The sequence below is a fragment of the Triticum urartu genome, chromosome 2A, assembly GCF_056163025.1.
Source record: "Triticum urartu cultivar PI428250 chromosome 2A, HENAU_Tu73, whole genome shotgun sequence".
In the NCBI taxonomy this organism is placed as follows: Eukaryota; Viridiplantae; Streptophyta; class Magnoliopsida; order Poales; family Poaceae; genus Triticum; species Triticum urartu.
The window spans coordinates 533,724,754-533,796,842 of record NC_141874.1 but is presented as its reverse complement, the minus strand read 5'-3'; the positions used below and the strand labels follow the sequence as shown (position 1 = coordinate 533,796,842).

Sequence of the window (72,089 nt, the reverse complement as noted above, 5' to 3'; positions counted from 1 at the left end):
TTGCGACCAGAACAGCTTGTCCACTTCACGATCTGTTTGATCTCGGAAGTATTTGGCCGCATCGACAACGCTCGCCGCCAAGTCCATATATGCATCTGCTGAACTCCATAGCCGATCCAGAGAGGCATACCGTGGATCTCCGAACTTCCTCCGCAGCATGAAGGGCTTCCCAGACGCAATATCCCCGGCTTCACGCAGCTCCTCCTTCTTCGCTCTCATAGCAGAGCGAGTGTCTTTGGTCATCGTTGTGGCCTTCTCAAGGTCCGTCGCCTTCACTCGGTTTTCTTCTTCAAGGAACTGGCAACGGTCGGCAGTGTCTTTTAACTTTACAGCCATCTCGGACATTTTCTCTTTGCTCTCACAATGCGCGGCCTTCTCGGCCCTCAACTCTTCAGCCGCCTTCAAAGCAGCCGCATTACTCCTCCTTGCTTGTTCTTTGGCTCAGGCAAGTTCCGCCCGAAGGGTCTCCACGGTGGCAGCTCCATCTGCAGTCACAACATATTAAAGATACTGGCATCATGCTGCTCTTACTATGTGACATTCACCAGACAACATTACTTACCCTGTGCCTCGTCAAGCCGCTTGTTAACAAGCTCGATGTCGACCTCTACCGCATCCAGTTGCCACTTTAGTTCAGCAAATTCATTAGTCCGGCCAGCCACCAGAGCTTCCATCACATGCACATAAAGCGATATGGTTATCAACTGGGACTACGATCCTCTATTTGCCACCATTATCGGCGACAACCAGAGTCTCAGGGGCTACTATCTACACAGGGCACACCTAAAAATGTGCGGTACCATCACAAATGTACATCATTTTACGTACCTCAAAGCCCGTCAGTAGACTCATAAAGGCATCATGCAACCCACTTTCGGCGGATGAAATCATTTCCATCACCGTACCCATCAATGTATGGTGTTCTTCTGAGATGGCCGCTCGCTCCAACAGCTCCCTCAGTATGTCCGGCCGCATACCAGACGGTGCCGGACTCTTCTGTTTGCTCTCTTTGAGAGCCGGACGCTGGGGACTTTGGGTGACTATAGGATTATCTTCTGGCCTCACCGGATCCGGAGAGGCCCTTCGTGACGACACTTCAAGGTCGCCCGCTTCTTGAGCGGAGGAGTCCAGGGGAGGCGTTTCGCTCTCCATCATCTCCGGAAGAAGATCCCCCGAAGACAAGCTCTGCTGAGAAGGGCTAAGATCCGAACTGCAAGATAAATACTTAGGTTATTTTCCTCAGAGGTAAGGTAATATATCTTCACTATTAAAGTACTTTTTAATTACTTACAGCTCGTTAGAGGGCTGATCCCCGCACAGACTTTGTGCGGCAAGAGCACCCTCCAAGGCAGGACCCTCTGGTGGAGATTTCTTCTCCTGCTTGGAAACCTTGGTTTCCGGATCTTCAGAGGTAGTCCTCTTCCTTCCCCGGGGTGAGAGAATGTCAGATTCCTCCCCTTGGTTATCCTCCCTCACGGAGGCGCTCGTTCCCTCGGTCGGAATAGGTAGCGGTGGAGGCCCGCTTTCGCCCTCATTATTCCCCCCTTTGTCTTCCTTTGAGTGCTCCGGGCAAAGTGCTAGCTCAAGCATCTTTTCCAGTACCGGATTTTCCAAACCCTCAGGAAGGGGGGCCGAACACGGAATCATCTTCGCCTTTGTTATCCAGTCCTGGTCAAAGAGCGATTTCTCAGAATAATGTCATGATAAATGAAAGACGGTGTGTTCGGCTAGAGGATAACTTACTTGGTCGGCGGTGCAGTTGCTGCTCAGGCCCACGTCCTCGGTAGTATCCGGACACTCTATCTGGGGTCCGAAGAATGATCTATACATCTCCTCGTGCATCAGGCCGAGGAAATTCTGAATAGCACGCGGTCCTTCTGGGTTGAACTCCCACATGCGAAGGGGCCGGTGTTTGCATGGCTGGATTCGTCGAACCAGCATGACTTGCATCACCATAATCAAACTAAAATCTCCTTCGAAGAGATCTTGAATGCGGCTCTACAGTACAGGCACATCCTTGACTGGACCCCAGCATAGCCCTCTGCTAATCCATGACATCAGTTGTGGTGGAGGGCCTAAGCGGAAAGCAGGGGCAGCCGCCCACTTGGCACTTCTGGGAGTTGTGATGTAAAACCACTCCCGTTGCCATAATCCGGACACCTCGGGAATAGAACCCTTTGGCCATGGAGCTCCAGCGATCTTGCTTATTACTGCGCCTCCGCACGCTACATGCTGCCCCTCGACCATCTTCGGCTTCATGTCAAAGGTCTTGAGCCACAGGCCGAAGTGAGGGTAATGCGGAGGAAAGCCTCACATACAACGATAAATGCTGAGATGTGGAGAAAGGAGTCTGGGGCTAGATCGTGGAAATCTAGCCCATAATAAAACATCAGCCCCCTAACGAAGGGATCCAGAGTGAGGCCTAGACCTCGGAGGAAGTGGGAGATGAACACGACGTCTTGGTTGGGTTCAGGAGTAGGGACGACCTGCCCTTGGGCGGGCAGCCGATGTGAAACCTCGGCGGTCAGGTATCTGGCCTCCCTCAACTTCTTAGTATCTTCTTCTGTAACGGAGGAGGGCATCCACCGTCCTTTAAGGCTAGATCCGGACATGATTGAAGGTCCGGGGCACCTGACCTGGGCTTCGGGTATTAGAACTCGAGGCGGGGGAAGGATTCGATTGAGCACGGGAGGGAAAAAGTAAAAGCCATGTCCCTTTATAAAGAGGGTGTATATCAAGCGTCCTCTCCGTAGCCGTTTGGGACTTGCCTATAATCTAGGAGTCCTAGATACAGTTGGGTTACCCACGACCGTATTGATGAGAATCCCGTAATTAGGGGAACACGATCTCTGCTTTGACAAGACGTGTCAAGAAACCGCCTCGCGTTATGTGTCAAGCTAGTTAAAGGAAACGGTTCGAATAATTACCGGGCCATGGCATAATGTCGTGTTGCCAAAACATGTCAGCAGATTAGATTTGTGGAAATATTATTCTCTCTACGGTGGTATGTGGAAACTTATTTTGCAGGGTCGGACACTATCCTTGTATTCAAATTCTTCCGTGATGTATTTGGAGGAGGAACCCGCCTTGCAATGCCGAAGACAATACTGCGCGCCGGACTCATCGTCATTGAAGCCTAGTTCAAGGGCTACTGAGGGAGTCCTGGATTAGGGGGTCTCTGGACAGCCGGACTATATTCTTTGGCCGGACTGTTGGACTATGAAGATACAAGATTGAAGACTTCGTCTCATGTTCGGACGGGACTCTACTTGGCATGGAAGGCAAGCTAGGCAATACGGATATGTATATCTCCTCCTTTGTAACCGACCTTGTGTAACCCTAGCCCTCTCTGGTGTCTATATAAACCGGAGGGTTTTAGTCCGTAGGACAACATACAATCATACCATAGGCTAGCTTCTAGGGTTTAGCCTCTCTGATCTCGTGGTAGATCCACTCTTATACTACCCATATCATCAATATTAATCAAGCATGACGTAGGGTTTTACCTCCATGAAGAGGGCCCGAACCTGGGTAAAACTTCGTGTCCCCTGCCTCCTGTTACCATCCGCCTAGACGCACAGTTCGGGACCCCCTACCCGAGATCCGCCGGTTTATGATATGTGTTTTGCTTGGAGCATCAATTTATTTTGTTAAGATTTGCTTGCTGTTATTTAGAACAATTTTTTGCATTTTTTATTCCAATAAAAGTGGCATTGATAGTCTTTACTATGCCTATGTTACAAGTCTTCATGTTGCTGTTTGAAAATAGAAAGTTTACCGCTGTTGCAATAATTCCCTAGAAAATTCAGAATGTGATAAAATGTTTAAACCTTTTGCGTATTAAGCTCTAATAAATTTACTACAGTGGGAATTTTATTTCATAATTTATGGAGCTAGGGAAGTATGGATCTTGCTGCACTCTTTACAGACTGTCCTATTTAGGCAGATTGCTGTTATGTTTGCATTGTTTGCAAATGTTTGCTTCTTTAATGATTCTATTTGAGGATAAGACTATTAATATGCAGAGGCATTTAGTATGCAATTTTGAATAATAATTTTAGTGATTTTCTACAGTAGAGTATGATAAGGTTTTTGCAATGGTTTATACTAACTTATCTCACGAGTCCTTGTTGAGTATTGTGTGGATGAAGCTTTTGAGATTTAGGGAGACTGTGATATGAGAGGAATTAAGGAGACACAAAAGATCAAGCTCAGGGATGCCCAAGGCACCCCAAGATAATATTTCAAGAAGTCTCAAGCGTCTAAGCTTGGGGATGCCCCGGTTGGCATCCCACCTTTCTTCTTCAACAACTATCGGTTAGTATCGGTTGATCCTAAGTTTTTGCTTCTTCACATGATGTTTGCTATTCTTAGATGTCATTTTATTTAGTTTTTCTTGCTGTTTGAATAAAATACCAAGATCTGAAATTATTAAATGTTAGAGAGTCTTCACATAGTTGCATAATTATTCGACTACTCATTGATCTTCACTTATATCTTTTGGAGTAGTTTGTCGTTTTCTCTAGTGCTTCACTTATATCTTTTTAGAGCATGGTGGTGGTTTTATTTTGAAGAAATAGATGAACTCTCATTCTTCACTTATATTATTTTGAGAGTCCTTAGAACATCATGGTAGTTTGCTTTGGGTATGAAACTAGTCCTAATATGATGGGCATCCAAGAGGGATATAATAAAAACATTCATATAAAGTGCATTGAATACTATGAGAAGTTTGATACTTGATGATTGTTTTGAGATATGAGAATGGTAATATTAGAGTCATGCTAGTGAGTAGTTGTGAATTTGAGAAATACTAGTGTTGAAGTTTGTGATTCCCGTAGCATGCACGTATGGTGAACAGTTGTGTGATGAAGTCGGAGCATGATTTATTTATTGATTGTCTTCCTTATGAGTGGCGGTCGGGGATGAGCGATGGTCTTTTCCTACCAATCTATCCCCCTAGGAGCATGCTCGTAGTACTTCATTTTTTTAACTAATAGATTTTTGCAATAAGTATGTGAGTTCTTTATGACTAATGTTGATTCCATGGATTATACGCACTCTCACCCTTCCACCATTGCTAGCCTCTCTAATACCGCGCACCTTTCGCCGGTATCATACACCCACCATATACCTTCCTCAAAACAGCCACCATACCTACCTATTATGGAATTTCCATAGCCATTCCGAGATATATTGCCATGCAACTCTCCACCATTCCGTTTATTATGACACGCTCCATCATTGTCATAGTGCTTTGCATGATCATGTAGTTGACATCGTATTTGTGGCAAAGCCACCGTTCATAATTCTTTCATACATGTCACTCATGAGTCATTGCACATCCCGGTACACCGCCGGAGGCATTCATATAGAGTCATATCTTGTTCTATGTATCGAGTTGTAATTCTTGAGTTGTAAAAAAATAAAAGTGTGATGATCATCATTATTAGAGCATTGTCCCAGTGAGGAAAGGATGATGGAGAATATGATTCCCCCACAAGTCGGGATGAGACTCCAGACAAAAATAAATAAATAAAAGAGGCCAAAGAAGCCTAAATAAAAAAAGGAGAGAGAAAAGAGGCCATAAAAAAGATAAAGTACAAATAAAATAAATAAAATAAATAAATAAATAATAAAAAATGAGAGAAAAAAGAGAGAAGGGACAATGCTACTATCCTTTTACCACACTTGTGCTTCAAAGTAGCACCATGACACTACTAGGAAAATGGCTATAGATAGGATTGATACTAATGGCGCACCAGGGAAGTAGTGCGCCACTACTATATACTAATGGCGCACCTGTTGGTGATACGCCATTAGTGTGGAAGACACTAATGGCGCACCAGAAACAGGGTGCGCCACTAGTATTAATTTTTTTTCCATTTTTCCATACATACTAATGGCGCATCTGGTAGACAATGCGCCATTACTAGTTCTAACTAGTAATGGCGCACCTGGCAGAGAGTGCGCCATTACTGTAATTTTTTTCTTATTCTTTTTTTTTGCAAAACTACTAATGGCGCACCGTTTCACAGTGCGCCATTACTAGTTTAAACTAGTAATGGCGCACTATTAGACGGTGCGCCATTAGTATATATATTTATATTTTTTACTTTTTTGCAAAACAGTAATATTTTTTGAACTCATGCATGAATATTTTTAAATTTCATGGGCACGTTTTGAATTCATGAATATTTTTTAAAATTTGATGATATTTTTTCATATTCATAAATGTTTTACCAATTCATAAATGAATGCAACTAAAAATCCAAAAAAAACAAATTTGATGATATTTTCAAATAACAAATTTGATGATATTTTTTCATATTCATAAATATTTTCAAATAACAAATTTGATGATATTTTTAAAAAAAAATATTACTATTTTTATAAAAAAATATATTACTGTTTCATATTCATATTCATTTTCTAAAAACTTATTCGATGCAAATAATAATAATAATAATAATAATAATAATAATATTTACTAATGGCGCACCGCTGGGTGGTGCGCCATTGATATACAAAAAAAATAGTTACTTATGGCGCACCCCTGGATGGTGCGCCATTGCTAAGCCTCCCCCACACTAAAATCCCCAATCTCCATTTCTCTCTAATCCCTCCCCTGCCTCATCTCACCCGCGCCTGACCACCACCGCCCACCACTTCCCCCGTGCTCGCCGTCCCCGGCCGTGCTCGCTTCCCCCGCCGCACCCGACCACCTCCCTCACCGTCCCCCCTCCGCCCGCACCCGCGCCCTCGCCGTCCCCCTCCCCCCGCGGCCCCGCCTGCGTCAACCTCCCTCCCGAGCGCGACAGCTAGGTTTCCTAGCCGCCGCCACCGCTGCTGGCCCCGGCCCACTCCAACGACCCCCGCGCCCACTCCACACCCGCTTCGGCTCCCCCGCGCCCGCTCCGACGACCCCGCGCCCGCTCCACACCCACTCTGGCTCCCCTCGCAGCCATCCCCAAGGTGAGCTATCTGGGGTAGCTAGGGTTCACCTCAAGCAAAGAAAGAGAGGAAGAAATCCCCCCGTCCCCCCGCCCCTTTGCTGAATGTCGATGGAATCAAATTTGCTGCCCCGCAGGTGAAGGAGGACGGTGCTTTCCTGCCGTGGCTGCGGAGCAAGGCCGGGTCCGCCATCTCGTCGGCGCTGTGCATCGGGACCTCGCCGCTGGGAAGGTCTATTCTTGGCTACTGTCGATTTGCTACATAGAGCAGAGCAGAGCAGTAATAGTGTCCTTGTTCGCGTCGCAGCCGATCCAAGAGGGGGACTGCACCAGATCCGCCATCGCCGAGGAGCCGCACAACACCGGATCCACCTTGTCCTCTTCGTTGGGTCGCCGTCGTCTTCCTCAACTCCGGCCACCTCAACTCCGGTCACCGCTCCACCTCTGCTCCGTGGTTCAGTACACTAATCCTATTGTCTTTGACTACTTGATTTAACTTGCTGTACTTCCCACTACAAGTTGATTTACTGAATATGCTACTCTAGTTCCCGGAGCTGGGTTTCTATTTGTGTGTTTGGTATACATTTTCTAGTTTGTGCATCACTATAACAGGAGTGCATTTTTCTAGGTTCTCTCACAATCTCCATATGTTAGTTTGTTATCTTTTATACTTACAGTACAACAGGTTAACAGTTTGAAAGCCATACAGTGAGGCTTTCTAGTGTATGGTCCTAACACACAACAATTTTATTAGTTGAGGTTCACACTAGACAAACTTGTGCCAGCTAAGAAAAAAATAGAGTTCTACATTAACTTGTCTGCCAGCTGGAGCAAGAAGCCTAAACTAGTTTTCCTTAGCTATCGCCTCATTTAGAAAATATTGGACAAGATCCCAAGAGACTTGGAGATATGTACAAGATCAGTAAGATAATAGCTTGCTGTTTAAGCATCGTTGCAGTCAAACTCTGGAATATTTACAACGAAAATGACCAAAGGTATGGCCAGTGCCATCAGGAAATCACAGGTGAACCAATGCATCATAGTGGAACACTAAACTGACAATTCCATCATATGTATCACCAATCTTCTTGATTAGTGATTACCTGAATTAGTTTGTAAACTGTAGAGGTGGTTAGGCTCTGGTTAAGAATAAAAACAATAATAGAAGTTTTGTATTTTGTAAGTAAAAAACCCCACATATGCACCAGAGTAGACCTATGCATCAGAACCAAAGTAGACCTAGCTCTGCATTAGTTGTTTGTGCTTCAAGTGTCCCAGTCAAGGACAAACTGAGTGGTTGCAAAATAATATTATGTGGTCAATGTGCATTAGTTCTGAACTGGTCAACCATGAATTGGGATGATAATGTTATTTTTCCTTCTTAACAGAATGGTGTCATAATCAGAACAAAGCTGCTGCAAATGCATACTTTTTTTTACAAGTGCATCTGCACCTTCTGATCCATTTAGAGTTATCATAAATATATTTCCAAGGTTTTTTTCATTTCACTGTAGAGTCTTTGCTTCTGGACTCAATGCACATTCATCAGTCATAAGAGATAAATACTAGTAAGTCAAGGGCACCAGAATTTGATCATGCCTCTTTTGAGATGTATGTCTATTGATTCAAAATTGCCATGGCAAAAATATGTTTCAGAAAATGACATAGACTATAATTTCCTGGCATGATCCATAGAATAAAAATGTAGAATAAAAAATGCCATGATCCATACACTATAATTTTTTGTTGGGTGACATATTATATCTGGAATGGAAGCTCACATAAGTTGAGCTGATTTTTGTCCATATGAAAGCAGAGGACCATATGGTCTGTGGATGGGTTTTGTCTCCGACCATTGTGCCGTGATGATTTTGCAGGTACCCCGAGAGGCCCTTGAGTTTGCCGGAATGTCGATTAACTTCCGTTCCGGCAAATTCGGGTACTCCATATGTCCTATTTTCAGCAAAGGTCATGCTGAAATTTTCCGTGAATTTTAGCATGACTTTGCTAAAAATCGGACATATGAGGTACTTGCTACTAATGCATGGGCCGGGGTATCTTAGTACTTAGTTAAGTAGGATCAACTGCCCTTTATTCTTGCTGCATTAAACCAGAGGTGACAATAGAGCCAAGTGATTAGTGCCAAGTGATTAGGCCCAACCTAGGGTGCCTCGGCATCGATAAACCCTAAATGATGAAAACTTAACTTGGCTGCCCCGGATGCCTCGGTGTCGATGAGAACCTAAATGATGTACGCTTAGGCTTTTAGGGTGCCTCGGCGTCGACAAACCCTAAATGATGAAAGCTTAGGCTTTTAGGGTGCCTCTGTGTCGACAAACCCTAAATGATGAGACCATGATCTTGTTCCTTGACAATAACCAACTTTTTGACCAAATTTTTTTCCTATTTAGAGCGAAACATGGCCCACAACGATGAGGCCGGTGGTTCGGGCGGCAAGAAATTCTAGGAGCTGTCCCAGGAGATGGAGGAACAACCCCACCGCTATGAGGACGCCGCGGAAGGCACCGATCCTCCACTGATGGTGCCGCCGAGGATGCCACCACTGATGATGGCGGCGCACACACAGATGGCAGCCAACCGAAGAAGCAAAGGAAGGACCGGCGCCCGAATGCGCTCTGCACCCTCAAGGAGGAATTCACTCAAGTGGACTCCGACGGGAATCCAACGGAGCCCAAACATATAGTCAAGGGGTACTCGCTTCAGCTTGGGTGCATTCTTCGGAGCACCGCCTCGATCAACACCGAGAACCTTAGGCATAAGGACCAAGGGAATTTGCGCAACCTCCTCTTCACGAAGCTGCACGAACGATACAAGTCCCCCCCCCAAATTTGAAAACACACGCCTCTCAAGGAATAAAGTGAACAGTGCCGCCCTCACGAAGATGAGCACGGCCCTGTCTACTTGGAAAAGCGCAGTGAAGAGAATGATTGATAAAGGTGATAGTTATGAGAAGATCAAGGCGAAATATCCTTTGATGAGCGAAGATGAGTACAAGGAGTTCAAGATCAAGTGCGAGAGCAGGGCAACCTCCGCATCAAGTCAGTGGGGGAAAGAAATGCGGGAGTTGAACTTAGGGGAACACAAACTCGGTCCCGGCGGTTACAGAGTGGCGGAGCCTATATGGGACAAGGAGGACGCGGAGCGTGCCGAGCAAGGCCTACCGCCCCGCTTCGAGAAATACAGCGTGACAAGCAGACCAGGAACTATGTCAGGGCCCGGTACAAGGAGGACCCGATAACAAAGGAGCTTACCACGGATCCGAAGACCAGGGCGCTTGAGCTTCTTCTGGTAAGGAATACACCCTCGCCTAATTAGCTCCATATGGTTGCACTCTAATTAATCCCCAATATTTCTAAATGGTTCACGTTCCTTACGTAGGAAACTGAAAGCAGTAGCGCGGGGTCATCTAAGAGCTCCCCTTTCGACACCCCTTTAAATAGGGCGTTGAACGTAATGAAAAACAAGGATAAGCTCACTAAGCCGACATCAGCTGGTCATGTGGCCGGCAAAGGCTTGTCCACAAAATGGGGGTCATACTATACCGCTGGTGTGCGGAAGGAGAAAAAGACCAGCTCGGAAAGCCAGACGCGCGAGGTTGAAGAACTCAAGGCACAAGTGGCGCGGATTCCAGAGCTTGTCCAAGAGCAAGTGCAACAAGAACTTGGAACGACGATCAACGCCATGGTGCCTACGTTGATTCATGGGCTGACGACGTGGATTGCGGGCGGCCAACAGGGGCCTCCCCCGATTCCCAGCTTCACGGCCAGCAACTCGCACAGCGCACATGCGGCGCCATTTGTGTCTCCGGCGGCGGCGCCATTGGTGTCTCCGGCGGAGGCGGTATTCGTGTCTCCGGCGCCGGCACGGGCATTGAAGCTTAATGCACCCGGGTGTACGTCGGCCGGCACCTCGCCAGCAAGCGCCCCCTCCGTCAGTTGCATGCCCGCCGTTGGCAGTGCCTCGACATTAGCCGAGCTTGATGGCATCACGGTAACCAAGCCTCTCGGCCGATGACTTCATCTCCTTACCTTTGACTGGGCATCCTGACGCCCTGTACATGTTTTCGCAGGGCACCGCCGACGTTCCTTGCACTCTTCTGCATTTCGTGGGCGTCGAGTTGGTCGATGTCGCCAAGGGCAGAATCGTTCAACCGGGCAACCCCATGTTCCACGGTAATCCAATGCCACCCACAATGTATAGGGTTGAAGTGGTTCGGGTGCTGCCAGGCTGCGACGAGCTGTTACCTCCGATTCGACCCGCTGGGGCCGACGAAGAAGATCAGATAACCCTCAGCACCTGCGTAAACTGGCCCCTGCTTTGGCCAAAGAGCCAGATTTGTTTGGGGGCGGGCGACACCACCCCACAGACAAGACCGCTAGTCGTGCCGGCGCCAAGCCATGGCAAGAACGCCGCAACGCTACCGGACCTGCCGGACATCCCTATGGCACAGGATCCGGACGGCGACGACAACGACGACGGTACATTTACCAAAGTTGATAAGTACTTTGCCGAACATGGGTACGCTGACGAGTTCTGCGGGCCTCTTTCTCAAGAACCCAACCAAGACGACCGCAATCTAGCTGGTACGGCAGAGAAATCCAATTGCAACAGGCATTGTCTGGCGTTTAGTTCTCAGGACACGCCTCCAGCTCCCGCCTTCACCAAGCCTCAGATAGCTAAGGTGCAAAATATTATCAGCCCCAACATGCTCAAGAAGGCGGTCTGTGAGCAGAACTCGATCCCATTACAGGAGATCAAGAAGAAGGGACGGAAACGAAAGACTAAGAAGGGCGCCGGTGCAAGCCAGCCGGCACCGAGTTCGATCCGTGCTCAGGACGGGCCACCTTCACCTAAGGATATCTCGAGGAGGGTGCATGTGGCGGGTAGGGCGATGCTACCGTGAAATATGCTGAATGCTGCAACCGGTGCTATGTGGAGTCTGCACGACTGTGTTCTTTCTATGGAGAAGCGGCGTCTCGGAGAGAAGGATGTGGCATACCCGGTTTTCGTGGCCAAGGTGCCAGAGGGCTAGGGCTTTGTGGATGGCGACATCAGGGGTACGATCGTCCTGTGGTTTGATGACATCTTTGCTATGTTTAACCTTCATCCGCTGCATTACACCTTCGTTCGGCTATTTTCGCTGAGTATGGAGATGCGGATCATCAGAGACAAGACCCCGGACATCATGATAGTCGACCCCTTCTACATGCGTGCCATGCACTTGAGCAGCGCTGGGGACCACCAAGTTGCGAGTTCACACCTCGAAGGCGTCATTCTGGTAAACCCAGATAAGGATAACTTCCTTGTGCCTTACTTTCCCGAGTAAGTCATCCCTTAACCACCCCGTAACATATGATTTCTTAGATTTCGATCGTTTTTTTTCTAACATTCCGTGTTCTGTGCAGTGACACACATTGCACACTCATCCTCTTAAGCCCGAAATATTCCATGGCCATGTATTTAGACCCAAATCGTAACTCCAAGATAGACTACACAAATGTCAAGCAAGTTCTTGATGATGTTCTCCCCGCCTACGCCAAATCTGGAGGCACCTTCACCAAGGCAATTCGTAAGTACGGCAAGCACATGTTCTCACACAATACGAAGTTCTGCTGCGTCAAGCAGCCGCCTGGCGGTCAGAAGGATGCCTACTACACCCTCCATCACATGCGGGCGATCATAAGGGACCATCATCAACTTCTGCTACCATATAATCTCAAAGATTGGGCCACGAGCTTGTCGGCAGTCCAGGACGCGGACCTTAGACAAGAATTCTTTCGCATCCAGTCAGAGTTTGCGGACATCATCCATCAAGATGTCCTTCATACCTCGGGGCAGTTCTTCCTCAGATATCAACCGTCCAACAGTGAGATAGATGAAATGCTACAAATACAGGGTGACAACGACCGCGATTTCATGACCATCACGACAGACGGCGGCTTCATCCACGTTCCTGTCCGATGAGTCGAGTCGAAAGTAGTGATGTGTAGTTCTGAAACATTGATTGGCTCATGTTGTAATTATACTTTAATGAATTCGTATGTCTCTTTGGTTTGGACAGTCATTCAACTTAGATGTAATTGATGCTATTTATTAGTAGGACCATGAATCGTGCTATTAATGTCTTGCTTTTCTCTTCCGATCCTTTTGTTGCATACTTACATAATGCTTATGTATTGTCTGTTATTTGGCTTGTGCATAGAGATGCCGTCGTATGTCGTGTACAAAGGTAAGGTTCCAGGAGTCTACGACAACTGGGAGGAGTGTCGGAGACAGGTTCACCGTTTCAGCGGTAATAGTTACAAAGGGTACACCACTAGGGCGGAGGCCGAATCTAGATACGCCTGCTATCTAGCGGGAGAGAGGAGGGAGCGTTGGAGGAACCGGATGAAGACCAGTTTGATCGCGATGATGCTCATCGTGATGACCACAGCTCTCTTCTATGTGATGGTAAGTTTAGATGATCGATATCGACTTGTAATGTGAACACAAACTCGATACTCGCGGTCTTGAGACTTGTAATGTTTTATCTTTGTTCGGTCTTTTGAATTCGGAGACTAATATGATGAATTGTATTCGGAGACTAATCTTCTATTGTATTCGATGAATCTGATGTTGCTGTCTATATTCTGTCTAATAATATATTTTATATTCTGTCTAATAATATATTTTATAACCTGCGCAAAAATCAGAAAAGGAAAAAAAAACCAAATATTCATACTAATGGCGCATCAACACCAGGTGCGCCATTAGTATGCCAAAGGATACTAATGGCGCATCAACAGAGAATGCGCCATTAGTATGACAAAGCCATGCTTACATATGGCCCCCCGGGAGGCACTCTAATGGCGCATGCTGTTACATACTAATGGCGCACTAGTTGGTGCGCCATTAGTAAAAATTACTAGTGGCGTGCTACTAATGGCGCACCGGTGATGCGCCATTAGTAGGCAAAACTGGTGCGCCATTAGTAGGCCTTTTCCTAGTAGTGTGATCTTCATGATAGAGAGTCTCCTATGTTGTCACTTTCATATACTAGTGGGAATCTTTCATTATAGAACTTGGCTTGTATATTCCAATGATGGGCTTCCTCAAAATGCCCTAGGTCTTCGTGAGCAAGAAAGTTGAATGCACACCCACTTAGTTTCTTTTTGAGCTTTCATACACTTCTAGTTCTAGTGCATCTGTTGCATGGCAATCCCTACTCACTCACACTGATATCTACTGATGGGCATCTCCATAGCCCATTGATACACCTAGTTGATGTGAGACTATCTTCTCCTTTTTGTCTTCTCCACACTCACCATTCTATTCCACCAATAGTGCTATGTCTATGGTTCACACTCATGTATTGCGTGAAGATTGAAAAAGTTTGAGAACATCAAAAGTATGAAACAATTGCATGGCTTGTGATCGGGTTTGTGCATGATCTAAATATTTTGTGTGGTGAAGAGCATAGCCAGACTATATGATTTTGTAGGGATAGCTTTCTTTGGCCATGTTATTTTGAGAAGACATGATTGCTTAGTTAGTATGCTTGAAGTATTATTATTTTTATGTCGATATGAACTTTTATCTTGAATCTTTCGGATCTGAATATTCATGCCACAATTAAGAGGAATTACAAAAAAATTATGCCAAGTAGCATTCCACATCAAAAATTCTATTTTTATCATTTACCTACTCGAGGACGAGCAGGAATTAAGCTTGGGGATGCTCATACGTCTCCAACGTATCTATAATTTTTGATTGCTCCATGCTATATTATCTTCTGTTTTCGATATTTATGGGCTTTATTATACATTTTTATATTATTTTTGGGACTAACCTATTAACCTAGAGCCCAGTGCTAGTTTCTGTTTCTTCTTTGTTTTAGAGTATCACAGAAAAGGAAAATCAAACGGAGTCCAATTGACCTGAAACTTCACGGAACTTATTTTTGGAAGGAAAGCAACCCATGAGACTTGGAGTCCACGTCAAGGAAGATTCAAGGAGGCCACAAGGTAGGGGGGCGCTCCCACCCCCTAGGTGCGCCCTCCACCCTCGTGGGCCCCTCGTGGCTCCCCTGACGTACTTCTTCCGCCTATATATCTCCATATACCCTAAAAACATCCGGGAGCACAATAGATCGGGAGTTCCGCCGCCAGAAGCCTCCGTAGCCACCAAAAGCCAATCTAGACCCGTTCCGGCACCCTGCCGGAGGGGGATCCCTCTCCGGTGGATATCTTCATCATCCCGGTGCTCTCCATGATGAGGAGGGAGTAGTTCTCCCTCGGGGCTGAGGGTATGTACCAGTAGCTATGTGTTTGATCTCTCTCTCTCGTGTTCTTGATTTGGCACGATCTTGATGTATCGCAAGCTTTTCTATTATAGTTGGATCTTATGATGTTTCTCCCCCTCTACTCTCTTGTAATGGATTGAGCTTCCCCTTTGAAGTTATCTTATCGGATTGAGTCTTTAAAGATTTGAGAACACTTGATGTATGTCTTGCCGTGCGTATCTGTGGTGACAATGGGATACCACGTGATTCACTTGATGTATGTTTTGATGATCAACTTGCGGGTTCCGCCCATGAACCTATGCATAGGGGTTGGCACACGTTTTCGTCGTGATTCTCCGGTAGAAACTTTGGGGCACTCTTTGAGGTTCTATGTGTTGGTTGAATAGATGAATCTGAGATTGTGTGATGCATATCGTATAATCATACCCACGGATACTTGAGGTGACATTGGAGTATCTAGGTGACATTAGGGTTTTGGTTGATTTGTGTCTTAAGATGTTATTCTAGTATGAACTCTAGGGCTGTTTGTGACACTTATAGGAATAGCGCAACGGATTGATTGGAAAGAATAACTTTGTGGTGGTTTCGTATCCTACCATAATCTCTTCGTTTGTTCTCCGCTATTAGTGACTTTGGAGTGACTCTTTGTTGCATGTTGAGGGATAGTTATGTGATCCAATTATGTTATTATTGTTGAGGGAACTTGCACTAGCGAAACTATGAACCCTAGGCCTTGTTTCAACGCATTGCAATACCGTTTACACTCACTTTTACCATTAGTTACCTTGCTGTTTTTATAATTTTAGATTAAAAATACCTTTATCTACCATCCATATACCACTTGTATTACCATCTCTTCGTGGAACTAGTGCACCTATACAATTTACCATTGTATTGGGTGTGTTGGGGACACAAGAGACTCTTTGTTATTTGGTTGCAGGGTTGCTTGAGAGAGACCATCTTCATCCTACGCCTCCTACGGATTGATAAACCTTAGGTCATCCACTTGAGGGAAATTTGCTACTGTCCTACAAACCTCTGCACTTGGAGGCCCAACAACATCTACAAGGAGAAGGTTGTGTAGTAGACATGAGTAAACCATTATAAACTCCTAGCTAATTAAGCATGGCATAAGCAACTATAATCTCTAATTGTCATTGCAAACATGTTTCATTCATAATAGGCTGAATCAGGAATGATGGACTAATCATATTTACAAAAACAAGAGAGGTCGAGTTCATACCAGCTTTTCTCATCTCAATCAGTTCATAATATATCATTATTATTGCCTTTCACTTGCACGACCGAATAGTGTGGATAATAATAATAATAGTGCACGTGCATTGGACTAAGCTGGAATTTGCGAGCATTCAATTCAAGAGAGGAGACAAGGTAATATTGTCTCTTTGTTAGATCAACAGTAATGCATATGAGAGCCACTCAACATTTTCATCAAGGCCTTCTCCTCTCGACCCCCAAAGAAAAGAAAGGAAATAAAACTATTTACACGGGAAAGCTCCCAACAAGCAAAAGAAGAACGAGAAATCTTTTGGGGTTTTCTTTTTAATTACTACTACTACAGGCATGGAAAGTGAACTATCTAAAAGCTACAACTAATTTTTTTTGTTTTTCTTGAAGTTTTTCAAACACACAAGAACAATGCTTTAAAAGAAAATAATCTAGCATGGATAATACAATGAAAAAGTATGAGCACCAACAACTGGCATGAGTGTGTGTGAATGTAATGTCGGTGAGAAATACGTACTCCCCCAAGCTTAGGCTTTTGGCCTAAGTTGGTCTATGGCCAAGGATCATAGCTGCTCTCTCCAGTGTACTGAGGAGGATCCTCAGGCTGCCACTGGTTGGCGATCTCCTCCGGATCCCACTGATAAACAGACTAACGGTGAGGATCAAGTGGTGGCTCCAGCTCGGGCTCTGGAGCTGACGCCAGGCTCCGGTAGGCATGAATGGCCTCCGGAAGAACAAGGTACATGCCTGAAAATATGTTGAACAAAGAGGGCATAGGCAAGGTAATAATCTCACAATAAATTTTTGTTAAATATCAATTTATATTTGAGTATCTTCTTATCCTTAATAATAAACTCATGTGCTATCATACTCTTATAATCTAGAACAACAGGAGTCAGCAACTTTTCCTCTTTCTTATAATGCCTGATAGGTATGTTAAAGTGTGCAGCAAGGCGCGAGGCGAATATGCCTCCTAGGACGGGACCCTTTGTACGGTTCAGATTTAACCGTTTAGCAACAATAGCGCCTAAACTGAAAGTAGTATCCTTAAACAAGCATGGCACAAAATAACAATATCAGGAGCACTAAGGTTCCCACTGTTCCCGCGACCAATTAAGCGTCTACTAGCAAATATTGCAAAGTAACGTAGAACAGGAAAATGTATGCTAGTGATTCTCGCATCGGAAACTTTCCTCGTTTCCCCTACAACAATCATATCAATAAATCCCTCCACATCATTACGATGTGGTTCCTCTATGCCGCCCTCAAAAGGTATCTTACAAACCCGGCAGAAATCAAATAGTGACATCTCCTTAAACTCATCATCTAAATAAAAATCCACCGAAGGTGGCGATCTTCTAGCATGGAAATGAAAGTTTTGCACAAAGATATTGGTGAGTAAGAGATAATGTTCATGCTGGTCGTGGAGGAAGTCGGTGAGGCCTGCATTCTCAGCCAAATAATAAAAATCTTCATAAATCCCAGCTTCTCTTAAGAACTCATCACAAGGCCATTCACATGGCCGAACCTCTGCAGTACGAGGGAGATTATACTTGGGCTTCTTGTTCTCTTCACTTTGTTTATCCTTCGAGCTTCGGCTCGATGAGCCCCTCAATAATCTCTTCATCATTTTCTGAAAATTTCTGAAATTTTTAGTAACTTAATAATGAAAGTGAAGCAAACTCAACAAGATTGATAGCAACTACTCCTACAGGTGCCTAGAGGCCATACCATGCATTAAAACTACTTTTGACCACATAAATTTGACATGCAAGCTCAAGAACAGGGTCACCTAAGCAGCAAAAATTTGCAACAAATAAAGCACTAGAACAAAACTAATTGGACCATTGGAGGAGTCACATACCGAAGAACAATTCCCCAAAGCAGTTTTGTGAATGAAGCTTTGAGCAAGGAGATCGAAAATGGCAGCAAGATGAGCTAGAACACGGGTTTGAGCTAGGTGGGGATTTTTTATGGAGCAAGACGAAGTGTGTGGGTGCTGGAATAAGTGGAGGGCACCCACGTGGGGTCCACGAGGCAAGGAGCGTGCCCAGGGGGTAGGGCACGCCCTCCACCCTCGTGGGCACGTGGTGGGTCCCCATGGTGTGTTCTCAGTGCCAATAATTCTTAAATATTCTGGAAAAAATCATATTTCATTTTCAGGACATTTGGAGAACTTTTATTTTCAGGGTATTTTTTATTGCAAGGATAATTCAGAAAACTGACAGAAATAATATTTTTACTATATTTAATATAAATAACAGAAAGTAAAAAGAGGGTACAGAGAGTTGTGTTTTCTAAATTCATCCATCTCATGCTCATCAAAAGGAATTCACTAACAAGGTTGATCAAGTCTTGTTAACAAACTCTTTTCGAATAACATGAAACCGGAGAATTTTCGAGTAACACTAGGTTACCTCAACGGGGATATGCATGTCCCCAACACATATTTCTTCTTGACAGTAGGAAGAGTAAATTCAAAACCTCCAATAGTAATAGTTGGAATTTTTCCAATAGAATTGATACTGTGGACTTGAGGTTGTTTCCTCAGAAAGTGTACCGTATGCTCATTACCATTAACATGAAATGTGACATTGCCTTTGTTGCAATCAATAAGAGCCCCTGCAGTATTCAAAAAGGGTCTACCAAGGATAATCGACATACTATTGTCCTCGGGAATATCAAGAATAACAAAGTCTGTTAAAATAGTAACGTTTGCAACCACAACAGACACATCCTCACAAATACCGACATGTATAGCAGTTGATTTATCAGCCATTTGCAAAGATATTTCAGTAGGTGTCAACTTATTCAAATCAAGTCTATGATATAAAGAGAGAGGTATAACACTAACACCGGCTCCAAGATCACATAAAGCAGTTTTAACATAGTTTCGTTTAATGGAGCATGGTATAGTTGGTACTCCTGGATTATAACACCCGGATGTAACTTGCCATATTTGTAAATCCGACTCTTGCCATTTTCGGCTTTAAGTTATGAGATTCCCTTCGTGGTTGAGATTTTGTCTTTGTTTTGCTTTTCTTCATGTCATGCATTTCATATCATGTCATCATGTGCATCGCATTTGCATTTGCATTCGTCTCATGCGTCCGAACCTTTTCCCCGTTGTCCATTTCGCAATCCGACACTCCCACATGCATCGGCGCACCCCTCTTGTCTCTTTTCGTGATCGGGTGTTAAACATTCTCGGAATGGACCAAGTTTTGCCAAATGGCCTTGGTACACCACCGGTAGACCGCCTGTCAAATTTTGTTCCATCTGGAGGCCGTTTGATGCTCCAATGGTTAACCGGGTAACCGCAAAAGCCTCTTGTGTGTTGCAGCCCAACACCCCTCCAAAACAGCCCCATAACCCATGTAAACCATTTCTATGTCCTCCGTCGTCGATCACGATCGTGTCGGCGAAAACCGCACCTCATTTGGACACTCGTACTTCCTTCTATCTATAAGTATGTGCAACCCTCCAAAATCTCGCAGTCCAAACCCTAAATTTTTCCCTCTCCGCCGCCGGACTTTTCTTCCTGCACCGACGGACGTGTCCGCCGACCCCTCCGCTGCCACGTGTCAGCCCGCGGTTGGCTGCCACCCTGCGCCCACATCGCCGCACCACCCGCGCGCCGGCCAGCCGGGGCCCAGGCGGGGCACTCCGAGCCCACGCGCCGCCCGCAGCGCCCCGCGCGGCCGCCGACCGAGCACCGCCGCCCGCACGCGCGCCAACCGCTGAGCTCCTTCGCGCCTCCCGCTGATACGTCTCCATCGTATCTACCTTTCCAAACACTTTTGCCCTTGTTTTGGACTCTAACTTGCATGATTTGAATGGAACTAACCCAGACTGACGCTGTTTTCAGCAGAATTGCCATGGTGTTATTTATGTGTAGAAACAGAAGTTCTCGGAATGATCTGAAACTCCACGGAGCGTATTTTTGTAAATAATAAAAAATACTGGCAAAAGATCAAGGCCAGGGGGCCCACACCCTAGCCACGAGGGTGGGGCGGCGCGCCCCCTACCTCGTGGGCCCCCCTGGAGCTCCTCCGACCTCAACTCCAACTCTATATATTCGTGTTCGGAGAGAAAAAAATCAAGGAGAAAGATTCATTGTGTTTTACGAAACGGAGCCGCCGCCAAGCCCTAAACTCTCTTAGGAGGGCTGATCTGGAGTCCGTTCGGGGCTCCGGAGAGGGGAATCCATCGCTGTCGGCGTTCTGGGAATGGGGGTCCCCAGACTTGCCTGCCTGCGGCCTGCGACGTGGCTCAAAGGGGGCCCGGCACGGCCCATCTTCATCAACACAAGACTCAATACCCTCGCGAGGGGCCAAGCCTTGCAGGGCGGACGACACGGAGCTTCCTCAGGCACGGCCTCGTCAGGCTGGCTCGCGAGGAGGCGGAGAGATCAAGGCGGGGTACCTCACGAGGAGCCCATGACGCAAGCCATGACGATCAAAGGCGCCAGGCGGGTGCCAGCCCGCACAGCGTCCTCCTTTCCTCTTAGGTGCAAAGGGAGAAAGCGCAGCCGCGGAGTACCAAGGCATCAGGCAAAGGTTGCCATTTTGGTGCAATGAGACCAAGACCAGGAGGACTACGAGACGGAGGTCACCGGGGAGCCCAAGACGGCGTCATCACCAGAGCTTTGCGCAGGCGAAGACTGCTTTTGTCAGGATAGCTGATACTTGCTGTCCCCCTTCAAATTAGCCCGCCATTGTTGGCTCCCTTCCCGCTTGATATTTGGGAAGAGGACCAGGGCCTCTATAAATAGGACTAGCCACCACAGTGTAGGGGAGATCGGATCGAAATCAGGGGATCGGATAAAATCGAAATCAGAGAGAGAGAAGGGTGACTGAACTCCTCCTAGAAGTTCATCGCCCCAGCCAAGAGTAGACCCTCGCGAGGCTGTTCTTCTTTGTATTGTTCATCATCATCAGCCCCAAGAGGCAATCCACACACCACACACTGGAGTAGGGTATTACACCACCACGGTGGCCCGAACCAGTATAAACCTTGTGTCTCTTGTGCAGATCTTTCAGTAGTCTAGATCTTTGCGAGACGGTGAGGTAGAAGGCATAATCTTCGCGCGCACCCCAGAGTTCGAACCTTAAGGGTCTGCCGGAACCCGAAATCCGACATTTGGCGCGCCAGGTAGGGGTGCGCCGGAATTTGCCTTCCACCGCTCCATTCTCCTCCGACCATCACGCTCATGTCTGACACTCGTCGAGCCCGCGCGGAGCGCCGGGCCGGCCCCGAGCTCGTCCGCGCCGCAGGGGGCTCTCCTGCGCCGTCCCATCACGCTACACCAACACCCCCAGTCGTCGCGGCCCTCCTGGGAGGCTCGCAGGCGCCGCCCACAAGTCACCACGTTAAGCCGTTCGTCCGCCGGGTCAGTGCCACTTCCACGCGGCAGGGGGCTCCCCTGGATCGGGCGGCGCCCGAGACCGGCCTGACCTTCAGCTCGAAGGACCACCCCTCCAACTCAGCCTGCTCGGGCGCGCTCCCCATGTTGTGCACCCCCACCATCTGCCAGGTGGCTGTCACCAGAACCCTTGTTGATGGCGGCGCGGGCCTCAGCGTGCTCTCGGTCGAGGCCTTCAACCTCGTCCGCATACCCCTGGGACGGCTGCAACCCAGCCAGCCCTTCTCAGGCGTTGGGGGCAAGCCGTCCAGTTCCTTGGGGAAGATCCGGCTCCCAGTGACCTTCGGCACCTATGACAACTTCCGCACGGAGCTGGTTGACTTCGACATCGCCCCCATCGGCCTCCCCTACAACGCCATCCTCGGCTACCCAGCGCTGGCCCAATTCATGGTCGCGACGCACCCGGCGTACAACCTCATGAAGATGCTCGGGAGCAGCGGTGTCCTCACTGTGCACGGAGACACCGGGGACGCGCTGCGGGCACTCAAGCTCGCCTTCAAGACGGAGGCGTCGGCATAGCCCGCCGACTTGGAGACCCCCGGGCCCGAGGGGGCTGCACCCGCCAAGAAGAAGCAGTTGTTCACCCAAGACAAGGCAGAAACCAAGCATATACCTGTCGATGAGGACGGGTCCACCAATGCCACTTTCACCATAGGCGCCCACCTCAAACCTGAGCAGGAGGAGGCCCTGGTCGGGTTCCTGCGCGCAAACAAGAAGGTATTCGCTTGGGAGCCGGACCAGTTGGCAGGAATCCCCAGGAGTGTAATCGAGCATCACCTCAACTTGTGCCCCAACGTGCGCCCTGTGAAGCAGAAGGCCAGGCGGCAGTCCATAGAAAAGCAGGCCTTCATCATCCAAGAGACCCGCAAATTAGAGGCCGCTGGGGTCATCCGCGAGGTCCGATACGCAGATTGGTTGGCCAACCCTGTCGTTGTGCCAAAGAAAGGAGGGAAGGAGCGTATGTGTGTCGACTTCACCAACCTCAACAAAGCATGCCCGCAAGATCCGTTCCCGCTCCCCGCATCGACCAGATCGTCGATTCCACTGCAGAATGCGACCTGCTATGCTTCCTGGATGCCTTCTCTGGGTATCACCAGATCAAGATGGCGGTAGAGGACGTCGAGAAGACAGCCTTCCTAACCCCGTGTGGGGTATACTGCTACACGTGCATGCCCTTCGGGCTGCGTAACGCAAGGGCGACCTTTCAGCAGCTGATGCACATCACCTTGCGCCCGTAGCTCGGGAAGAATGTTGAAGCTTCCGTCGATGACATTGTGGTAAAGTCTCGGGAGGCCGGGACCTTGATACAGGACTTGGAGGAAACCTTCGCGAGCTTCAACGCAGTGAACCTACGGCTCAACCCAGAGAAGTGTGTGTTCGGAGTCCCCTCGGGCAAGCTCTTGGGTTTCCTCGTGTCTCACCGAGGCATCAAGGCTAACCCAGAGAAGGTCAAGGCGGTGGAAGACATGAGCCCGCCAAAGACCCTCAGAGAAATGCAGAAGCTCACGGGGCGCGTGACCGCGCTAGGGCGCTTCATCTCCAAGTTGGGAGAGCGAGCCCTGCCCTTCTTCCAGCTAATGAAGAAGAAGGGGCCCTTCGAGTGGACTGAAGAGGCCGACAAGGCGTTCCAGGACCTCTAGAGATACCTAACCAGCCGACCGGTCATGGTGGCTCCGCGCCCTCAGGAGCCCCTGGTGCTTTACCTCGCCGCCACTCCCTACTCCGCCAGTGCAGCCTTGGTGGCAGTCAGAGAGGAGCGCCGAATCAAAACCACGGCAGCGGCCCGGGACAAGGCAGAACAGGGACAAGGAAGGCCTACAGAAACCGCCACCGTGGCTGAGGAGGATCAGCCGCCTCAGAGGGGCGCACCAGAGGCGGAAGAGGCCCCTCTTCCAGATGGCCAGTCTCGGGAGGTCTCATTGCCTCAAGAGGCACCACGGTCTCCGGAAGGAGCCACCAGCAGTGACGCATTCCGCCTCGTTGAGCACCTAGTGTACTTCATCAGCATAGTGCTGCGGGATGCAAGAGCACGGTACCCCATGCCTCAGAAACTCCTCCTCGCGCTACTGGTGGCTTCGCGCAAGCTGCGGCACTATTTTCAGGGTCACCCCATCAAGGTCGTCTCGTCATACCCCCTGGAGAGAGTGCTCAGGAGCCCTAATTCAGCTGGAAGGGTCGCTGAATGGAATATAGAACTGCAAGCGTTTCAGCTCGAATTCAGCACGACCAGGGTCATCAAGGGAGCAGCGTTGGCGGATTTTGTGGCAGAGTGGACGGAGGCGCCAGGCCTCAAGGCCGATGAGGATCGGTCCCTATCCCCGGGAAGCGAGGCGCCAGAAGGCTGGGTCATGTACTTCGATGGGGCGTTCTCCAGGCATGGCGCTGGAGCTGGGGCGGTGCTTATATCGCCCACACAGGACAAGCTCTATTACGCCGTGCAACTCTGTTTCCAGCAAAGCGAAAAGGTCTCCATCAACATAGCGGAGTATGAAGGTTTAATAGCGAGCTTGAAGGCCGCGGCTGCCCTGGGAGTGAAACGCCTCACCATCAAGGGCGATTCGCAGCTCCTTGTCAATTTCTCCAACAAGGTGTACGAGCCGAAGGATGAGCACATGGAAGCCTACCTTGCGGAAGTCCGCAGGATGGAGAAGCAATTCTGGGGGTTGGAGTTGCAGCATGTGCCCCGTGGCACAAATCAGGAGGCCGACGACATCGCCAAACGTGCGTCCAGACGGTTACCCCAGGAGCCTGGCGTTTTCGAGGAGCAGCTCTTCAAGCCCTCAGCTCTGCCATCATTATCAAACACGGCTCAGCCCTGGGAGGAGCTCCCCCAGCCACCTGCCTCAGGAGCTCTGACCTGTGGTCCGGCCTCAGGAGCGCGCCTGCTCCTGACGATGGAACCTCAGGAGGGATGTTGGATCACGGAGCTCCGGAGCTACTTAGCGCAAGGGACCTTGCCGGAGAAGGAGGAGGAAGCGGAGCGAGTGGCACGCCAGGCCACTGCATACTGCATGAAAGACGGAGAGCTCTACCGGAAGCGACCAAACGATGTATCCCTGTGCTGCATCTCCAGGGAGCAAGGGAAGGAACTACTGGAAGATATACACGGCGGAGACTGCGGACATCATTCATCATCGCGGACCCTCGTCGGCAAGGCGTTCCACAGTGGGTTTTATTGGCCCACCACGCTCAATGACGCCGTGGAACTAGTGAAAGCTTGTGAAGCCTGCCAGTTCCACGCCAAGCAGATCCATCAGCCAGCAGGAGGCTTGCAGACTATCCCCCTTTCGTGGCCATTCGCAGTCTGGGGGCTGGACATCTTGGGCCCGTTTCCTCGGGCGCCAGGGGGCTACCGCTACCTCTACGTTGACGTGGACAAATTCACCAAGTGGGCTGAAGTAGAGGCTGTCCGCACCATTCCCGCGGGTTCCGCGATCAAGTTCATCAAGGGCATCATGAGCCGTTTCGGGGTGCCGAATCGCATCAGCACGGACAACGGTTCGCAGTTCACCAGTAACCTCTTCAAAACATACTGTGCTAACCTTGGAACGCAGATATGCTACGCCTCAGTGGCGCACCCCCGAAGCAACGGCTAGGCCAAGCGAGCCAACGCGGTGGTCCTGAGGGGCCTCAAGACCAGGACGTTCAAGAAGAAGCTGGAGGCCTGCGGCAGAGGTTGGTACGATGAGCTCTAGTCCGTGTTGTGGTCCATCCGCACGACTGCGACCAAGCCAACTGGGGAGACCCCGTTCTTCCTGGTCTATGGAGCCGAAGCGGTCCTCCCTCACGAGGTCAGACATCGCTCTGCGCGGGTCCTGGCGTTCGACGAGGCGCAGCAGGACGCCATGCGGGGTATGGACCTCGTGCTAGGGGAGGAACGTCGCCAAGAAGCCGCGCTGCGAGCGGCGAGGTACCAGCAAGCGCTGCGGCGATATCACTGCCGCAACATCCGTCCTAGGACTCTTGAGGTAGGAGACCTCGTGCTCAGGCGGGTTCTCTCCAGGGAGGGACTGCACAAGCTCTCTCCCATGTGGGAGGGCCTGTTCAAGGTTGTTCATGTTTCCAGGCCCAGCTCCGCACGCTTGGAGACTCAGGAGGGAGTGCCGGTCCAGAATGCATGGAACATCCAGCACCTCCGGAGGTTCTACCCCTGAAAAGGCCTTGAGCCTGTGAAGCAAGGCGAGTGCCTGTGAAGCTATCGCATTTTGGAAAAGGCCCAGAGTCTGTGAAGCAAGGCGAGTGCCTGTGAAGCTATCGCATTTTGGAAAAGGCCCAAAGCCTGTGAAGCAAGGCGAGTGCCTGTGAAGCTATCGCATTTTGGAAAAGGCCCAGAGCCTGTGAAGCAAGGCGAGTGCCTGTGAAACTATTGCATTTTGGAAAAGGCCCAGAGCCTGTGAAGCAAGGCGAGTGCCTGTGAAGCTATCGCATTTTAGGAAAGGCCCGGAGCCTGTGAAGAAGGCGAATGCTTGTGAAGCTCGTTTCCCCTAAGAAGAAAGGCCCGGAGCCTGTGAAGAAGGCCAACGCCTGTGAAGCTCGTCGCCCGTGACACTCTCACGTAATAATGAGTGGGGCTGTACATGCCCCGGAGTCTCAGGAGCGCCGGCCTCAGGCCCTGGGGTTGCCTCCCACGCCCAGTGGCAGCACTTAGCTCCGCGCTGGTGAGAAGACGTCGAAGACTAGATTAGGTGCCGGACGGGGCTTTTTCATTTGCTTTCCGCAGTTGGCTTGTTGTTCGCATTTGAAGTTTAATTAAAGTTGTTGCCATCTTTGGCTTGCGGTTCTTCGGCTTTTCACTCTCCTGCCTCGATTTCTCTTGTGCCAGGCCTCGCGAGAGGGCAGCTGAACACCCTCGCGAGCGTTCCTATCCTAGTCATTCAAAGGGTTCGCGACCTGGGCCCCTTACAGGAGCACCCCTCCAGTCCGTGCCCCACGGGCACCGCGACACAAACAAAGGGCCTGGGTCGGTCGCCCCCCCCCCCCCACAGCTGAGGTCGGGAACTATCCACGCGCAGACACACAGCCGAAAGGCACGAAAACGGAATCAAGGTAATGGTTAACAGCAATAACCCCGAACACGTCCCCGTGGGGCTCCATGCAGTTGTTTTATTTTACGCAGGAAACAAAAGGAGAGAAAGGACAAGCCCGGCGCGGCTCGCCTCGCGCCGGCCTACGGAGGAGACTCGGGCTGTCTCCGAGGATCAAGCAGACTCCCTCTCGCGCTTCACCGGGGCGCGACAGCGGGCGGACGTACTGCCGCCTCCCAAGCAAGCGCGGCAGCGCGGGGGCTGACCGCGGCCACTGCTGGAAGAGTCGCTTGAAGAAGAGTCGATGAAGCTTGGGGAGCCTTGAGCACCGCCCACCACGGGGCGATGTCTCCTCCGTCGTCGTCAAGGCTGGGTCCCCGAGCACGGTCGTCGTCCTCAGGGCAGAACCCTGCGCGGCGACCATCTTGCCAAACACCCTCACATAGAGGGTGGCATCACCGTCAAACTTAAAGTGCAGGGTGCACCGGCGCTCCAGGCCGCGAGCACGGGCAAACGCCTGCCAAGCACGGGTCAGGGACAAGATCCCAATGGCGGAGACCTCCAGTGCAGCCCATGAGGCCCGGCTGCAGCAGCCATCTGCCTGTAGCCAGAGGCCGCCCGGGGCACCGGCCGGGAGCTCACCAAGGAGGAAGCGAGGGAGTTGGAGCCGGGCGCTAGTCGGCTCCGCCGACCATACGACGAACTCCGGCAGCACCTCCGGAACGCGAAAGCGTGGCCTAGGGGAGCGCACAACCAAGGCGCGTCCTCCGGCCGCAGCAGCTCGCCCGTCACCGCGCTAGGAACCATCTCCGCGACCGCGCGAAGCTGCCGTGGCGACCACGGGGTGCTTCCGGGGGCGCCCTCGGCCGCGCTTGGGCGCGGGAGAGGTAGGCTCGACCTGGCAGGCCTTTCCCTTCTCCGCTGCAGAGAACCGGCGAATCGGAGCCATCGCGGCAAGACGGAGCAAGGATTGGGAAGAAGGAGAAGCAAGGAGGGATGGACTGGAAGGGCACGCGCAGTTCCGTACTTATAGCCGGTGAAGGCCAACCGCCGGCCTCCTCGATCGCAGGTAATTGTGACACGATTTGCATGCAGGGACTTGTCCAACCCGCGCGATCACCGAGGCGTCGTGGGGAAGCGGAGACACCCACGTCCCATCAACCGCCACGCGGCGCCCAAGGCCGCAGGCTGTTAGGGCCCGCAGCGCTTCGCCCTTGCCCTTTCGCCTCTCAGCACGGCCAAGTTCGGGCGCGCCTTGGGCCCGGGGGCTACTATCGGCGTTCTGGGAATGGGGGTCCCCAGACTTGCCTGCCTGTGTCCTGTGGCGTGGCTCAAAGGGGGCCCAGCACAGCCCATCTTCATCAACACAAGACTCAAGACCCTCGCGAGGGGCCAAGCCTCGCGGGGCGGATGACACGGAGCTTCCTCAGGCACGGCCTCGTCAGGCTGGCTCGCGAGGAGGCGGAGAGATCAAGGCGGGGTACCTCACGAGGAGCCCGTGACGCAAGCCATGACGATCAAAGGCGCCAGGCGGGTGCCAGCCCGCACAGCGTCCTCCTTTCCTCTTTGGTGCAAAGGGAGCAAGCGCAGTCGCGGAGTACCAAGGCATCAGGCAAAGGTTGCCATTTTGGTGCAACGAGACCAAGACCAGGAGGACTACGAGATGGAGGTCACCGTGGAGCCCAAGACGGCGTCATCACCAGAGCTTTGCGCAGGCGAAGACTGCTTTTGTCAGGATAGCTGATACTTGCTGTCCTCCTTCAAATTAGCCCGCCATTGTTGGCTCCCTTCCCGCTCGATATTTGGGAAGAGGACCAGGGCCTCTATAAATAGGACTAACCACCATAGTGTAGGGGAGATTGGATCGAAATCAGGGGATCGGATAAAATCGAAATCAGAGAGAGAGAGAGAAGGGTGACTGAACTCCTCCTAGCATTTCATCGCCCCAGCCAAGAGCAGACCCTCGTGGGGCTGTTCTTCTTTGTATTGTTCATCATCATTAGCCACAAGAGGCAATCCACACACCACACACTGGAGTAGGGTATTACACCACCATGGTGGCCCGAACCAGTATAAACCTTGTGTCTCTTGTGCAGTTCTTTCATTAGTCTAGATCTTTGCGATACGGTGAGGTAGAAGGCGTAATCTTCGCGTGCACCCCAGAGTTCAAACCTTAAGGGTCTGCCGGAACCCGAAATCCGACAGTCGTCATCGTCATCATCAACCATCCTCCATCACCAACTTCATGATGCTCACCGCCGTGCGTGAGTAATTCCTTCGTAAGCTTGCTGGACGGTGATGGGTTGGATGAGATTCATCATGTAATCGAGTTAGTTTTGTTAGGGTTTGATCCCTAGTATCCACTATGTTCTGAGATTGATGTTGCTATGACTTTTCTAGGCTTAATGCTTGTCACTAGGGCCCGAGTGCCATGATTTCAGATCTGAACCTATTATGTTTTCATGAATATATGTGAGTTATTGATCCTATCTTGCAAGTCTATAGTCACCTACTACATGTTATGATCCGGCAACCCCGAAGTGATAATAATCGGGACCACTTCCGGTGATGACTGTAGTTTGAGGAGTTCATGTATTCACCATGTGTTAATGCTTTGGTCCGGTACTCTATTAAAAGGAGGCCTTAATATCCCTTAGTTTCCGCTAGGACCCCGCTGCCACGGGAGGGTAGGACAAAAGATGGCATGCAAGTTCTTTTCAATAAGCAGGTATGACTATATTCGGAATACATGCCTACGTTACATTGATGAATTGGAGCTAGTTCTGTGTCACCCTAGGTTATGACTGTTACATGATGAACCACATCCGGCATAATTCTCCATCAGTGATCCATTGCCTACGAGCTTTCCATATATTGTTCTTTGCTTATTTACTTTTCCGTTGCTATTGTTATCATCACTATAAAACACCAAAAATATTACTTTTGCTACCGTTACCTTTTGCTACCATTACCACTACTATCATATTACTTTGCTACAAATACTTTGCTGCAGATATTAAGTTTCCAGGTGTGGTTGAATTGACAACTCAGCTGCTAATACTTGAGAATATTCTTTGGCTCCCCTTGTGTCGAATAAATAAATTTGGTTTGAATACTCTACCCTCGAAAACTGTTGCGATCCCCTATACTTGTGGGTTATCAAGACTATTTTCTGGCGCCGTTGCTGGGGAGCATAGCTCTATTCTTTGAGTCACTTGGGATTTATATCTGCTTATCATTATGAAGAACTTGAGAGATCCAAAAACCAAGATTTATCCCTCAACTACGAGGGGAGGTAAGGAACTGCCATCTAGCTCTGCACTTGATTCACCTTCTATTTTGAGTAAGCTTGCGACACCTAAACCTGCTTCTGCTAATGATTCTGATATGTCGCATATTATTGATGATGCTACTTCTGCTATGCATGATACTTATGATGAAACTACTTCTATGCCTGATACTACTGTGCCACTGGGTGAATTTCTTGATGAACAACTTGATAGGGCTAGAGAGAATGAAATTATTGAAACTGATAATACTGATGAAAGTGATTATGAAGGCTCTCCTAATAAATATGAATTACCTGTTGTGCCTGAGGTCTATGTTATGGATGAAGAAACTAAAAGAGACTTTCTTGCTTGCAATGATAGAAGTGATCTTAAGAAATTATTAGCTAAGCTTAAACAAAAAACTCTGAATGCTATAATGAATTATGATCCTGCTTATGCCACTTCACCTATCTTTGTTACTGATAAGGATTATGAATTCTCTATTGATCCTGATATAATTACTTTGGTTGACTCTGATCCTTTTTATGGCTTTGAATCTGAAACTGTTGCGGCACATCTTACTAAATTAAATGATATAGCTACCCTATTCACTAATGATGAGAGAACTCGCTACTTTTATATCCTTAAAATATTTCCGTTCTCATTAAAGGGTGATGCTAAGATATGGATTAATTCTCTTGATCTTGGTTGTGTGCGTAGTTCCCAGGATATGATTTATTACTTCTCTGCTAAATATTTCCCTGCTCATAGGAAACAAGTTGCCTTAAGGGATATATATAATTTTGTGCAAATTGAAGAGGAGAGTCTCCCACAAGCTTGGGAGAGGCTTCTCCAATTACTTAATGCTTTGCCTGATCATCCTCTTAAGAAAAATGAAATACTTGATATCTTTTATAATGGACTAACCGATGCATCCAGAGATTACCTGGATAGTTGTGCTGGTTCTGTTTTCAGGGAAAGAACACGGGATGAAGCTGAAATTCTATTTAATAATATGTTGACAAATGAAAATAATTAGACACTTCCTGAGCCAACTCCTGAGCCTATTCCTAAACCAAGTCCGAAGAAAAGGGGTGTTCTATTTCTCAATCCTAAAGATATGCAAGAGGCAAATAAATCCATGAAAGAAAAGGGTATTAAAGCTGAAGATGTTAAGAATTTACCTCATATTGAAGAAATACATGGTCTTAATTTACCGCCTGTTGAAGAAATATATGGTTTTAATCCATCACCTATTGAAGAAACACATGGTCTTGATAACCCAACACAGGTAGTAAAGGTAAATTCTCTCTATAGATATGATAAAGCTGAAATCCCATTTACTAAGTTTGCTAGACCATGCTTAGATGAGTTTGATAAATTTATGGTTAAGCAAGAAGACTTCAAAGCTTATTTTGGTAGATAATTAAAATGCAGTGCTGATATGCTTGAACACTTGGGTGATTATATGGCTAATGTCAAAAGTGAACTTAAACTTATTAGTAAACATGCCTCTATGGTTACCACTCAAGTAGAGCAAGTACTTAAGGCTCAAAATGATTTGCTCAATGAATTGAATAGTAAGAATAATGACTATGCTATTAGAGTGGCTACTAGAACTGGTAAAATGACTCAGGAACCTTTGTATCCTGAAGGCCACCCCAAGAGAATTGAGCAAGATTCTCAGAGAAATAATATAGATGCACCTAGTACTTCTAAAATGAAGAAAAATAAAAATGATAGGACTTTGCATGCTTCTAGTGAACCTATTGTAGAAACACCTGAGAATCCAAATGATATTTCTATTTCTGATGCTGAAACACAATCTGGTAATGAACATGAAACTAGTGATAATGTAAATGATAATGTTCATGTTGATGCTCAACCTAGCAATGATAATGATATAGAAATTGAACCCGCTGTTGATCTTGATAACCCACAATCAAGGAATCAACGTTATGATAAGAAAGACTTTGTTGCTAGGAAACATGGTAAAGAAAGAGAACCATGGGTTCAAAAACCCATCCCTTTTCCTCCCAAACCATCCAAGAAAAAGGATGATGAGGATTTTGAGCGCTTTGCTGAAATGATTAGACCTATCTTTTTTGCATACGCGATTAACTGATGCTCAAAATGAATCCTTATGCTAAGTACATGACAGAAATTGTTACTAATAAAAGAAATATACTGGAACCTGAAATTTCCACCATGCTTGCTAATTATACTTTTAAAGGTGGAATACCAAAGAAACTTGGAGATCCAGGAGTACCCACTATACCATGCTCCATTAAAAGAAACTATGTTAAAACTGCTTTATTTGATCTTGGAGCCGGTGTTAGTGTTATGCCTCTCTCTTTATATCGTAGACTAGATTTGAATAAGTTGACACCTACTGAAATATCTTTGCAAATGAGTAATAAATCAACTGCTATACCTGTCGGTATTTGTGAGGATGTGCCTATTGTGGTTGCTAACGTTACTATTTTAACGGACTTTGTTATTCTTGATATTCCCGAGGATGATAGTATGTTTATTATTCTTGGAAGACCCTTTTTGAATATTGTAGGGGCTGTTATTGATTGCACCAAAGGCAATGTCACTTTTCATGTTAATGGTAATGAGCATACGGTACACTTTTCGAGGAAACAACCTCAAGTCGACAATATCAATTCTATTGGAAAAATTCCATCGATTATTTTTGGAGGTTTTGAATTTCCTCTTCCTACTGTCAAGAAGAAATATGATATTCTTATTGTTGGGGATTTGCATATCCCCGTTGAGGTAACCTAGTGTTATTCAAAAATTCTCTGGTTTCATGTTATTCGGAATGAGTTTGTTAACAAGACTTGATCAACCTTGTTAATGGATTCCTTTTGATGATCATGAGATGGATGAATTTAGAAAACACTACTCTCAGTACCCTCCTTTTATTTTATGTTATTTATATTAAATAAAATAAAAATAGTATTTTCTGTCTGTTATCTGAATTATCCATGCAATATAAAAATACCCCGAAAATAAAAGTTCTCCAAATGCCCTGAAATTTAAATATGATTTTTTATGGAATATTTGAGAATATTAGGCACTGAGAACACAACAGGGGGGGCATCCACCTGGCCACGAGGGTGGAGGGCGTGCCCCCCTGCCTCGTGGGCCCATAGTGGCCCTCCTCCACTTATTCCTGCACCCACACACTCCTTCTTCCTCCCACGAACACCATTATCCAGCTCAACCACGAGTTCTAGCTCATTTTTCTGCGATTTTCGATCTCCTTGCTCAAAGCACCTCTCACAAAACTACTTTGGGGAATTGTTCCTTGGTATGTGACTCCTCCATTGGTCCAATTAGTTTTTGTTCTAGTGCTTTATTCATTGCAAATTTGTGCTGCCTAGGTGACCATGTTCTTGAGCTTGCATGTCAAATTTATATGGTTCTAGGTAGTTCTAATGCATGGTATAGGCTCTAGGAACTTGTAGGAGTAGTTGCTATCAATTTTGTTAAGTTTGGTTTACTTTTATTTGAAGTTACTAAAAATTTCAGAAATTTTTCAGAGGAAGAAATATGTTTAGGAAAATGTACCAAGGTGGTTCTTCAAGGAAACAAGGACCCAGGCCTGCAATGCGTGATGCTGATGATGAGCCACCAAGGGACGCTCTAGTGCGGCCTTGTGAATGGCCTTCAGAGGACTTCATGGATCGAGCAGGAATTAATGAAGAATTTAACGCATATTTGCGTAACGCTGATCTTGTGAGCTTCAAGGAAGAAAAATGTTGTTAGTACCACTATCTCACTAGTTCCTTTGTGAGGAGGTTTGAATTTTCATCTTCATGTAATTCTCAGACTGTCCTGTTTGATATTTATGAAAATTCTTACACTATGGACATAGAGGACTTTACCACTGCTTGCAAACTTCCACAATGGGGTAGTGCTAGTGAACCTCGCAAATCTGAATTTAGAGATTTTCTAGGTAGTATAACTGTGGGGGAATCTAGAGATATAGCACAATCTACCATAGGGAGCATTCACTTTCCTGCTATACATTATTTTGCTCTCTTCATAGGTAGATGCATTAACGGTAAAGATGAAGCATGTCACATGTGTGTCCCCGACCTCAGTATTCTTCGGAGTGCTGTGTTAGGAGATAGATCTTATAATTTGGGAGCCATTGTTGCACGAAGTTTGCATCTTAATAGATTTAATGGAGATTTCTTTGGTGGAATTTATGCAACCCGCATAGCTAATTTTCTTGGTATAACCATACGTGAGGATGATATTGAGTTGCCTCCTGCTTATTTAGATTATGAGGCGATGGTTCATCATCAGTTTGTTGAGAGGAACGATCAGTTCCTCCAGTACCGACTAATCTTTGACAGACAATGCACCTATCACGTCGCTCTCCCTACTTCTACTTTCTTTGATTTTCAGGAAAAAGGGAGATATTTTATAACCATAGAGGAGGCGGAAGAGTATAAGAGGAGAGCTGAGATAGCTCGCCTCCAAGCTGCAGCCCACGATGCAATGACTGCTGCATCTCAGTACGACCCCAACTACAACTTTGGATATCCACCAGGCCATCTGTGGCATTAGACCAACTTAGGCCAAAAGCCTAAGCTTGGGGGGTACGTGTTTCCCACCGACGTTACATTCATGTTCACACACTCATTGCTAGATGTCGATGCTCATACTTTTTCATTGTAATATCCATGCTAGTTTATTTCTTTTTTATGCCTTCTTCTTGTGTGTTTGATAAACCTTAAGAAAAACAAAAAAAATAGTTGTAGCTTTTAATTAGTTTACTTTCCATGCTTGTAGTAGTAATTAAAAAAAAGAAAACCCAAAAAGATTTCCTGTTCTTCTTTTGCTTGTTGGGAGTTTTCCCGTGTAAATAGTTTATTTCTTTTCTTTTCTTTGCGGGACGATAGGAGAAGACCTTAATTAAACTGTTGAAGTGGCTCTTATATGCATTATTGTTGATCTGACCAAAGCGCCCATATTGCCTTGTCTTCTCCTGTTTATTGAATGCTTGCAGATTCCAGCTTAGTCCAATGCACACGCACTATTATTATTATTCACATCACTCGGTCGTGCAAGTGAAAGGCAATTATGATGATATATGATGGACTGATTGAGATGAGAGAAGCTGGTATGAACTCGACCTCTCTTGTTTTTGTAAATATGATTAGTTCATCGTTCCTGATTCAGCCTATTATGAATAAACATGTTTGCGATGACAATTAGAGATCATAGTTTCTTATGCCATGCTTAATTAGCTAGGAGCTTATAATGGTTTAGGGTTAGGGAGAAAATATAAAAAATAAAAATAGATGATTTGATCGATTGTGTGTTGTTCAATCGTCCGTCACCCCGTAGGTATATAAGAGGCAGATGGACTTCCCGTGCAAGGAAAAGGCTTGGATTCACGTCCAAAACCCTAGTCAAATTCGGATTGGTTTTGTCCAAACTTTCCAAAACTGTTTGGTTTAAACTGGCTGCACCTTGTGGATCCTTTTTCCGGTGGTAAACGATCTTGGATGGAAACGAGCCCAAAAGCAATCCTGAACGTTTCGACGAGACGAACAACTTTCATGTTGAATGTTTTTCGATTTGAGGCCATCTTCTGGGCCAAAACTGCCACGCAGAACACCTGTTCGCTTGCGTGGTGGGAGTAGTAGGGGGCGGTGAGGCCTCCGCCGCATCGCAGCCGGCCACGGGAGGCAGGAGCACGAGGCACGACTGCCGCTGGTTTGGGCGGCTGGAGCAAGAAGACCAGAGGTGGAAGAAGCACTACGGCCGTTGGATGGACATCGTACGGTCACTGGAGCTAGAATCGTGCATATTGACTAAGTTGACAAAGCCCTCCGTCCCCGTCAACTTAGTAGGCCCGCAAGTCAGCCTGCCACTATACTGGGTATCAGGTAGCAGGGGGAGTATTCATTTTTTTGTGCGTAATAAGGAGGCACTTCCTTGCGTGCGAACATATAGCTGGTGGGTCCGAGCTGTCAGCGGCGATAATGTTTTTTTCGCGAAATACAGAGGCCCTTCCGGTGTGTCCCAGATGTCAGGTGGAGGAATCATTATTTTGCGCGTAATAAGGAGGCATTTCCTTGCGTGCGGCCATGGACCCAACTGTTAGCCGCTCCGCGCCGAGAGAACCAGGGTGGTGGACGACAGCGAGGCCTAGGAAGGGAACGACACGGAGGTAGGGAAGACTCGGCAGTTGTTTCCCACGCGGAGGGGAGTACGACTTCACGAGGGTTTACTGGTTCGTCTGCCGTCGCCGAAGAATAACAGCAGGGGTGGGTGAGTAGAGGGATGGCTAGGCCAGCGATGGGAGTACGGTGGGGCGGTGAGGCCTGCGCGGCAGCACAGCCGGCTGCGGAGAGGAGGGAGCAGGCAGTCCTGTCGGCGCTTGTTTGAGCGGCTGGAGCAGGAAGAGCAGAGATTGAAGAAGCACGACGGCCGTTGGATGGAAATCCAACAGTCACTGCTTGTGCGTCAACCTTTTTTTAGGAAAGCCTCAAATCTGTGGAAAACAGCATGCATCCCATCTGGCATTATTTCTAATAATTTACAGCCCATTTGCTAATTCTTAAGGTTTTTTGGACCCATATTCTTTTTGTTAGCATTACATCCCATATTGTGGCCATGGTTAAAAAATTATATGAAGTTTTGCATATTTCGGTGCAGTCCGAACTGTTTTTAATCCCGAAATTTCGAGTCACATTCAAACTGATTTTAAAAATAAATGTATATCAATATAAAATCCAACAAATTGTCCACGCATAAAAATCAATGCAATTTAAAATCTCGAAATGAAAAAAAAGAAATTTGAAACTAATTGCCGGTTTGATGTGTTTTAAAAATGTATAGCCCATTTCTCATTACTCATAGGCCATTTTCTCGGCCAGCCGAATGAAGCTCTCCTTGTCTTGAAATATTTTCAGCCCAACAGGCCTGACAAAGCGACTTGGTAAATCACAAAAAAACTGGGCTGTGGCCGTGGACCCAGCTGCGGCCGTGGACCCAACTGTCAGCCTCTCCACGTACAGTACTCTTTCGATGGAAGTCGGTCATTTACCACATTGACCAGGCCGCGCCGAGAGCACCAAGGCAGTGGATGACGGCGAGGCCTAGGAAGGGGACGACGCGGAGCCGGGGAAGACGCGGCAGTGGATACCCACGCGGAGAGGAGTACGAGGGTTCACTAGTTCGACTGCGGTGTGAGGCTGTCGTCACCGTAGAATAATAGGGGGTGTGGGTGAGTGGAGGGATGGCCTGGCCAGCGGTGGGAGTAGTATGGTGGCAGTGAGGCCTCCGTGGCAGCACAGCCGGCCACAGGAGGCAGGAGCAGGCGGCACGACCGGCGCTGCTTTGGGCGGCTGGAGCAAGAAGACCAGAGGTTGAAGAAGCACTATGGCCGTCGGATGGACATCGGCCGATCACTGGAGCTAGAATCGTTCATATTGACTAAGTTGACAAAGCCCTCTGTCCCCGTCAACTTAGTAGGCCCACAAGTCAGCCACCCACTATGGTGGGTCCCAGCTACCAAGGGGTATTCATTTTTTTGTGCGTCATGAGGACGCACTTCCTTGCGTGCGAAGATATAGCTGGTGGGTCCGACCTGTCAGCGCGGGTACGTTTTTTTCACGAAATACAGAAGCCCTTCCCATGGGTCCTAGCTGTCAGGTGGAGGAATCATTATTTTGCGCGTAATAAGGAGGCATTTCCTTGCGTGCGGCCGTGGACCCAGCTGTCAGCCTCTTCATGTACATTCCACTTCCGATGGATGTCATTCATTGACCATGTTGGCCAGGCCGCGCTGAGAGCACAAGGGCGGTGGACAACGGTGAGGCCTAGGAAGGGAATGACACGGAGCCAGGGAAGACTCGGCAGTTGTTTCCCATGCGGAGGAGTACGAGGGTTTACTGGTTCGTCTGCCGTCCCCGGAGAATAACAGCAGGTGTGGGTGAGTAGAGGGATGGCTAGGCCAGCGATGGGAGTCCGGTGGGGCGGTGAGGCTGATAACCCACAAGTATAGGGGATCGCAACAGTTTTCGAGGGTAAAGTATTCAACCCAAATTTATTGATTCGACACAAGGGGATCCAAAGAATACTCTCAATTATTAGCAGCTGAGTTGTCAATTCAACCACACCTGGAAACTTAGTATCTGCAACAAAGTATTTATTAGCAAAGTAATATGATAGTAGTGGTAACGGTAGCAAAAGGTAACATTAGTAAAAGTAGTGTTTTTGGTATTTTGTAGTGATGATAGCAAAAGCAACGGAAAAGTAAATAAGCGAAGAACAATATATGGAAAGCTCGTAGGCAATGGATCGGTGATGGAGAATTATGCCGGATGCGGTTCATCATGTAACAGTCATAACCTAGGGTAACACAGAACTAGCTCCAGTTCATCAATGTAATGTAGGCATGTATTCCGAATATAGTCATACGTGCTTATGGAAAAGAACTTGCATGACATCTTTTGTCCTACCCTCCCGTGGCAGCGAGGTCCTTACAAAAACTAAGGGATATTAAGGCCTCCTTTTAATAGTGTACCGGAACAAAGCATTAAACATAGTGAATACATGAACTCCTCAAACTATGTTCATCACCGGTAAGTATCCCGATTATTGTCACTTCGGGGTTAACGGATCATAACACATAATAGGTGACTATAGACTTGCAAGATAGGATCAAGAACTCTCATATATTGATGAAAACATAATAGGTTCAGATCTGAAATCATGGCACTCGGGCCCTAGTGACAAGCATTAAGCATAGCAAAGTCATTGCAACATCAATCTCATAACATAGTGGATACTAGGGATCAAACCCTAACAAAACTAACTCGATTACATGATAGATCTCATCCAACCCATCACCGTCTAGCAAGCCTACGATGGAATTACTCATGCAGGGTGGTGAGCATCATGAAATTGGTGATGGAGGATGGTTGATGATGACGATGGCGACGGATTCCCCTCTCCGGAGCCCCGAACGGGCTCCAGATCAGCCCTCCCGAGAGGTTTTACGGCTTGGCGGCGGCTCCGTATCGTAAAACACGATGAATCCTTCTCTCTGATTTTTTTTCTCCCCGAAACACAATATATAGAGTTGGAGTTGGAGTCTGAGAGGCACTAGGGGGGCCACGAGGTAGGGGGCGTGCCCTAGGGGGGCAGGCGCGCCCCCCACCCTCGTGGATAGGTGGTAGGCCCGCTGGCCTTCATCTTTTGCAGATATTTTTTATATTTTCCAAAAAGTTGCTCCGTGAAGTTTCAGGTCATTCCAAGAACGTTTGTTTCTGTACATAAATAACACCATGGTAATTCTGCTGAAAACAGCGTCAGTCCGGGTTAGTTCCATCCAAATCATGCAAGTTAGAGTCCAAAACAAGGGCAAAAGTGTTTGGAAAAGTAGATACGACGGAGATGTATCAACTCCCCCAAGCTTAAACCTTTGCTTGTCCTCAAGCAATTCAGTTGACAAACTGAAAGTGATAAAGAAAAACTTTTATAAACTTTGTTTGCTCTTTGTTGTTGTAAATATGTAAAGCCAGCATTCAAGTTTTCAGCAAAGATTATAACTAACCACATTCGCAATAACGCTTAGGTCTCAAGTTTACTCATATCAATAGCATAATCAACTAGCAAGCAATAATAATAAATCTCGGATGACAACACTTTCTCAAAACAATCATAATATGATATAACAAGATGGTATCTCGCTAGCCCTTTTTGAGACCGCAAAACATAAATGCAGAGCACCTTTAAAGACCTAGGACTGACTAGACATTGTAATTCATGGTAAAAGAGATCCAGTCAAGTCATAGTCAATGTAAACTAACAATAATGAATGCAAATGACAGCGGTGCTCTCCAACTGCTGCTTTTTAATAAGAGGATGATGACTCAGCATAAAAGTAAATAGATAAGCCCTTCGCAGAGGGAAGCAGGGATTTATAGAGGTGCCAAAGCTCGGTTTTGAAATAGAGGTGAATAATATTTTGAGGGTATACTTTCATTGTCAACATAACAACCAAGAGATGGCAATATCTTCCATGCTACACACATTATAGGCGGTTCCCAAACAGAATGGTAAAGTTTATACTCCCCCTTCCACCAACAAGCATCAATCCATGGCTTGCTCGAAACAACGAGTGCCTCCAACTAACAAGAGTCCCAGGGGGAGTTTTGTTTGCAATTATTTTGATTTAGTTTGCATAAAGCATGGGACTGGGCATCCGGGAGACCAGCCATTTATCTCGTGAGTGAGGAGCGGAGTCCACTCCTCTTGAGAATAACCCGCCTAACATGGAAGATACAGACAGCCCTAGTTGATACATGAGCTATTCGAGCATACAAAACAGGATATTTATTTGAAGGTTTAGAGTTTGGCACATACAAATTTACTTGGAACGGCAGGTAGATACCGTATATAGTAGGTATAGCGGACTCATGTGGAATAACTTTGGGGTTTAAGGGATTGGATGCACAAGCAGTATTCCCGCTTAGTACAGGTGAAAGCTAGCAAAAGACTGGGAAGCGACCAGCTAGAGAGCGACAACGGTCATGAACATGCATTAAAATTAATCAACACTGAATGCAAGCATGAGTAGGATATAATCCACCATGAACATAAATATCGTGAAGGCTATGTTGATTTTGTTTCAACTACATGCATGAACATGCGCCAAGTCAAGTCACTTAAATCATTCAGAGGAGGATACCACCCTATCATACCACATCATAACCATTTTAATAGCATGTTGGCATGCAAGGTAAACCATTATAACTCTTAGCTAATCAATCATGGCACAAGAAACTATGATCTCTAGTTGTCATTGCAAACATGTTTATTCATAATAGGCTGAATCAAGAACAATGAACTAATCATATTTACAAAAAACAAAAGAGGTCGAGTTCATACCAGCTTTTCTCATCTCAGTCAGTCCATCATATATCATCATAATTGCCTTTCACTTGCACGACCGAACGATGTGAATAATAATAATAGTGCACGTGCATTGGACTAAGCTGGAATCTACAAGCATTCAACAAACAGGAGAAGACAAGGCAATATGGGCTCTTTTGTCAGATCAACAATAATGCATATAAGGGCCACTTCAACAATTTAATTATGGTCTTCTCCTATTGACCCCCAAAGAAAAGAAAAGAAATAAAACTATTTACACGGGAGAGCTCCCAACAAGTAAAAGAAGAACACGAAATCTTTTTGGGTTTTCTTTTTAATTACTACTACAAGCATTGGAAAGTAAACTAATTGAAGGCTAGCACTAATTTTTTGGGTTTTTCTTAAGGTTTATCAAACACACAAGAAGAAAGCATAAAAAGGAAAATAAACTAGCATGGATGATACAATGAAAAAGTATGAGCACCGACATCTAGCAATGAGTGTGTGAACATAAATGTAATGTGGGTGGGAAATACGTACTCCCCCAAGCTTTTGGCCTAAGTTGGTCTATGGCCATCTGGCCTGGCGGATATCCATAATAATAGTTGGGGTCGTACTGCGATGAAGAAGAAGACTCTGATTGCCACTGGCTGGCAATCATCTCTGGATCCCACTAGTAATTAGACTGCCGTGAAGGATCAACTTGTGGTTCTGGCTCTGGCTCTGGCTCCATAGCTGGTGCAGGGTTCCGGTAGGCTTGAATAGCCTTTAGCGGAACAAGGTACTGGCGTGCAGATAAATCAAACAAAGAAGGAGCAGGCAGGGTAATAGTCTCAGGATGATGTTTATCAAAGAACAATTTGTATTTAAGCTCTCCTTCCCTATTCTTAACAATAAAATCATGTGCCACCATACTTTTATAATCTAAATAAACACGTAGCAGCACCTTTTCTTCCTTCTCATAATGCCTAATAGGTATGTTAAAATGTGTAGCTAGGCGTGAGGCATAGATGCCTCCAAAGATGGGGCCCTTGGTATGGTTCAGACTTAACCGTTTAGCAATAATGCCGCCCATACTAACAGAGTTATCAGCGTATAAACCATGGATCAAAATAATAATATCAGGGACACTAAGGTTTCCACAGTTTCCGCGACCAATTAAACAACGACTAGCAAATAATGCAAAATAGCGTAAAATAGGAAAATGTATGCTAGTGATTCGTGCATCAGAAACATTCCTTGTTTCCCCTACAGTGATAGTGTTAATAAACCCATCAACATCCTCACAATGTGTTTCCTCTGTCTTGCTCTCGAAAGGGACTAAACAAACCCGACAAAAATCATAAAGTGACATCTCCTTATGCTCATCATATAAATAAAACTCCACCATAGGTGGTGAGCTCCTAGAATGGAAATGAAAGTTTTGCACAAAGATATTTGTGAGTAAGAGATACTGATTGCGTTGGTCACGGAGGAAAGCGGTGAGGCCTGCATTCTTAGCAAATTCATAAAAATCTTCATAAATCTCGGCTGCTCTCAAGAAATTGTCGGAAGGCCATTCACACGCCCGAACCTCCGCGGTGCGAGGCAGATTATACTTAGGCTTCGGTGCCTTTTCCTTCGAGCTTCGGCTCGATGAGCCCCTCAAAAGTATCTTCATCATTTTCTGAAAAATTCTGAAATTTTTAGTAACTTCAAAATAAAAGTAAACCAAACTCAATAATATTGATAGCAACTACTCCTACAAGTGCCTAAGGCCTATATCATGCATCAAAACTACTTTTGACCATATAAATTTGACATAAAAGCTCAAGAACAGGGTCACCTAAGCAGCAAAAAATTGCAATGAATAAAGCACTAGAACAAAAACTAATTGGACCAATGGAGGAGTCACATACCAAGGAACAATCTCCCCAAGCAGTTTTGTGAGAGGTGCTTTGAGCAAGGAGATCGAAAATGGCAGCAAAATGAGCTTGGACTCAGGTTTGAGCTGGTTATTTGTGTTTGAGGGAGGAAGAAGGAGTGTGTGGGTGAAGGGATAAGTGGAGGAGGGCCACCATGGGTCCACGAGGCAGGGGGCGCGCCCAGGGGGTAGGGCGCGCCCTCCACCCTCGTGGGCAGGTGGTTGACCCCCCTGCTATGTTCTCGGTGCCAAATATTCTCAAATATTCCAGAAAAAAAATCATATTTAAATTTCAGGGCATTTGGAGAACTTTTATTTTCAGAGAATTTTTATATTGCACGGATAATCAGATAACAGACAGAAAATTACTATTTTTATTTTATTTAATATAAATAACACAAAGTAAAAGGAAAGTACAGAAGGTTGTGCCTTCTAGTTTCATCCATCTCATGATCATCAAAAGTAATCCACTAACAAGGTTGATCAAGTCTTGTTAACGAACTCATTCCGAATAACATGGAACCGGAGAAATTTCGAATAACACTATGTTACCTCAATGGGGATATGCACATCCCCAATAATAAGAATATCATATTTCTTCTTGACAGTAGGAAGAGGAAATTCAAAACCTCCAAATATAATCAATGGAATTTTTCCAATAGAGTTGATACTATGAACTTGAGGTTGTTTCCTCGGAAAGTGTACCGTGTGCTCATTACCATTAACATGAAAAGTTACATTGCCTTTAGTGCAATCAATAAAAGCCCCTGCAGTATTCAAAAAGGGTCTTCCAAGAATAATAGACATACTATCATCCTCAGGAATATCAAGAATAACAAAGTCCATTAAAATAGTAACGTTTGCAACTATAACAGGCACATTCTCACAAGTGCCGACATGTATAGCAATTGATTTATCAACCATTTGCAAAGATATTTCAGTAGGTGTCTTCTTATTCAAATCAAGTCTACGATATAAAGAGAGAGGCATAACACTAACACCGGCTCCAAGATCACATAAAGCAGTTTTAAAATAGTTTCTTTTAATGGGGCATGGTATAGTGGGTACTCCTGGATCTCCAGGGTTCTTAGGTATTCCACCTTCAAAAGTATAATTAGCAAGCATGGTGGAAATTTCAGCTTCCAGTATCTTTCTTTTATTTGTAACAATATCTTTCATGTACTTAGCATAAGGATTCATTTTGAGCATATCAGTTAATCGCATACGCAAAAAGATAGGTCTAATCATTTCAGCAAAGCACTCAAAATCCTCACCATCCTTTTTCTTGGATGGTTTGGGAGGAAAAGGCATGGGTTTCTGAACCCATGGTTCTCTTTCTTTACCGTGTTTCTTAGCAACAAAATATTTCTTATCATAATGTTGATTCTTCGATTGTGGGTTATCAAGATCAACAGCAGGTTCAATTTCTATATCATTATCATTACTAGGTTGAGCATCATCATGAACATTATCATTAACATTATCACTAGTTTCAGGTTCATTACAGATTGTGTTTCAGCATCAGAAATAGAAATATCATTTGGATTCTCAGGTGATTCAATAACAGGTTCACTAGAAGCATGCAAAGTCCTATCATTTTTCTTCTTCTTCCTTTTAGAAGGACTAGGTGCATCTATATTATTTCTCTGAGAATCTTGCTCAATTCTCTTAGGATGGCCTTCAGGATACAAAGGTTCCTGAGTCATTTTACCACCTCTAGTCATAACTCTAACAGCATTATCATTATCCTTACTATTCAATTCATTAAGCAAATCATTTTGAGCTTGAAGTACTTGTTCTACTTGAGTGTTAACCATAGAAGCATGTTTACTAATAAGTTTAAGTTCACCTTTGACATTAGCCATATAATCACCCAAGTGTTCAAGCATATTTGAATTGTATTTCAATTGTCTACCAAAATAAGCATTAAAATCTTCTTGATTAGCCATAAATTTATCAAACTCATCTAAGCATGGGCTAGCAAACTTAGTAAATGAGATGTCAGCTTTATCATATCTATAGAGAGAATTTACCTTCACTACCTGTGTCGGGTTATCAATACCATGAGTTTCTTCAATAGGTAAAGGATTAAGACCATATGTTTCTTCAACAAGCGGTAAATTAAGACCATGTAATTCTTCAATAGGAGGTAAATTCTTAACATCTTCAGCTTTAATACCTTTTTCTTTCATAGATTTCTTTGCCTCTTGCATATCTTCAAGACTGAGAAATAGAATACCCCTCTTCTTCGGAGTTGGTTTGGGAATAGGCTCAGGAATTGGCTCTAGAGGTGTCTAATTATTTTCATTCGTCAACATATTATTCAATAGAATTTCAGCTTCATCCGGTGTTCTTTCCCTGAAAACAGAACCAGCACAACTATCCAGGTAATCTATAGAGGCATCAGTTAGTCCATTATAAAAGATATCAAGTATTTCATTTTTCTTAATAGGATGATCAGGCAAAGCATTAAGTAATTGGAGAAGCCTCCCCCAAGCTTGTGGGAGACTCTCTTCTTCAATTTGCACAAAGTTATATATATCCCTTAAAGCAGCTTGTTTCTTATGAGCAGGGAAATACTTAGTAGAGAAGTAATAAATCATATTCTGGGGACTACGCACACGACTAGGATCAAGAGAATTAAACCATATCTTAGCATCACCCTTTAATGAGAACGGAAATATTTTAAGGATATAAAAGTAATGAGTTCTCTCATCAGTAGTGAACACGGTGGCTATATCATTTAATTTAGTAAGATGTGCCACAACAGTTTCAGATTCATAGCCATGAAAAGGATCAGATTCAACCAAAGTAATTATATCAGGATCAATAAAGAATTCATAATCCTTATCAGTAACACAGATAGGTGAAGTAGCAAAAGCAGGGTCAGGTTTCATTCTAGCATTTAGAGATTGCTTGTTCCATTTAGCTAATAATCTCTTAAGTTTGTATCTATCTTTGCAAGCTAAAATAGCTAAAGAAGCTTCCTGATCAAAAACATAATCCTCAGAAATAACAAGTGATTCTTCATCATCACTTTCATCAGTATTATCAGATTCAATATTTTCAATCTCTCTAGCCCTAGCAAGTTGTTCATCAAGAAATTCACCAAGTGGCATAGTAGTATCAAGCATAGAAGTAGTTTCATCATAAGTATCATGTATAGCAGAAGTAGCATCATCAATAAGAGGTGACATATCAGAACGAATAGCAGAAGCAGGTTTAGGTGTCGCCCCTCGTAGTTGAGGGATAAATCTTAGTTCTTGGATCTTTGAAGTTCTTCATAATGATAAGCAGATATAAATCCCAAGTGACTTAAAGAATAGAGCTATGCTCCCCGGCAACGACGCCAGAAAATAGTCTTGATAACCCACAAGTATAGGGGATCGCAATAGTTTTCGAGGGTAAAGTATTCAACCCAAATTTATTGATTCAACACAGGGGAGCCAAAGAATACTCTCAAGTATTAGCAGCTGAGTTGTCAATTCAACCACACCTGGAAAGTTAGTATCTACAACACATTATTTAGTAGCAAAGTAATATGATAGTAGTGGTAATGGTAGCAAAAGGTAATAGTAGTAAAAGTAGTGTTTTTGGTATTTTGTAGTGATGATAGCAATAGCAACGGAAAAGTAAATAAGCGAAGAACAATATATGGAAAGCTCGTAGGCAATGGATCGGTGATGGAGAATTATGCCGGACGCGGTTCATCATGTAACAGTCATAACCTAGGGTGACACAGAACTAGCTCTAGTTCATCAATGGAAAAGAACTTGCATGACATCTTTTGTCCAACCCTCCCGTGGCAGCGGGGTCCTTACAAAAACTAAGGGATATTAAGGCCTCCTTTTAATAGTGTACCGGAACAAAGCATTAAACATAGTGAATACATGAACTCCTCAAACTATGTTCATCACCGGTAAGTATCCCGATTATTGTCACTTCGGGGTTAACAGATCATAACACATAATAGGTAACTATAGACTTGCAAGATAGGATCAAGAACTCTCATATATTGATGAAAACATAATAGGTTCAGATCTGAAATCATGGCACTCGGGCCCTAGTGACAAGCATTAAGCATAGCAAAGTCATTGCAACATCAATCTCATAACATAGTGGATACTAGGGATCAAACCCTAACAAAACTAACTCGATTACATGATAGATCTCATCCAACCCATCACCGTCCAGCAAGCCTACGATGGAATTACTCACGCACGGCGGCGAGCATCATGAAATTGGTGATGGAGGATGGTTGATGATGATGATGGCGACGGATTCCCCTCTCCGTAGCCCCGAACGGACTCCAGATCAGCCCTCCCGAGAGGTTTTAGGGCTTGGCGGCGGCTCCGTATCGTAAAACGTGATGAATCCTTCTCTCTAATTTCTCTCTCCCCGAAACACAATATATAGAGTCGGAGTCGGAGTCGGAGAGGCACAAGGGGGCCCATGAGGTAGGGGGCGCACCCCCCACCCTCATGGATAGGTGGTGGACCCCATGGCTTTCATCTTTTCAGGTATTTTTTATATTTTCCAAAAAGTTGCTCCATGAAGTTTCAAGTCATCCCGAGAACGTTTGTTTCTGCACATAAATAACACCATGGTAATTCTGCTGAAAACAGCGTCAGTCCGGGTTAGTTCCATCCAAATCATGCAAGTTAGAGTCCAAAACAAGGGCAAAAGTGTTTGGAAAAGTAGATACGATGGAGACGTATCAGAGGCCTACGCGGCAGCATAGCCTGCCGCGGGAGGAGGGAGCAGGCAGTCCCGCCGGCACTTGTTTGAGCGGCTGGAGCAGGAAAAACAGAGATTGAAGAAGCACAACAGCCGTTGGATGGACATCCAACAGTCACTGCTCTCGTGTGTATTATCTCTAATAATGTACAACCCATTTCCTAATTATTAAGAATTTTTTGAAGCCCATCTTATTTTTGTTAGCATTACACCCCATATTGTGGCCACGGTTAAAAAGTATATGAATTTTTGCATATTTTTGTGCGGTCAACTGTTTTTAATCCCGAAATATCGATTCACATTCAAACTATTTTGAAAAACAATTTATATAAATATAAAATCCAAATAATTGTCCACGCATAAAAATCAATGGAATTTAAAATCTTGTAATGAAAAAAATTGAAACTAATTCCCGGTTTGATGTGTTTTAAAAATGTACAGCCCATTTCTGGGCAAACCGAATGAAACTCTCCTTGTCTTGAAAGATTTGTAGCCCATCAGGGCTGATAAAGCAAGTAGGCCTCGTTTGGGTATTTCTTTTAAAAAATAGAACTGGTCTAGCCATTTTCAGCAAGAAAAAACACAACTGGGCTCATGATGTGGTAAACATAAATAAAACCCTGGCTAGACGGGCCACAGCCCCCACACAGCCCAGTTGTTACCCTGATCCGTCGCTAAAACTAGTATAAATAACAACTGCTTGTTCCTCAAAAAAACTGGGTGACCTACTGGGTCCCTGGTGTCAGCCGCTCGTAGTGTAATTCTCTCGTTTATTGACTACGTTGACAATGGCGTGAGCCCCAGATATCCAACCATTAGGAGGAACCATATTTTTGGGCTTGTAATATAGGGGCACTTGCTTGTGTACTTCCATGACGCTGGTGGGTCCCTACTGTCATCCTCTCCACGTACAATCATCTCCTTGTTCCTCTCGGTTGTTGACGATGTTGACAATGCAAGAGGGCGGCGCACCGCGCACGGCGAGCGAACCAAGGCCGCAAGGCGGAGGACGACGGAGAGGCCTCGGATGGAACGAATAGGAGCCGTGGAAGATGCGCCGGTCTAGTCGTATGCGGAGGGGAGTACGAGGGTTGACTGGTTCGGGTGCGGGTGCGTGTTGGGGCTGACGTCGCCGGAGAATAACAGGACGTGTGGGGGAATAGAGGTGTAGCGACCAGACCTCAAACAGTCTGATCTCTGTGCTCCGGTGTCATCCCTGGATTAGTAATGCTGACACCACACAGTACTCGGAGGATTTATAGCAGAGTAGCAATCACACACTTATTACATCGAGTGTCTCAAAAGAGAACTTATTACAATAAATATGGCTTAAGGCCATCTAATAACGATAACAACGGAAGGCTTGGAAGATAAGTGAGTCCATCAACTCCAATGGCATCACTGAGTATAGAACCACGACCTAAAACTCCTTAATTGTCGTCTGAAAAGTTTGCAACATTAACGTTGCAGCCCGAAACGGGTCAGCACATGGAATATGCTGGCAAGGTAACACATAGAGAGTAATGGAATGAAACAGCTATACTATATGCATATTTGGCTGGTGGAAAGCTCTATGGTTACAGTTTTGCGTAAAGCCAATTTTTCCCTACTTCAAAGGAATAATTTTTATTTAACTATCATGGTGGTTGTTAAACATTGAGAATGGTTGACAGCATTCTCAATCCCAATTAAGCATCATCATTAAACATAACCCAACAAAATTAATTTAGAGTAACATGTTGAGATTCACATGAAAATCCAGGTACTAGATACTCAAGATGTCCATAACCGGGGACACGGCTAATCATGATTAGTTTATTACACTCTGCAGAGGTTTGCGCACTTTTCCCCAAAAGACTCGATCGCCTCTGTTTGGTTTCTCGCACTACATGGTGTTTGAGAAGACGGATGACCGAGACATAGTCTTTCAGAAGCGCTAGCACCTTACGATCGGGTAGACCGTACCACCTACATCCCCTACATCTACTAGTCTACCACTGTAAGAGTTCGCACGACTTACTCAACTATGCTAGAGCCCATAATAGCTTGTGGCTGCACACGGAAGTTTCTAGCATGAATAATCTCATGATCCCTTTGAGCCTGGGTGGAGGTCCAAAGAAAACAGGCAAGTCCTGGAATACCCAGGTGCCTCAATAGGTGGTTAGCGGGTGTCAGTTTCTCCAACTTTAGTTGAACGGAGTGCACTATTCGGGATATCGCTTCTCGTTAACTTATCGGTCGACCCAAGAGAAGAGATAAATTGGCTTATCGGCTGATTTATCGTTTTTATCGGTCGACCATTTATCGGCAAGTTTTTTTAAAAATCTCAGGTTTTCCCAACCAAAATAATTTAAAATATGCCATAATATTACACACACATGACAAATAAATTGTCCTCTAAGCCTTAAAAATATGCTATATTAATATATTACACAGTGCACACATACACAAGCACATACATACATGACCATCAACCATCACGTTGTGCTCCAAGCCTTAAAAAATGATATATTAGTATATTAAACAGTACACACACGCACACACGCACAAGGACATACATGACCATGTACCATCAGTTGTGCTCCAAGCCTTCAAAAATCAAATAAATTGCAAAATGTAGGTGCACACACATGACAAACAATGAGAAATAAACATAGTCCAGCAATACATATTACATAGTAAGGTCATAAATAACCATAGCTTTGCATAGTTGCATCATTGCATGACAAAGAAAAATAGGAAACTAGCAAACAGCACGCATAGTGGTTCATAGTTCTCTCACAAGTCACAACTGAAATAAATAGCTAGCAAACATAAAAAAGCACACATAGTGCAAAGCATTGAAGGCTTGAAGCCTCATTAAGGCTCCATCGGGTCCCCCTCCTCATCTTCATTGGCACCTTGTATCACCCCATCATCATCGGACTCAAAGTCTATGTCATCCTCATTGACAAGCCCGTGATCAGATTCTTCCCCATCGGAAACAAATTCTTCCACTTCATGAAGTTCTCTCACTCTTGCACTTCTACGTAGCTCAACAAACTCGGAAGCTCCCATTGCATCAACCTCCTCCGCAGCATCAACGTAAGCACCTTCACATATCCAATCTTGTGCCATGGAAGCATCTTCACCAAGAAGAACATCACAAGATGAGGAGTACTTCTTCCTCTTGTCTATCATTCTTCCATTGAATTGGATATAAACTAGATCGTCCCTACGATGCACGTCTAGTTTATTTCTCCTCTTTGCATCCACCTAAAAATTGTGAAATGAAGCTTAGTGATTTACATTCTGTCAAAAATAATATACAGATCAGATTTGAGTATTTGCAAGTTGAGACTTACTTGTTCAAAAACACTCCAATTTCTTTCACATCCGGATGAACTTGTGGTCAAGTTGAGTATCCTCAAAGCAATGTGCATCAATGTAGGAGTTTGTAGTCCATAAGTTGCCCACCGCTCCCCTACATTTCAAGAAAAAATACAAAAGTATTATGCATCAGCCCAAAAAATTAAGAATTGCAATATGACAATATTATATTGGGAACAAGCTTACCGGCATTGAAATTTGCATTGCTAATTGCTTTGGTGGCAGCCACCTTCCCAAACATGCCTTCCTTCTTTTTAAATTTGGGCAAGTCAATGTTAAGCACTTTGTTTTGCTTCTCATCATCATCGAGATAAAATTGCTCAATAACTTCCATCAAGCCGGACATGACTTCCACATCGGTAAAGATGCTTGTGGTAGCATAACTATAATATGGATTCAAGGCATATGCAGCCATGTGCGATGGGGTATCTAGCCTCTCTTTCATCTTGCTCTCCATGGCCGTTGTGATCGCCTTATATTCCTTGTCCGAATTATCAACCGCAACCAATATTGCCTTCTTTGCCTCTATTATTTCTCCATACATAGAGGCCATGGACAGTCCATCACCATCAGCCAACCGAAGTATCTTCACCAATGGCTCAAAAACCTTCCATTCCAAGTTTCCAACATACCCAAGCACAAGTGCACAACATTATTATTTAACATATACACATGCATTCCAACATACACAAGCACAATTTGAAGTTTAGTAAACAATACCCTAATGCAAAGAGACACATTTTTCCAAAATGTCCTACTCATTATTGCGGCATGAGCCACCTTCCCTTTCTTTGTTCTCGTGTGCTTGCATCCTTCCCAAGTATCACTACAACACATTTCCTTTAGATTCTTCCTCTTAGCATCAAGACTTTGCAAGGTAAGAAATGCCAAAGAAAATCTAGTCACCCCCGGTCTAACAATGTCTCTCTTTTTTGTATATGACCTCATCAAGGCCAATGTAGCATGATGTGCATAAAGGAAAGTAGTCATTTCTTTGGCTTTGGTTATTGTAGAACCAAAATGCTTCAACTTTGCAACCGCTTCTACCATCAAGTTGATGGTGTGAGATGCACACGAGGTCCAAAATAACTTGGGCCTTTTATCTTTCAACATCACCTTTGCTCCCATGTTGTTTGAAGCATTATCCGTGACTACTTGCACAACATTTTCAGCACCTACAAAACACAATAAGTAATTTTCAGCAAGTAATAAGCAAGTACTAAAATTCAGCAAGTAATAAACTTGAAAAGAAACAAATGAGATCAAGTTGAAGATGATTCATACCTATTTTCTCAATGCATTCATCCACATAATTGAAAATGTATAGACTTGTATGTGCATCGGCCGATGCCTCCTTTGATCCAAGATAGATGGTCCCCAACTTGCAATGCACGCACAAGTTCATGATGATCCTCCTTTTCTTGTCCGTCCAAGCATCAGTCATGACAGAGCACCCCGTATCTGCCCTCTCGACCTCATGTGGCTTCAACAAATCCCTAGTCCTTTCCACCTCCTGAACCAACATCTTCTCCCTGATCATATATTGCGAGGGTTGCTTCCAATCAGGACCATAGCGACCAAGAGCCTCACAAAACTGTTTGAAATCATCATCATTGATAGCATTGAAGGGTATATTTTTCTTGTACATCCATCTAGCCAAATATTGCCCAACTTTGTAGCTTCTTTCCTTATCAACACTATCATTTATAGTCTGCTGTTTTTTAGATTTCAACGGGATCGAAGGATCAATTGGTGCAAGATATTGATCCATTGCCCCCTTCTTTGGAGTACCTTCACCAACTTCATTCAGTTGTTCTTGATCATCCTCGTTGACCTCTATGGTGACTGCAGCTTTAACTTCTTCTTCACGCTTTTGCTTTTCCAATTTCTTCCTCTTTGGTGCCTCGTGTGATGCAAAAGCTCGAGTAATCTGATCTTGTGTGGCTTTCATACAGCTGGTCACAGTGCCTTTGATCTGCCCAATGTGCTCCTTCATCCTAGTGACCCCTCCCGACATGACTTTTCCACAAAGCTTGCACTTGAGCCTTTGTGGACCACTAGGATCAATCAACTCGGCAAACTCCCAAGCCATGTCATCCGACTTCCTCTTAAGTGATGAACTTGCAACTTGAGATGAACCTGAACCAGCCATCTACATAAATAAAAGGAAACAACCATACATCAGCATCTACATAAATAAAGGAAAAAACCATGTATCAGCCATCTACATAGTTTACTAATGAAGCAATAATTGAGTATTGACTAATATAATTAAAATCTTCCTAATACAATCAGCCATCTACATAACTCAACTCAACCAAAATAAATCAACAAGCATGCATCACTACTTCTTCAGAGAATAGAATCAGGAATGAGAGGAATCCATGCCGTGGCGTGTGGAGCTTCTGCTACTCTCGATCGTGGATGAAGGGTTGGCGGGGAGTTGAGGCACGCCGCTGCTAGATCCTGGGGAGGGGTGTGGGCGGGGAGCTGCTCCAGACGTCCTACTCCTAAGCGCCGCCGTGTGGAAGCCTCAAGGACGGGGCGCCGCTGTGTGGAATCCTCAAGGACTGGGCGCGGCCGGCCGGTGCTGGAGACGGGGATGAGATGAGGGACGAGGTGCGGGGTGGTGCTGGAGACAGGGATGAGCCGACGAGCTGCGGGGCGGTGCTGGACAGGGGGGCGAGGTGAGGGGCGGGCGAGCTAGGTCCGGCCGCCGGAGGAGACCATGGTGGCGGCGGCGTGGTGAATCGCGGGGAGCGGCTGCTGGCGAAGCCCAAATGCCAAACCCTATCGGGACTCGGGAGGGAAGGCGGTGCGCTACAGGAGATTTTTTTGTGATTTCAGACAGGTGGGCCCCTTGGATATACCGGCCAAAATCGCTCTGACTACCGATAAATCGCTCTGACAGCCGATAAATCGGCCAGACCGATAAACTCAGGGGATATGCGTTTATCTTACCGGTTAGACCCCGATAAGCGATAAATCGGCTGATTTATCGGTATATCGGCCGATATTTTGAGCAGTGACGGAGTGTGGCTACGCCCGGTGCTTGCGAAGGTTAAAATAGCACAAACTTGACAAACTATCATTGTGGTTTTGATGCGTAGGTAAGAACGGTTCTTGCTAAGCCCGTAGCAGCCACGTAAAATTTGCAACAACAAAGTAGAGGACGTCTAACTTGTTTTTGCAGGGCATGTTGTGATGTGATATGGTCAAGACATGATGCTAAATTTATTGTATGAGATGATCATGTATTGTAACCGAGTTATCGGCAACTGGCAGGAGACATATGGTTATCGCTCTATTGTATGCAATGCAATCGCCCTGTAATGCTCTACTTTATCACTAAGCGTTAGCGATAGTCGTGGAAGCATAAGATTGGCGAGACGACAATCATGCTACGATGGAGATCAAGGTGTCATGCCGGTGACGACGGTGATCATGACGGTGCTTCGGAGATGGAGATCACAAGCACAAGATGATGATGGCCATATCATATCACTTATATTGATTGCATGTGATGTTTATCTTTTATGCATCTTATATTGCTTTGATTGACAGTAGCATTATAAGATGATCCCTCACTAAATTATCAAAGTATAAGTGTTCTCCCTGAGTATGTACCGTTGTGAAAGTTCTTCGTGTTGAGACACCACGTGATGATCGGGTGTGATAGGCTCTACGTTCAAATACAACGGGTGCAAAATAGTTGCACATGCGGAATACTCAGGTTAAACTTGACGAGCCTAGCATATAACAGATATGGCCTCCGAACGCGGAGACCGAAAGGTCGAGCATGAATCATATAGTAGATATGATCAACATAGTGATGTTCACCATTGAAACTACTCCATCTCACGTGATGATCGGACATGGTTTGGTTGATATGGATCACGTGATCACTTAGAGGATATGAGGGATGTCTATCTAAGTGGGAGTTCTTAAATAATATGATTAATTGAAATTAAATTTATCATGAACTTAGTACATGATAGTATCTTGCTTATCTATGTTGATTGTAGATAGATGGCCCGTGCTGTTGTTCCGTTGAATTTTAATGCGTTCCTTGAGAAAGCAAAGTTGAAAGATGATGGTAGCAATTACACGGACTGGGTCCGTAACTTGAGGATTATCCTCATTGCTGCTCAGAAGAATTACGTCCTGGAAGCACCACTGAGTGCCAGGCCTGCTGCTAATGCAACTGACGATGTTAAGAACGTCTGGCAGAGCAAAGCTGACGACTACTCAATAGTTCAGTGTGCCATGCTTTATGGCTTAGAACCGGGACTTCAACGATGTTTTGAACGTCATGGAGCATATGAGATGTTCCAAGAGTTGAAGTTAATATTTCAAAAGAATGCCCGGATTGAGAGATATGAAGTCTCCAATAAGTTCTACAGCTACAAGATGGAGGAGAATAGTTCTGTCAGTGAGCGTATACTCAAGATGTCTGGGTACTGCAATCACTTGATTCAACTGGGAGTTAATCTTCCGGATGATAGCGTCATTGATAGAATTCTCCAATCACTGCCACCAAACTACAAGAGCTTCGTGATGAACTATAATATGAAAGGGATGGATAAGACAATTCCCGAGTTCTTTGCAATGCTAAAGGCAGCGGAGGTAGAAATCAAGAAGGAGCATCAAGTGTTGATGGTCAATAAGACCACCAGTTTCAAGAAAAAGGGCAAAGGGAAGAAGAAGGGGAACTTCAATAAGAACAGCAAGCAAGTTGCTGCTCAGGAGAAGAAACCCAAGTCTGGACCTAAGCTTGAGACTGAGTGCTTCTACTGCAAGCAGACTGGTCACTAGAAGCGGAGCTGCTGTAACACCCCGGATGTAATTTACCTTATATGTATCCCAACTCTTGCCGTTTCCGGCGCTAAGTTATTTTATTTCCTCAGGTTCAGGTTTTTGTCTTCGTGTGTTGTTGCCTTTGTCATGCATCTCATATCATGTCATCATGTGCATTGCATTTGCATACCTGTTTGTCTCAGGCATCCGAGCATTTTCCCCGTTGTCCGTTTTGTATTCCGGCGCTCCTATCTCCTCCGGTGCCCCTTTCTACCTCTTTTCGTGTCTCGGGGTTAAACATTTCCGTATTGGACCGAGACTTTCCAAACGGCCTTGGTATACTACCGGTAGACCGCCTGTCAAGTTTCGTACCATTTGGACTTTGTTTGATACTCCAACGGTTAACCGAGGGACCGAGAAGGCCTCGTTTGTGTTGCAGCCCAAAACCCTTCCAATTTGGCCCAAAACCCAACAAAGACCCTTCCATCATCTAGAGCATTCGATCACGATCGCGTGGCCGAAAACCGCACCTCATTTGGAGTCTCCTAGCTCCTCCTACCTCTATATATAGACCCCTCATTCCAAATCCCGGGTCTCTTCTTTCCCTAACCCTAAAATTCCTCGCGCCGCCGCCGGACATGTCCGCCTCCGCGCCGGACACCGCCCCGAGCCAGTGAGCAGCCGCCACGTGGCAACCGCCGGCCGCCCCCGTGCGAGGCCCGCCGAGCCCATAGCCGGCCCCCGAGGGCCCGAGCTCGCGCCGCCCATCTCCTCCTCGCGCCGCCCACGCCCCGTATTCCTCCTCGCGTCCGGCCGCCGCCCACCGCCGCAGGACACCGCGACCTCGCCGGAGCACTCGCCGGCCGCCTCGCCCTCACCACCTCGCCGGCGCCTACCTCGCCGCCCGGCCTCCCTGACCTCGCCGCCGCGCGTCCCGGTCCGGATCCGGACAGATCCGGCCTCCTCCGGTCATCCCCGCACCCTTGCCACCTCACCGGAGCGAGGAACCTCGCCGGAGACCTCGAGATCCCGCCGCTGCTACAGTACCCGCTTCAGTAAACCCTAGATCTGGGTTGACTTTCTCCCCCTCTCTCAGATTTATTTTGCAATCTTTGGCATGCCGTAACTCCGCATCCGTAGCTCTGATTTGTGCATGTAGCATATCAAAATGTTCGTCTCAGAGAGTACATCATTTCATCTCATTGCATCATTTTAATTTGAGCTTATCTTGATGCCCGAAATGCTGTTGGAAGAGGGCTATGTGATAAAATTGTCAGATATGTTTCATCAAATAGATATTTGTCATTTTTGCCATGTTTAATGTCTGCAGGATATGCTCCTGAGCTCTACATGAGTTTTGTTATATGCCATGCCATCTTTACAGAGGTGCTTACCATGTATTTTTGTGATATGTGTGGTGACTGGCACAAGCTTGCAAAGTAGTGCAATCGGTAATGCTAATTTTAGGGACTTAGAATTTCTGTAAGTCCTTGTCCTGATTTTGTCTTTATACCATATGTTCATGTTGTTTCCTAGTGATCTGTGCCTCTTTTGAGGATGATCAGTAAGGGTGATTTGTTAACATTGTGGTTCTATATCCATCCATGTCTTTGTTTGCATTTATGGAGCATCCTAGCTTGAGTCAATCGAGCTCTACTTTTGCTATTTCGTGAATCCTGACAGATTGTTGTCTTATTAGCGATTTTGCAGAGGATGTTGCTATTGATCCGTGCATGCTATGTTGTTGTTCTTGCCATGTCTAGCTTCTATGCCATGTATTCTTGATGGTTGTATGCTTAGTTTGTCATGCCATGCTCTGTAGTGAGTGCATCGAGCTCATAAAAATGCCTACTCGTTAACACATTTGCATGCTCCAGTTTTTTCACCAAGTTTGTAATCTGATTATGTTTTTGCCATGTTCACATGCTTGCAATTGTATTTTCTGATCCCTTTTGGCTCAAGGTCACTAAGGGACTTTTGTTAAGTGCTTTGAGTAGCTTCATGCCATGCCTTGCTTTGCCATGTAAAGTTCATGTAGCATATAGTTTTCATGCTCCAAAGTGTGCTACCTGATGTTAAATTCTAGACTTGTATTAATTTCACCAAGTCTGAAACCTGTTATCATTTGCATTTTTGCCATGCTTGTTTGAACCTGTTAATGGATGAATTGGCCATAGCTCAGTGTTCATATTTTGTCAAGCATCATGAGTGGGTCCCTGCCATGTATTTTGTTTTCATGTTTAAGTGCTGTAGCATAATTATCTTGATGCTTTTAGATGACTATTTGCTGATTATCGCAGACCGGTGCCATATTTGTTTTGCTTGCCATTTCCAAACCGTGCATCCGATTCCGGTGATCTTTATATCGATTTCAACCGAAATCACCTCACCTTTCCAGTGGCACTCTTGGATTTCCATGTTGAGGCCAGGTTCAATCATTCCTTGTCAAATCTTGCATATGCATCACATATCGCATCCCACATCGCATACCATGTTTGCATCATGTTGTTCGAGCATTGCACGTGGTTGATTGTGTTCCTTTTGCTTGTTTGTCTTGTTTGGGTAGAGCCAGGAGACGAGTTCTCTAACGAGGAGCCCGTTGAGTTTGCTTACGAGGATCAAGTCAACTCTGACAACTTTGCAGGCAAGATGATCATACCCTCGAAATCACTTCTATCTTTGCTTGCTAGATGCTCGCTCTTTTGCTATGCCTATGCTACGATGCTGTGACGCCCGGTTAATCAAGCTACAGTAACCCTCTGGTAATGATGCCATGTCACCACGATTACTGTTGATAATCTCGTGTTAGTTCAGATCCGAGCCAAATTCAAATTTCAATTAAAGTCAAACATTAAAAGTTTCCAATAGTCAAATCAAAAATGTTCAAATTGTAGCAACTAAATCATAATCAATTATGGTGGAGGAACCACACTTTTATGAAATGATTAAATACTCTAAAGTGAATAAAACCATAGCAAAACAATTATTCAAATGATTTTAAATAATAAACAAATGTTAAACTAGTTTAATTGACCACCAAACTTTTTATGGTAGAGGGATGTTCTGAAACCTTATTTTAGGAGCTACGGTCATGTTTTATAAAAAAACTAAAATAAAGTATGACTAAACTAGAACAGAAAAGAATAAATAAAAAGAAAAGACAAAAGGTAAAACAAAAAAAATAAAAGAGAGGGAGAGAACCCCCTGGCCATCTAGGCCTCGGCCCAGGAAGCCGACGGGCCGCCAGGCCAGCCCACCCCGCCCCTGCCTTATCCCCCCACCCCCAGGCAAACCCTAACCTACCTCGAACCCCACTCCCCATCGCACGTTCCCCTCTCCTCCCTCACTCCCCCTCGATCCAGATCGGGCCCCGACCCCGGTGCCCACCTCGCCGTCGGCGTCTCCCGACGCCCCCCCGCCCTTGCCGCCTCGACCCCATCGCACACCTCACTCCTCTCTCCTCTGGATCTGGAGACAGCCGCGCCCCGACCCCGCCAACGCCGATGCCGCGCGCCACCCCGTCGATCCTCGTCGGCTCCCCGGAACCTGCAGCCGTCGCCGGATCGACCTCGCCGGGCCTCCCTCACCGGACGCCGCCACCTCGCCGTCCTCCTCCACTCCGTCGCTCGTCCACGACATCCGCCTCGACCCCCGCTGCCATTTCCCCTACGGCCCCAGTGAGCGCGCGCCTCGCTTCCTCCCTCTCCCTCGCCGCTCGCGCTCGTCGCCACAAGCCCCCGCGCGCGCTCACCGCATCGACCGCGCCCGCTCGGCCGCGCGTGCGCCTGCGCCTCCCCTCGTCCGACCCGCTCCTGCCCCCCGGCTCTTGCGCCTCGCCTGTGCCGCGCCTAGCGCCGCCACCCGCCTGCGCTGCTGCCCGCTGCTACGCTGCCGCCGCGGCTATATCACGCCCCCCCCGCGCGCGCCTTGACCCTCGCCTACGCGCGCGCATCCCCTGCCCTCGCTGCCTGCGACACCCTCGTCGTCGTCCCCTGCCCGGTGCCACTCCGGCCGCTCTCCTCCCCAGCGCCCGCGCGCGCCCTCGGGACCGCTCCGCCCAGCCGGTCCGCGGCGACCCCTCCGCCGTCTCACCTGGTCCTGGCCACCGGCGAGCACTGTGCGTGCCCAGCGCCCCTCGGGCTTGCGCCCGTTCGGGCTATGCCCGTTAGCCACGCGCCCACGCCCGCTCGCCTGACCCGCAAGGCCCCTATGCCACAGACAAGTGGGCCTAGCCCCTAGAACGTTTAAAAAAAAGAAGAAATAGAAAATAATAATAATAATAAACTTAATTAATTAATTAATTAACTAAATTAATTAAGTTAATTAATCCTAGTTAATTAATCTAACTAATCTGTTAGTTAATTAAACAGTAGTTTGTTTAGCCTAATCTCTAATTAACCTAAACAGTGTATGACAGGTGGGTCCCACTGGACCCACTGGTCAGGTTGACCAAGTCAACTCTGTTGACTGCTGATGTCAGCATGACATCATGCTGATGTCATTAATCTATTTTTCGAATTTATTTAACTAATTAATTAAATTCCAGAAATTAATAAAATCTTTAGAAAATCATATCTTTTAATCCGTAACTCGGATTAAAATATTTTCAACATGAAAGTTGTTCAGAACGACGAGACGAATTTGAATACGCAGCCCGTTTATCCGCCACGCATCCCTAGCATAGCGAACACGCAACTTTCCCCCTCCGTTTCATCTGTCCGAAAACGCGAAACACCGGGGATACTTTCCCGGATGTTTCCCCCCTTCACCGGTATCACCTCATACCGCGGTAGGGCACCCCTAGCACCGATACTTGTCATGTCATGCATCGCTATGCATCTGTTTGCTTAAATATTTATTGTTTCTCCCCCCTTTTCTCTCGCTAGACACCGAGACCGACGCCGCTGCTACCCTGTACGACTACGTTGTTGACGACCCCTCCTTGTCTAAGCAACCAGGAAAGCCCCCCCTTTGATCACCAGATATCGCCTACTCTTCTCTATACTGCTTGCATTAGAGTAGTGTAGCATGTTACTGCTTTCCGTTATTCCTATCCTGATGCATAGCCTGTCCTTGCTACTACTGTTGTTACCATTACCTGCTATCCTACTGCTTAATACAGGATGCTAGTGTTCCATCAGTGGCCCTACCCTCTTGTCCGTCTGCCATGCTATACTACTGGGCCGTGATCACTTCGGGAGGTGATCACGGGCATATACTATTTACTTTACACAGTTACCTTACATAGATACTGTTCGGAGATGGGGGCTGAAGGGGCAGGTGGCTCCATCCCGGTAGAGGTGGGCCTGGGTTCCCGATGGCCCCCGACTGTTACTTTGAGGCGGAGCGACAGGGCAGGTTGAGACCACCTAGGAGAGAGGTGGGCCTGGCCCTGGTCGGCGTTCGCGGATACTTAACACGTTTAACGAGATCTGGGTATTTGATCTGAGTCTGGCCATTTGGTCTATACGCACTAACCATCTACGTGGGAGTAGTTATGGGTATCCCGGTGTCGTGGTATCAGTTGAAGCCTTCGTGACGTCAGCGACTGAGTGGCGCGCGCCGGATTGGAACGTAAGCCTGCTCTTGTATTAAGGGGGCTAGTTCTGCTTCCGGCCGTGTACGCAACGTGCAGGTGTGCTAAGGGCGATGGGCCCAGACCCCTGTGCGCTTAGGTTTAGACCGGCGTGCTGACCTCTCTGTTGTGCCTAGGTGGGGCTGCGACGTGTTGATCTTCCGAGGCCGGGCATGACCCAGGAAAGTGTGTCCGGCCAAATGGGATCGAGCGTGTTGGGGTATGTGGTGCACCCCTGCAGGGAAGTTAATCTATTCGAATAGCCGTGATCTTCGGTAACATGATGACTTGGAGTTGTACCTTGACCTTATGACAACTAGAACCGGATACTTAATAAAACACACCCTTCCAAGTGCCAAATACAACCGGTGATTGCTCTCTCACAGGGCGACGAGGGGAGGATCATCGGTTAGGGTCATGCTATGCGATGCTACTTGGAGGACTTCAGTCTACTCTCTTCTACATGTTGCAAGACGGAGGCTGCCAGAAGCGTAGTCTTCGAAAGGATTAGTTATCCCCCTCTTATTCTGGCATTCTGCAGTTCAGTCCACATGTGATACCCTTACTCCATTTGATACCCATGCATATGTAGTGTAGCTCCTTGCTTGCAAGTACTTTGGATGAGTACTCACGGTTGCTTTCTCCCCCTTTTCCCCCTTTCCTTTCATTCTGGTTGTCGCAACCAGATGCTGGAGTCCAGGAGCCAGACGCCACCGTCGACGACGACTCCTATTACACCGGAGGTGCCTACTACTACGTGCTGCCCGCTGACGACGACCAGGAGTAGTTTAGGAGGATCCCAGGCAGGAGGCCTGCGCCTCTTTCGATCTGTATCCCAGTTTGTGCTAGCCTTCTTAAGGCAAACTTGTTTAACTTATGTCTGTACTCAGATATTGTTGCTTCCGCTGACTCGTCTATGATCGAGCTCTTGTATTCGAGCCCTCGAGGCCCCTGGCTTGTAATATGATGCTTGTATGACTTATTTTATTTGTAGAGTTGTGTTGTGATATCTTCCCGTGAGTCCCTGATCTTGATCATACACGTTTGCGTGTATGATTAGTGTACGATTAAATCGGGAGCATCACAGATGCCTACCACTTGCTTATCATGCCTCCCAAATTGCCACGTGAGAGCTTGTCATGGGCTAAGTTGGGACTCCCCTGCAGGGATTTGAACTTTCGAAAGCCGTGCCCGCGGTTATGGGCAGATGGGAATTTGTTAATGTCCGGTTGTAGATAACATGAAACTTAACTTAATTAAAATGAATCAACCGCGTGTGTTACCGTGATGGTCTCTTCTCGGCGGAGTCTGGGAAGTGAACATGGTGTTGGAGTAATGCTTGACGTAGGTTGCTATAGGATCACTTCTTGATCATAGTTCTTCGTTCGTGCTTTGCCTTCTCTTCTCGCTCTCTTTTGCGAACAGGTTAGCCACCATATATGTTAGTCGCTTGCTGCAGCTCCACATATTACCTTGCCTTACCTATAAGCTTAAATAGTCTTGATCGCGAGGGTGCGAGATTGCTGAGTCCCCGTGACTCACAAATTACTTCCAAACCAGATGCATGGACCGATGATACCGCTCCAGACGATGCTCTTGAGCTCAAGTGGGAGTTCGACGAAGACTCTCGCCGTTACTATGTGTCTTTCCTAGATGATCAGTAGTGGTGCCCAGTTGGGGCGATCGGGGACCGTGTCGCTTGTTGGGGTGATCTTTTATTTTGGTACCATAGTCGGACCATGAGTGTATTGGATGATTGTAATGTTATTCATGTATTTATGTGACATGGCGAGTGTAAGCCAACTATGTACCTTTTTCCCCTATTATCTATTTACATGGGTTGTTGTGAAGATTACCTTACTTGCGACATTGCTTTCAATGCGGTTATGCCTCTAAGTCGTGCTTCGACACGTAGGAGATATAGCCGCATAGAGGGCATTACAACTGCCCCAAGTATTTGGCGGATAAGAAGGATGGCAAGGTGAACAAAGGTATATGTGATATACATGTTATTGATGCGTACCTTACTAATGCTCGCAGTAGCACCTGGGTATTTGATACTGGTTCTGTTGCTAATATTTGCAACTCGAAACAGGGGCTACGGATTAAGCGAAGATTGGCTAAGGACGAGGTGATGATGCGCGTGGGAAATGGTTCCAAAGTCGATGTGATCGCGGTCGGCACGCTACCTCTACATCTACCTTCGGGATTAGTATTAGACCTAAATAATTGTTATTTGGTGCCAGCGTTGAGCATGAACATTATATCTGGATCTTGTTTGATGCGAGACGGTTATTCATTTAAATCAGAGAATAATGGTTGTTCTATTTATATGAGTAATATCTTTTATGGTCATGCACCCTTGAAGTGTGGTCTATTTTTCCTAAATCTCGATAGTGGTGATACACATATTCATAATATTGAAGCCAAAAGATGCAGATTTGATAATGATAGTGCAACTTATTTGTGGCACTTCCGTTTAGGTCATATCGGAGTAAAGCGCATGAAGAAACTCCATACTGATGGACCTTTGGAACCACTTGATTATGAATCACTTGGTACTTGCTAACCGTGCCTCATGGGCAAGATGACTAAAACGCCGTTCTCCGGAACTATGGAGAGCGCAACAGATTTGTTGGATATCATACATACAGATGTATGTGGTCCGATGAATGTTGAGGCTCGTGGCGGATATCGTTATTTTCTCACCTTGACAGATGATTTAAGAAGATATGGGTATATCTACTTAATGAAACATAAGTCTGAAACATTTGAAAAGTTCAAAGAATTTTAGAGTGAAGTTGGAAATCATCGTAACAAGAAAATAAAGTTTCTACGATCTGATCGTGGAGGAGAATATTTGAGTTATGAGTTTGGTCTTCATTTGAAACAATGCGGAATAGTTTCGCAACTCACGCCACCCGGAACACCACAGTGTAATTGTGTGTCCGAACGTCGTAATCGTACTTTACTAGATATGGTGCGATCTATGATGTCTCTTACTGATTTACCACTATCGTTTTGGGGTTATGCTTTAGAGACAGCCACATTCACCTTAAATAGGGCACCATCTAAATCCGTTGAGACGACGCCTTATGAACTGTGGTTTGGTAAGAAACCAAAGTTGTCGTTTCTGAAAGTTTGGGGCTGTGATGCTTATGTGAAAAAGCTTCAACCTTATAAGCTCGAACCCAAATCGGAGAAATGTGTCTTCATAGGATACCCAAAGGAGACTGTTGGGTACACCTTCTATCACAGATCCGAAGGCAAGACTTTTGTTGCTAAATTTGGAGTTTTTCTAGAGAAGGAGTTTCTCTCGAAAGAAGTGAGTGGGAGGAAAGTAGAACTTGATGAGGTAACTATACCTGCTCCCTTATTGGAAAGTAGTTCATCACAGAAACTGGTTTCTACGACACCTACACCAATTGGTGAGGAAGTTAATGATGATGATCATGAAACTTTAGATCAAGTTGTTACTGAACCTCGTAGGTCAACCAGAGTAAGATCCGCGCCAGAGTGGTACGGTAATCCTGTTCTGGAAGTTATGTTACTAGACCATGACGAACCTACGAACTATGAAGTGATGGTGACCCCAAATTCCGCAAAATGGCTTGAAGCCATGAAATCTGAGATGGGATCCATGTATGAGAACAAAGTGTGGACTTTGGTTGACTTGCTCGTTGATCGGCAAGGAATTGAGAATAAATGGATCTTCAAGAAGAAGACTGACGCTGACAGTAATGTTACTGTCTATAAAGCTCGACTTGTTGCAAAAGGTTTTTGACAAGTTCAAGGGATTGACTACGATGAGACCTTCTCACCCGTAGCGATGCTTAAGTCTGTCTGAATCATGTTAGGAATTGCCGCATTTTATGATTATGAAATTTGGCAAATGGATGTCAAAACTGCATTCCTGAATGGATTTCTGGAAGAAGAGTTGTATATGATGCAACCAGAAGGTTTTGTCGATCCAAAGGGAGCTAACAATGTGTGCAAGCTCCAGCGATCCATTTATGGACTGGTGCAAGCCTCTCGGAGTTGGAATAAACACTTTGATAGTGTGATCAAAGCATTTGGTTTTATGCAGACTTTTGGAGAAGCCTGTATTTACAAGAAAGTGAGTGGGAGCTCTGTAGCATTTCTAATATTATATGTGGATGACATATTATTGATTGGAAATGATATAGAATTTCTGGATAGCATAAAAGGATACTTGAATATGAGTTTTTCAATGAAAGACCTCGGTGAAGCTGCTTATATATTGGGCATCAAGATCTATAGAGATAGATCAAGACGCTTAATTGGACTTTCACAAAGCACATACCTTGACAAAGTCTTGAAGAAGTTCAAAATGGATCAAGCAAAGAAAGGGTTCTTGCATGTGTTACAAGGTGTGAAATTGAGTAAGACTCAATGCCCGACCACTGCAGAACATAGAGAGAAAATGAAAGAGGTTCCCTATGCTTCAGCCATAGGCTCTATCATGTATGCAATGTTGTGTACTAGACCTGATGTGTGCCTTGCTATAAGTCTAGCAGGGAGGTACCGAAGTAATCCAGGAGTGGATCACTGGACAGCGGTCAAGAAAATCCTGAAATACCTTAAAAGGACTAAGGATATGTTTCTCGTTTATGGAGGTGACAAAGAGCTCATCGTAAACGGTTACGTTGGTGCAAGCTTTGACACTGATCCAGACGATTCTAAATCGCAAACCGGATACGTGTTTACATTGAACGGTGGAGCTGTCAGTTGGTGCAGTTCTAAACAAAGCATTGTGGCGGGATCTACGTGTGAAGCGGACTACATAGCTGCTTCGGAAGCAGCAAATGAAGGAGTCTAGATGAAGGAATTCATATCCAATCTAGGTGTAATACCTAGTGCATCGGGTCCAATGTAAATCTTTTGTGACAATACTGGTGCAATTGCCTTAGCGAAGGAATCCAGATTTCACAAGAGAACAAAGCACATCAAGAGACCCTTCAATTCCATCCGGGATTTAGTCCAGATGGGAGACATAAAAATTTGCAAGATACATACGGATCTGAATGTTGCAGACCTGTTGACTAAGCCTCTTCCATGAGCAAAACATGATCAGCACCAAGACTCCATGGGTATTAGAATCATTACTGTGTAATCTAGATTATTGACTCTAGTGCAAGTGGGCGACTGAAGGAAATATGCCCTAGAGGCAATAATAAAGTTATTATTTATTTCCTTATATCATGATAAATGTTTATTATTCATGCTAGAATTGTATTAACCGGAAACATAATACATGTGTGAATACATAGACAAACAGAGTGTCACTAGTATGCCTCTACTTGACTAGCTCGTTGATCAAAGATGGTTAAAGTTTCCTAACCATTGACATGGGTTGTCATTTGATTAACAGGATCACACCATTAGGAGAATGATGTGATTGACTTGACCCATTTAGTTAGCTTAGCACCCGATCGTTTAGTATGTTGCTATTGCTTTCTTCATGACTTATACATGTTCCTATGACTATGAGATTATGCAACTCCCATTTACCAGAGGAACACTTTGTGTGCTACCAAATGTCACAACGTAACTGGGTGATTATAAAGGTGCTCTATAGGTGTCTCCAAAGGTACTTGTTGGGTTGGCGTATTTCGAGATTAGGATTTGTCACTCCGATTGTCGGAGGGGTATCTCTGGGCCCTATCGGTAATGCACATCACTTAAGCCTTGCAAGCATTGCAACTAATGAGTTGGTTGCAGGATAATGTATTACGGAACGAGTAAAGAGACTTGCCGGTAACGAGATTGAACCAGGTATTGAGATACCGAAGATCGAATCTCGGGCAAGTAACATACCGATGACAAAGGGAACAACGTATATTGTTATGTAGTTTGACCGATAAAGACCTTCATAGAATATGTGGGAGCCAATATGAGCATGCACGTTCCGCTATTCGTTATTGACCGGAGATGTGTCTCGGTCATGTCTACATAGTTCTCGAACCCGTAGGGTCCGCACGCTTAACGTTTCGATGATAGTTATATTATGAGTTTATATGTTTTGAAGTACCGAAGGTTGTTCGGAGTCCCGGATGTGATCACAGACATGACGAGGAGTCTCGAAATGGTCGAGACATGAAGATTGATATATTGGAAGCCTATGTTTGGATATCGGAAGTGTTCCGGGTGAAATCGGGATTTTACCGGAGTACCGGGAGGTTACCGGAACCCCCCGGGGACTTAATGGGCCTTAGTGGGCCTTGGTGGAAAGAGAGGAGAGGCGGCCAGGGCATGGGCCGCGCCCCCTCCCCCTAGTCCAAATAGGACAAGGAGAGGGGGGGCGCCGCCCCCCCCCTTCCTTCTTCTCCTCCACCTCTTTCCCCTCTCTCTCCTAGTCCAACAAGGAAAAGGGGGGAGTCCTACTCCCGGTAGGAGTAGGACTCCTCCTGGCGCGCCCCTCTCTAGGCCGGCCACACCGCCCTTGCTCCTTTATATACAGGGGCAGGGGGGCACCCCATAGACACAACAATTGATCGTTTGATCTTTTAGCCGTGTGCGGTGCCCCCCTCCACCATAGTCCACCTCGATAATACTGTAGCGGTGCTTAGGCGAAGCCCTGGGTCGGTAGAACATCATCATCGTCACCACGCCGTCGTGCTGACGAAACTCGCCCTCAACACTCGGCTGGATCGGAGTTCGAGGGACGTCATCGGGCTGAACGTGTGCTGAACTCGGAGGTGTCGTACGTTCGGTACTTGATCGGTCAGATCGTGAAGACGTACGACTACATCAACCGCGTTGTGCTAACGCTTCCGCTTTCGGTCTACGAGGATACGTGGACAACACTCTCCCCTCTTGTTGCTATGCATCACCATGATCTTGCGCGTGTGTAGGACATGTTTTGAAATTACTACGTTCCCCAACAGAGGAGGAATGTGCACTCATCTTGTCATGGTAGTATTTATAACCAAGTACTACTAATACGCTCCTAAGTGGGAAACCGTTTAGGTTGTGATCGGTGTGAACAGGTTTGCAATTAAATATAACGTGGTAGTAGTAATTTTGAATGTGACGAGATGCAAGCTCAAAATTTATTGACGGTTCTAGTTTTGAAGTGTTGCACTATTCTCGGATGGCGTAACGTGCACATGTGTTCTCGGCCGTGGTGTAGTATATGCCCTGGTACTTCTTTTTCTACTGCTGTGTACGTGCAATAACTGGCACCGTCGGATACATATCTTACGGTTATTGGGGTGTTCGACAAGAATAGCCTCGTGGCGAGGTGTAGACTAGTATTTTTTCACACGATTACATCGACACATATCATCTCCCTCCCTCTTTCCCACGCACACACCTATATCTCGGGACTTCTCGCACGCACCATCTCTAGCTCCCTAGGTCGATGCCACCCACATACACTTGTACTCCAAGTTTAGCCCTCCGTCCCGAATTACTTGTCGCAGGTATGAATGTATCTAGATGTATTTTAGTTCTAGATACATCCATTTCTGTGACGAGTAATTTGCGACAGGTAATTTGGGAGTACGTTATACATGAAGAGAAGAGGTGCACGCACGCACTCGTCCTCTCTCACACACGCATCTGTAGCTACGAATTGTAGTGTTCTCAACCATCTGATTGGCTCTATCATAGGTTTCACGTTGCTCCTTGGCCTTGAGATTGAGAAGTTTGAAACACAGAGGCTAAGCTGGAGGCGCGAGGTTTTGGTTAATGTGCGGGCCGCACACGGCACAAACATGACACGAGCTTTGTTTGTCTGGTGCGCAGTCGGGTGGGTTGTCCAAGTATATACACAACTAGGCCCTCCTTGGTATCTGCGCCTCGACTTATTATGCGCAGAGAAATTAGGATCGGAGGGAGTACTACTAGTAGTACTACTTTGATGTGTCACGTCAACTCGCATAAGTATGCAACACTTCCTGAACAAACAAGCATATAAGCTGTTAGAGCATCTCCAATAGCATGTGTATATTTGGATGTCTATATATTCGTATAAACAATGGTCTAAAAAGATTCCCTCATATACACATCCAGTTTTGCATTAGAACGTCTATATACAGGGACCATGACAGCTGGCCGTCGCTCGAGAGAGCAAAAAATCGTGGCTGCAATTGAGTTTACATGACGCCTTTACATTGTCCAGGCGTGGACATTGTCGAGGTCGATTTAGAGGATGTATATATTTGGACGACCATATAGACAAGCAACTGGATGCCTGTTTTGGGCTCACGTCATGGAAAATGAGAATAGACATCCATATAGACAAGCTATTGGATATGCTCTTATACTTCTTACCCAAAGGATCTTTATATCCAACAGACACAAAATATCCATTCGACTGTTGGAAACTACTTTAACTGCTGATCTGATGTCCAAGTAATTGCTGCATCGCCACCAAAACCCACCATCTCTTAAGCTAAAGTAGACCACTGCACTTTATTTATACTTGTTACTTGTTACTCGTTACCAATTACCTTATCACAAAACTATCTGTTACCGATAATTTCAGTGCTTGCAGAGAATATCTTACTGAAAACCGCTTATCATTTCCTTCTGCTCCTCGTTGGGTTCGACACTCTTACTTACCGAAAGGACTATGATAGATCCCCTATACTTGTGGGTCATCAGGAAGCAGTTGGGTGGGGCCCTCGTCGATGGTGGCCAGTGGCTCCTCCAAGCTAACCCCTATATTAGCATATTACTAAGAGAAATAGAAGGCATTGTAGAATCATTTAGGACGTGAGCTTGTCAATCTGAATGTGGAGGGACACCAGCTTAGCCCCGACCAGCAGCTTGGGCGGAACTGTGAAGAAGGTCAGCTCCTGCACGGCGACGTCGTCGAGATCCTTGCTTCTTGTCACCTCCATTTCCATCTTGACGGCGTCGGTCCTGCCTTTGGGCTCCCCCGATGGGCCGTTCACCCATAGCTTGGCCACGTAGTGCGGCAGTGGGGACACCCCCGCTCTGATGCAGACGATCGACACGATGATAGGCGTGCCGATGTTGAGCACGCCGCCGACCAAGAAAAGACGTGCAGTCGTCGTCCTCCGCGAACAGCAAGAGCCATGGCTCCGACAGTGGCACTTGCAGCTGGAGCGCCTTGCCATACTGGATCCTGTGCACGGGCATGGGATGCACGGTGCTGATGTGGTGGGAGAGCACCGGTGGCGGGCCTTCGTAGCCGCAGACGGGCACGGGGCATTTGTAGGGCGCGAGCGGACACACGCTCTGGTGATCGACAAGCTTGTGGTAAGTGACGTAGAGCCCACAGCGTTCATGCATGCACTCCACCCTCACCGAGGAGAGGACGGCGTCACCGCCGTGTTCCGCACGTCGAAGCCACCACCGTGCTCGCACTTCTGGCACTGCCGCTGGTTCCCGAGGCGCTCGACGTGGCAGTCCGCGCAGGCCAGGTGCCCTCCCTTGCACTGCACAAATCAATCGAACAACACATCAATCAAGGAACCTGCACCTTGCTCAATCAGCCGAATGGACGGGGTGTATTCGAACCTCATACACTGGAGGCTTCAAGGGGTGGAGGCACAAGGGGCAGTGGAGCAAGCTAAGGTCCATCGAGACCACAGAGAGCTCCATCGTCAGGTCCTTTCACTACAAAAAAATTACACTTCCGTGATGATATGTGTTTGTCACAATAGGTCATGTTTTCTGTCATGCATGTACATCCATGACAATTTTATGACAGAATCGAGATAGTCATACATGTGCTGTCGTAGAAGTGTTCCATGACATTACCAAAATTATCATCACGGAAGTGTCCACTTCCATGACGGTAAATCACGTGTCACAGAAGTGCTTTCGTCAAGGGTGACCGACACGTGGCATCCACAGTAACGGAACGCCGTTAAGCTATCGGGTCTGGTTTTGGATCCGATAACCCATTAACAGGCCCGACCAATGGGGATTGTCCACGTGTAAAATCATCATTGGCTGGAGGAAACACGTGTCAGCTCACCGTTGGGACAGATGTCATCCACTCATAGGACCCAAAGCGCCTATGATACGTCGACATGTGGCATGGCCCAACAGAGGCCCATTCCTATGAAAAGGCGGGCCCGTTTGACTTGGTCAAAAGGTGGCGGGCCGGCCCACGGCAAGCCTGTTAACGGCCTATTCGCATATAGCCCATTTACAGCCCGCTATCCTAGGGCCCATTTATGGCCTATCCGAATTAGGCCCAGTAGCGTCATCTGGGCCGTCCAATATAATTCCAGCCCGTTTTAACTTTCGGCCCATGTATGGCCCATGACGTCTTTCGGCCCATATGACGCCCTTAGTAACCCTCGGCCCCTTAACGACCCGTGGTAAAACTGGCCCGTAATGAACAGTGTATCACTTTATACCCATTAACGGCCCATTATTCTGTTGGGCCGTTCCAACCCATGTTATCTTTCAGTCTTCTCAGGGCCCATTTATTCTTGGGCTCATTTCCAGCATTTGGTTACTTACGGCCCGTTACTGTCATTTTTTGCTTGTGGGCCAAACTCAGCATGTGGTTACGGTCGGCCAGTTTGTGGCCCGTTAATACGTTGGGCCGTTGTCATGTCGAAAA

General features: G+C 46.2%; 1 protein-coding gene across 1 annotated transcript; it reads right to left on the bottom strand.

The window, feature by feature from the left end:
• Window positions 1-50,634: 50,634 nt before the first annotated feature.
• On the bottom strand, window positions 50,635-53,296 carry LOC147985772 (uncharacterized). The gene is made up of 5 exons (XM_087541735.1): window positions 52,429-53,296; window positions 51,865-52,319; window positions 51,331-51,751; window positions 51,120-51,238; window positions 50,635-51,030 (listed from the first exon to the last, which is right to left on the bottom strand). Exons 1-5 carry the CDS (start codon window positions 53,294-53,296, stop codon window positions 50,635-50,637), a joined length of 2,259 nt encoding a protein of 752 aa, XP_087397861.1.
• Window positions 53,297-72,089: the final 18,793 nt, after the last annotated feature.

Coding starts and splice junctions, on each gene's coding strand:
- LOC147985772 (XM_087541735.1), bottom strand. CDS start 53,296: ATGGCTGGTTCAGGTTCATCTCAAGTTGCAAGTTCATCACTTAAGAGG. Junction 52,320..52,428: donor TGAATGCATTGAGAAAATAG/GTATGAATCATC, acceptor TGTGTTTTGTAG/GTGCTGAAAATGTTGTGCAA. Junction 51,752..51,864: donor ATGTGTCTCTTTGCATTAGG/GTATTGTTTACT, acceptor TTGGAATGGAAG/GTTTTTGAGCCATTGGTGAA.